This window comes from Sciurus carolinensis, chromosome X, assembly GCF_902686445.1.
Source record: "Sciurus carolinensis chromosome X, mSciCar1.2, whole genome shotgun sequence".
Classification (NCBI taxonomy): Eukaryota; Metazoa; Chordata; class Mammalia; order Rodentia; family Sciuridae; genus Sciurus; species Sciurus carolinensis.
Genome location: NC_062232.1, coordinates 96,500,697 through 96,572,785, shown reverse-complemented (window position 1 = coordinate 96,572,785; position 72,089 = coordinate 96,500,697). Strand labels below are relative to the sequence as shown.

General features: G+C 34.6%; 1 protein-coding gene and 1 pseudogene across 1 annotated transcript; one reads left to right on the top strand and one right to left on the bottom strand.

The window, feature by feature from the left end:
* Positions 1 to 22,291: 22,291 nt before the first annotated feature.
* Positions 22,292 to 25,131, bottom strand: Agtr2 (angiotensin II receptor type 2). Its single transcript, XM_047537072.1, has 3 exons — positions 25,071 to 25,131; positions 24,866 to 24,925; positions 22,292 to 23,614 (listed from the first exon to the last, which is right to left on the bottom strand). Exon 3 carries the CDS (start codon positions 23,577 to 23,579, stop codon positions 22,494 to 22,496), a length of 1,086 nt encoding a protein of 361 aa, XP_047393028.1. The 5' UTR covers positions 23,580 to 23,614; positions 24,866 to 24,925; positions 25,071 to 25,131; the 3' UTR covers positions 22,292 to 22,493.
* A 16,314-nt stretch (positions 25,132 to 41,445) lies between these two features.
* LOC124971617 (transformer-2 protein homolog beta-like) lies at positions 41,446 to 50,895 on the top strand (annotated as a pseudogene).
* The last annotated feature ends 21,194 nt before the right edge of the window (positions 50,896 to 72,089 follow it).

The window sequence follows — 72,089 nt, the reverse complement described above, 5'->3', positions numbered from 1 at the left end:
AGGCAGATGGGATGTGGTTGGAGGAAATGGTTCATTGGGGACATGGCTATGGGGTATATATTCATATCTGGAGAGTGGAGTCTCTCTCTCTTTGCTTTCTGATCATCATGTGAATTGCTTCCCTCTACCACACTCTTCTGCCATGATATTCAGCTTTACCTTGAGCCCTGAGGAATGGAGCCTGCTGTCTGTGAATTGAAACCTCTAAAACTGTAAGCCTCTAATAAACTTTTCTTCCTAAAAATTGTTCTGGTCAGATCTTTTAGCCACAGCAGCAAAAAAGCTGACTAAAACAGATACTTTTCTCTACCAAGAGTAGTATTTACTCTTTCCTGATCTTCAACATCTTCCTCTGTATTGGCTCTTCCCTTCCAACTATAAGTATATAATCACACCTTTAGCAAGTTTTAATGCCCCACTGATCATGATACCTCACTAACTTTTATCCTATTTTCCTAATTAACTGCATAGCCAAGGTTCTAGAAAAAAGTAACTTATTTTCAAAATGTATCCCAAATATGACAAATTTTAGCCATGTCCATTACTCCTAGTCCAGGTCAGAATCACTTCTCTCATAAACTATTGCAAAACCTATCTAAATATTTTATATTTTTTTTACTCTTAGCTCTTTAGAATCCATTCTCCAAAAGCAATCAGAGTCATCTTTTAAAACACAAGTTGGATCTTATCAATATTCCACTCTAAACTCATGGCACAAACCATCTGTGGAGTACTATTTGTGTAAAGAAGGTTTTAATTTTGTATAATTTTATTCATCAGTATTTTTTATGATTTCTTCCATTGGTTTATATTCAGAAAGTCCCTTCCCAATTAGAATTAAACGAATATCAATTTTTATTTTCTTATACTCTTTATATTTTCTTTTTCATGGTCAACTATTTAATAGGTCTGGTATAAGGAATATAATTTGGGATATAAATTTGTTTTTCAACTACTTAACCTACTATCCCAGCACATTTACTGAATAATCTATTTTCCCCATTAATCTATAAGGTCATGTTCAATATATTATAAATTCTTTATGAAGTCAAAAGTTTTGTTGGTAGTGGTATAATAGTAATGGGAGTGATTATTTTTGTGCTGAACTATTTCCATTGATCCACAGATTGATTACTGTACTAGTTCCACATCTTCGAAGCTATTGTAGTTTACAGTGAGTTAGGGATATGGAGGGAGATGAAGTTAGAATCAGTGATGTGACAAGGCCTCTTTAATTTTCTTCATTTTCAAAATTTCCCTGGCTAAGCTCATTATTTATTCCTCTACGTGATCCTGAGAATCTTTTCATAATATTCTAATATAAATTATTTGAGGTTAAGATAAAAATTACATTAGACTTATAAATGATTTTCAAAATAATTTAGCAATGTAAAACAATTCATTGTTGCTGAATTATGATCCACCTCTGTGTTTCTCATCTCTTGTAGTTCTCAATTTTTGGCTTTTCTTCACACAAATATCAAGTTTCTGTTGGATAAGTTTATCCAGATTTTTGTGATTTTTTTTCTTTCTAATCTTAGAAAAATAAATTTGGGGTAACATTTCCTAATAAGATTTTGTAATTTAAATGCAAGCTATTGTTTATATGTGTAAATGTCCACCTTATTCATACTTACAAATTCATAAAATACCATTACAAAATAAAATGAAAAAAATTAAATTACCAAAAATATTGCCATCTATTATTGATATTTTTTAAAATATTTATTTTAGTTGTCAATGAACCTTTATTTTATTTGTTTATATGTGGTGCTGAGAATTGAACCCAGTGCATCATGCATGCTAGGCAAGCACTCTCTACCCCTGAGCCACAACCCCAGTCCTATTATTGATATTTTGATACATATATGTGATGTCAAAAACATTTCATCTTAAGTCTCAAGTTTTATTGACAGTCAGTGAAACTAATATTAATAAGCTTTCTGATACCATTTTTGTGCTGAGATGGATAGTTTAATTAGTTATATCTATGAAGAATATATAGATGCTATGCTTTGAATATTTTTGTCCTCCCAAAATCCTGTGTTAAAACATAACCCTGATGTGGTAGTTAAGAACTGGGGTCTTTGGGAGGAGGTTAGAAGTTCTCATAAATGGGATTAATGACCTTGTAAAATAGACCTGAGTGAGCTTTTTCACCCTTCTAACCATTGTAAGGATACAATAGAAAGCATCATCTGTGAATCTGACAGCAAGTCTTCACTAGATCCCAAATCTGCTAGCACCTTGACCTTGAGCTTCTTAGTCTCCAGAACTGTGAGAAATAAATTTCTATTGTTTGAAATTTATCCAGTATAAGATATTTTATTGTAGGATCCTTAACAGACTAAGTCAAAGGGGAAATGATAGAAAGCATGCTGTTTGCCACTGTTATCATCATTATAATCTTTACCAAACAATAATTTTTAAAAACACCATCTCAATATTTTCTTTTCTCTTTTATTCCTTTATTAATAGTATTGATCCTTTTCAATTTTTTGGATATATTTATTTCCCTCTTTGAAAATTTTGATGTATTGGAAGATTAATCTTTTAATATTGTCTAGGAATCAGTACTTACTATATATGATTAAAGTGAAAATAAAGTGAATTTTATATGTGCAAAAATACTTTTTTCAGTGTTTTATTTTGCTTATGAATTTCACAATTTTTTTTGAGACAGGGTTTCACTAAGTTACTTAGGGCCTGGCTGGATTTGAACTCTCGACCTCCTGCCTCAAACTCCCGAACCACAGGGATTACAGGCATGTGCCTGGATGAATTTCACAAGTCTTATAATTACTCCAGAAAGCTAAATCATTTCTTATAAAGTCTCCACTTACCAAATATATTTGTATGGTCCTGAGACTTCTAACTTTTTATTTCCTTTTTCTCTAATGTAGCTTTCTATCTTTATAGCAAAATTTATTACTAATTGAAATGTTTTATTTTCAACCCAAAAAAAGAACAATTTATAGTCATATTGAAGTTATTACCATCATACTATTAGACTTCTTATCATCGCTTATTGTCTTTTTTCTCCCACTGGTATAAGCAGTGTCTAATTTTGGGAGGGAGGGTTATAACTAATTTAGAGTAGATAATTGCTGACTCTTTTATTCCCCTAAAGACTCCCTTGAGAATTGTTTTCCTCTATCTAGGTTTTTAGTATTTTTACTTTTTAATTCAATAAGAACAAATTAATATAAGCTTATTTTAAAATCAAAATCAGGGAAAATACAAAAGGAAAAGTACAAATTAACCATCATCTATCCAATCTCATTTTTCCACAGCAAGAAAATAAGCTCCATGAGGACAAATTATTTTTCTGTTTTGCTTCATTAACAAGTACCTAGTATAATGCCTGGCACTTTAATAACTGCCACAACAATATCTGTTGAAAATCTTAACAAATACATGAAATAATTGACATTTAAGGATAATGAGTTTGCTTTTGTCCTTACTTTACATAGTTATGTATATGTCTAAAGTTCTTCTAGTATTTTAAGTAGTCATCTAAACAAATTATCCAATAATTTAATAGTTTTCCAAAATATACCTTTGCACTAAATTTTGAGTTACTTTTATTTTTTTAAGAGTCATATAATAGGGTTTAGAGTTGTAACTCAGTGGTAAAGCACTTGCCTAGCATGTGTGAGGCACTAGGTTTGATCCTCAGAACCACATAAAAATAAATAAATACATGAAATAGAAGAGGAAGGAACCCTTCCAAACTCATTCTATGAAGCTAATATCACCCTGATACCAAAACCAGACAAAGACACATGGAGGAAAGAAAACTTCAGACCAATATCCCTAATGAACATAGGTGCAAAACTTCTTAACAAAAGTTTAGCAAATCACACACAAAAACATATTAAAAAGATAGTGCAGCATGATCAAGTGGGTTTCATTCCAGGGATGCAAGGTTGGTTCAACATAAGGAAATCAATAAATGTAATTCGCCATATCAACAGACTTAAAGTTAAGAATCACATGATTATTTCAATAGATACAGAAAAAGCCTTTGATAAAATAAAGCCCCCCTTCATGCTCAAAACACTAGAAAAAAATAAGGATAGTAGGAACATTCCTAATCATTGTAAAGGCCATCTATGCTAAACCCATGGCTAATATCATTCTAAATGGAGAAAAACTGAAAACATTCCCCCTAAAAACTAGAACAAGGCAGGGATGCCCTCTTTCACCACTTCTATTCAACATCGTCCTTGAAACTCTAGCCAGAGCAATTAGACAGACCAAAGAAATTAAAGGGATGCCAATAGGAAAAGAATGTAAACTATCAGTTTGCCAATGACATGATTCTGCATTTAGAGGAGCTGAAAAATTCCAACAGAAAACTTCTGTAATTCATAAATGAATCCAGTAAACTAACAGCATATAAAATCAATGCTCATAAATCTAATGCATTTTTATTCATAAGTGACGAATTCTCTGAAAGAGAAAGTAGGAAAACTACCCCATTCACAATAACCTCAAAAAAATAAAATACTTGAGAATCAATCTAACAAAAGAGGTGAAAGACCTCTACAATGAGAACTACAGAATACTAAAGAAAGAAATTAAAGAAAACCTTAGAAGATGGAAAGATCTCCCATGTTCTTGGATAGGCAGAATTAATATTGTCAAAATGGCCATACTACCAAAAGTGCTATACAGATTCAATGCAATTCCAATTAAAATCCCAATGATGTACCTCACAGAAATAGAGCAAGCAGTCATGAAATTCATTTGGAAGAATAAGAGACCCAGAGTAGCTAAAGCAATCCTTAGCAGGAAGAGTGAAGCAGGGTTTATCGCAATACCAGACCTTCACCTATACTACAGAGCAAAAGTAACAAAAGTGGCATGGTATTGGTACCAAAATAGACAAGTAGACCAATGGTACAGAATAGAAGACACAGAGACAAACCCACATAAATACAGTTACCTCATACTAGACAAAGGTGCAAAAAATATGCAATGCAGAAAAGATAGCCTCTTCAACAAATGGTGCTGGGAAAACTGGAAATCCATATGCAACAGAATGAAACTAAACTTCTCTCTCTCACCCTGCACAAAAATCAACTCAAAATGGATCAAGGACCTCAGAATTAGACCAGAGACCCTGCACCTAACAGAAGAAAATGTAGGCCCGAATCTTCATCTTGTCAGCTTAGGACCAGATTTCCTTAACATGACTCCCGTAGCACAAGAAATAAAAGCAGGAATCAATAATTGGAATAGATTCGAACTGAAAACCTTTTTCTCAGCAACGGAAACAATCAACAATGTGAAGAGAGAGCCTGCAGAGTGGAAGAAAATCTTTACCACACACACTTCAGATAGAGCACTAATCTCCAGAATCTATAAAGAACTTAAAAGACTTTATATCAAGAATACAAATAACCCAATCAAATATTTTTAAAAAATTTTAACTGGTACACAAAAGCACAAAAGTTGTACATATTAATAGGGTTACCATGTATTATTTAATACAAGTAATACATTGCATGATGTTTAAATCAGGTTAAATATATTTGTCTCCTCATTTTTCAATTCTTATTGATGAGAACTCAAAATTCTTTCTTCTTGCATTTTGAAAGGTAAAGTTACGTAATCATTTTCTCTAGTCCCATGCTGTGCAAGAGCAATCCTATTTCTTGCCCCGATCCAACTAAATTAGCACCCATTCATAAAACTTCCCCCATACCTCCCCACCTTCCTCACTATCTTTGAGCTCTGGTAACCACTATTCTACTCTCAACTTCTATGAAATCTAATATTTTACATTCCACATATGAATGAGGTCATGCAGTACTTGTCATTCTGTGCCTAGCTTATTTCACTTAACACAATGATCTCCAATTCTATCCATGTTATCACAAATGACAGGATTTCAATCCTTTTTATGGCTAAATGGTATTCATTGTATACATGTACTACATTTTTATCCATTCATCAGTTGATGGATGCTTAGGGTGTTTCCATTTCTTGGCTATCATGAATAGTACTGTAATGAACACAGGACTGCGAATGTGTCTTAAATATATTGATTTCATTTCCTTTAGATATATACTCAGGAATGAGATTGATGGATTACATGGTAGTTCTATTTTCAATTTTTATTTTAGGGACCTCCATACTGTTTTCCATAATGAATATACTAATTTATATTCCCACCAACAGTGTGCAAGGTTTCCCTCCACTCCACACCCTGGCAACATTTGTTATCTTTAGTCTCTTTGATATTAGCCATTGTTACTTGGGTGAGGTGATATCTCCTTGTGGTTTTGATTTGTATTTCTCTGATGATCAATGGCATTGAACATGTTTTCAAATGTTCCTTGTTTGACCAATGTGTTCCAGTGTTTTAATCATGAAGAGATGTTGAATAGCATTTCTACATCAATTGAAATGATCATATGGTTTTTGTCCTTCGTCTTATGGATTTGGTTTATCTTGTTTACTATTTTGTGTATATTAACCCATTCTTGCAAACCTGGAATGAATCCCAGTTGATCATGATAGATAATCATTTTAGTGTACAGTTGATTCAGTTTGCTAGTATATTGTTGAATTTTTTGCATCTATGTTCATCAAGGATATTGGCCTGTAGTTTTCTTTTGTTGTTCTTGTTTCCTTATCTGGTTTTGGTACCAGGGATATGCTGGCCTCATTTGGAAGAATTTCTTCCTATTCTATTTTTGGAATAACTTAAAGGCAATTGGCATTAGTTCTTCTTTAAAGGTTTGGTAGAATTCAAAAGTTAAATCATCTGGTTCTGGGTTTTTCTTTGATGTGAAGTATTTTATTAGTGATTCAGTCTTATTATTTGTCATTAGTCTGTTCGGGTTTGATGTTTATTCATGATTTAGTCTAGGTAAACTGTACATGTCAAGAAATTTGTCCATTTCTTCTAGATTTTCAAACCGATTAGCATATAGTTTTTCACAATAATCTCTAATTATCTTTTGTATTTCTGTTATGTCAGTTGTAATGTTTCTTTTTGTCTCAGCTTATTTGAGTCTTCTCTTTCAGTGTAGTTAATGCTTTGTCTATTTTGTTTATTTTTTGAGGAACCAGCTCTTTATTTTATTAATTTTTATATTATTTATTTTGCATATATTTGTACAATTTCCAACACCATTTCATTTACTTTTGCTCTATGTTATTTCATTCTTTTTGCTAATTTGGGATTTAATTCATTCTTATTTTTCTAGTTCCTTGAGATGCAGTGGTGAGTTGTTTGTTTGAAATCTTTTTTGATGTGGCATTGATTGCTATAGCATTCCCTCTCAGTACTGCTTTTGCTGTATCCCATTAGTTTTAATATGTTGTGTCTCCATTTTCATTTGCTTCAGAAATTTTTCAATTTTTATCTTGATTTCTTCCTTGATTCATTGAATTTTCAAAAGTAAGCTGTTTCATTTCCATATGTTTGTATAGTTTTGTTATTGATTTCTAGCTTTATTGCATTGTAGTCAGAAAAAATACGATATGATTTCAATTTTTTAAAACTTTGTTGAGACTGTGTTGTATCCTATCATGTGATCTGTCCTAGAGAATGTTCCATGTTTTGAAGAGAAAAATGTGTATTCTGTAGCTGTTGGATGGAATGTTCTGTAGATGTCAGTGGGGTCCATTTGATCTAGGTTTCAATTTGACTCTGCTGTTTCTCCATTGATTTTCTGTATGAATGATCCATCCATTGCTGAAATTGGGGTATTAAAGTTCTCAGCTATTATTGTGTTAGAGTTTATGTCTCCTTTTAGGTCTATTAGTACTTACCTTCTATATTGGACTGCTCCAATATTGGGTGCCTATTTATAATTTGCTATTTTCTCTTGCTGAATTGACCCTTTAATCAGTGTATATTCTGTTGTAGTTGTTTTCAACTCTATTTTATCTGATATTAGCATGGCTACTCATGCTTTTTATGGCCTCTGTTTACATGAAATATCTTATTCCATCCCTACATTTTCACACTGTGTCCTTAGAGGTGAAGAAAGTTTCTTATAAGCAACATATAATTGGGTTTTGTTTTTGTGTCCATTCAGTCACACTCTCTCTTTTACTTAGAGAATTTAATCCATTTGCATTGAAGTTAATAATTGATAAAGTCTTAGTTCAATTATCATGTAACTTGTTTTCTAGTTTTGTTGTAGTTCCTTTCTGTTTAATAATCTTCCCTTGAGGTTAAGTGAAATATTCTATTAATGTGACTTTATTCCTTGCTTATTATTTTTTATTTATCTATTAACGATTTTGGCTTTGTAGTTACCATGAGGCTTACAAAAGAACACCTTTTCAGTATAACTAGCTATTTTGAAATGATAGCAAGTGACATGATAATAAAGAACTCTCTGGTTGTATTCTATTCCTTCCCACATTTTGAATTTTAAGTATCCCAATTTCCATCTTTCTGGATTATATGTCACTTAACATATTAATGGTAGTTATTGCTTTTGACTGTTTTCATCCTTCATACCAAATTTATGAATGATTTATGCACCATGTGTACAATATTAGAGCATTCTGAATTTGTTTGGGTGATTATGCTTATCAGTAAGTTTTATACTTTCATCCTCATTAATGTCACCTTCTTTCAATTTAAAGAACTTCCTTTAGCACTTCCTGTAAAACAGGTCTGGTGGAGATATATTCTCTCAGCTTTTGTTTGTTTGGGAAAACCTTTACTCCATCTTCATTTCTAAAGGATAGCTTAGCAAGATACAATTTTCTTGGCTGAGATTTTTTTCCTTCAGTACTGTGAGAACCTCATGCCACCTGGTCCTGGATTGTAATATTTCTACTGGGAACTCAACTTTCAGATGAATTGGGGTACCTCTAAATATTTTCTTTCTTCTTGCAGACTCCAAGATCTTCTCTTTATATTTTATGGTGAGAGCTTGATAATGAGATATATTTGGGTAGACATGATGTAGTTAAATCAGACTGTTGACCTTGGACCTACCAGTACCTGGATATTTCTTTCCTTCTCCAGGTTTGGAATGTTTTCTGCTATTATTTCTTTGATAAAGATTTCTATAACTTTGACTTTCTCAAGTCTTTCTTGAAGCTCAGTAACCCAAATATTTGCTCTTTTCATACTGTCCCTAAGTCACCTTAAGCTTTCTTCATTCCTCTTCATTCTTTTTTCTTCTCAAATTGTGTGTTTTCCAAAAACAGACACGAAGACCAATGGAACATAGATATACCCACATAAATACAGTTATCTCATACTAGACAAAGGCTCCATAAATCTACATTGGAGAAAAGATAGCCTTTTTAACAACTGGTGCTGGGAAAACTGGAAATCCATATGTAGCAGAATTAAATTCAACCCCTATCTCTCACCCTGCACAAAACTCAACTCAAAGTCAATCAAGGACCTGGCATTAGACCAGAGACCCTGTGCCTACTAGAAGAAAAAGAAAGCCCAACTCTCCATCATGTTGGCTTAGGAACCAACTTCCTCAACAACACTCCTAAAGTGTAAGAAGTGCAAATAGTAAATCAAGAATCAATAAATGGGATAGCATCAAACTAAAACCTTCTTCACAGCACAGGAAACAATCAAGAATGTGAAAAGAGAACATACAGAATGGGAGAAAATCTTTGCCACTTGCACCTCAGATAGAGCATTAGTCTCCAGGTTACACAAAGAACTCAAACAACTTAACACCAAAAAAAATAAATAAATAACCCAATCAATAAATTGGCAAAGGAACTGAACAGACACTTCACAGAAGAAATATGAATAGTCAAAAAATATTTGACAAATGTTCAACATCTCTAATAATTAGGGAAATGCATATTAAAACTACACTGAGATTCTGCTTCACTCCATTCAGAATGACAATTATCAAGAATACAAGTAACAATAAATGTTGATTAGAATGTGCAGAAAAGGTACACTCACACATTGCTGGTGGGACTGCAAATTGGTGCAACCACTCTGGAAAGCAGTATGGAGATTTCTCAGAAAACTTGGAATGGACCCACCATTTGACTCAGCTATCCCACTCCTCAGTTTATATCCAAAGGACTTAAAATCTGCATACTACACAGATGCACCTACATCAATGCTCATAGCAGCTCAATTCACAATCACTAAACTATGTAATCAACCTAGGTGCCCTTCAACAGATGAATGAATAAAGAAATTGTGAATATTTAGAGGAACCGGGAAATTCCACCAGAAAACTTTTAGAACTCATAAGTGAAATCAGTAAAGTAGCAGGATATAAGATCAATGCTCATAAATCCAATGCATTTTTATACATAAGTGATGAATCTTCAGAAAGAGAAGTTAGGAAAACTACTCCATTCACAATAGCCTCAAAAAAAATAAAATACTTGGGAATCAATCTAACAAAAGAGGTGAAGACCTCTACAATGAGAACTACAGAACACTAAAGAAAGAAATTAAAGAAAACCTTAGAAGATGGAAAGATGTTCCATGTTTTTGGATAGGCAGAATTAATATTGTAAAAATGGCCATACTACCAAAAGTGCTATACAGGTTCAATGCAATTCCAACTAAAATTCCAATGACGTACCTTACAGAAATAGAACAGGCAATCTTGAAATTCATCTGGAAGAATAAGAGACCGAGAATAGCTAAAGCAATCTTTAGCAGGAAGAGTGAAGCAGGGGGTATCGCAATACCAGATCTTCAACTATACTACAAAGCAATAGTAACAAAAATGGCATGGTATTGGTACCAAAATAGACAGGTAGATCAATGGTACAGAATAGAGGACACGGACACAAACCCAAATAAATACAATTTTCTCATACTAGACAAAGGTGCCAAAAATATGCAATGGAGAAAAGATAACCTCTTCAACAAATGGTGCTGGGAAAACTGGAAAACCATATGCAGAAGAATGAAATTAAACCCCTATCTCTCACCCTGCACAAAACTCAACTCAAAATGAATCAAGGACCTCCGAATCAGACCAGAGACCCTTCATCTTATAGAAGAAAAAGTAGGTCCAAAGCTTCAACATGTCAGCCCAGGATCAGACTTCCTTAACAGGACTTCATAGCACAAGTAATAAAAGCAAGAATCAATAACTGGGATAGATTGAAACTAAAAAGCTTTCTCTCAGCAAAGGAAACTATCAGTAATGTGAAGAGAGAGCCTACAGAGTGGGAGAATATCTTTGCCACTCATACTTCAGATAGAGCACTAATTTCCAGAATATATAAAGAACTCAAAAAACTCTATACCAAGAATACAAATAATCCAATCAACAAATGGGCTAAGGAAATGAACAGACACTTCACAGAAAAAGATCTGCAAGCAATCAACAAACATATGGAAAAATGTTCAACATCTCTAGTAATAAGAGAAATGCAAATCAAAACCACCCTAAGATTCCATCTCACCCCAATTAGAATGGCGATTATCAAGAATACAAACAACAACAGGTGTTGGCGAGGATGTGGAGAAAAAGGTACACTCATACATCGCTGGTGGGGTTGCAAATTAGTGCAGCCACTCTGGAAAGCAGTGTGGAGATTCCTTAGAAAATTTGGAATGGAACCACCATTTGACCCAGCTATCCCATTCCTCGGCCTATACCCAAAGGACTTAAAAGCAGAATACTACAAAGATGCAGCCACATCAATGTTCACAGTTGCTCAATTCACAATAGCCAGATTGTGGAACCAACGTAGATGCCCTTCAAATGATGAATGGATAAAGAAACTGTGGTATATTTATATAATGGAATACTACTCATCCATAAAGAATAATAAAATCATGGGATTTGCAGGCAAGTGGATTATATTGGTGAATATCATGCTAAGTGAGATAAGCCAATCTCAACAAACCAAAGGAAGAATGATCTCACTGATAAGTGGATGATGACACATAATGGGGGGGACAAGAATGGAGGAAGGAAGGACTGTATAGAGGGAAAAGAGGGGAGGGAGGGTTGGGAGGGTAGAGGGAAAAATAATAACAGAATAAATCAAACAACATTACCCTATGTAAATGTATGATTACACAAATGGTATGCCTTTACTCCATGTACAAACAGAGAATCAACATGTATCACATTTGTTTACAATAAAAATAAATATATAAACATAAAAAAGGGAAAAAAAAGAAATTGTGGTATATATACACAATGGAATATTATTCAACCATAAATAAGAATGAAATTATAGCATTTGCCAAAAGATCTACGAAACTGGAGAATATCATGCTAAGTGAAATAAGCCAAATCCCCAAAACCAAAGGCCAAATGTTCTCTGTGATATGTGGATGCTAACACATAATAAGGGTGGAGGACAGAAGAATAGAAGTTCATTGGATTAGACAAAGTGGAATGAAGGGCAGGGAGGGAGGATGGAAATAGGAAAGACAGTAGAATGAATCAGACATAACTTTCTATGCTCATATATGAATACATGACCAGTGAAACTCTACATTATGTACAACTGCAAGAATGGGATCCTAATTAGAATAAGTTATACTCCATGTATGTATAATATGTTAAAATACACTCTACTGTCATGTATACCTTAAAAGAACATTTTTTTAAATATATGCTAAAAAACTATGTGTTTTCAAATAGACTATTTTAGAGTTCATTAATGTTCCTGTTTGATATATCCTGCTATTGATGCCTTCTATCACATTTTTAATTTCACCAAGGGTGTTTTTCTGCTCAAGAATTTGTTTTTCTTTTTTAATTGCTTTTATGTCTTTGTTAAGTTTCTCTGATAATGTATCGTAATATTTCTCTTTGTTTTCTTCAAACGCACTGAGTTTCCTTACCACAGTTGTTTTAATTCTCTTATAGCTCTCCGAAACTTATTACTGCCTCATCAATTTCTGGCATCCCATTTTGTGTAGTAGGCAAAGTTGTGATTTCCTGAAAGCTCTTGATGCTTGTCAGCATGTGATGTTCTGAGCATTGACGAATGAGATTGTTGTTTAAATAGTAGAGGGCAATCCAAGTTTCTCCCAAATATTCTATTGGTATATTATTAAGAAAGAAACAAGAGAATATCTAGAGAGAGTAGTCCCTCCCCACAAGTCTCTCCCTGGGGCCAGGATAGGCAAAGATACCTCATCCACAATTACTGGCCTGTGACCAAACACTAAATAATTCTGCCTGGTTCAGGCAGAGTCACATGAATAGATCAACCCCATGCTCCGAGCTGAGTCAAACCCACAGCCCACTAAGACCATGACAATGCTTGGTTAGGACCAAGGCCCACAATTCTATGGGCTGCCTATTGCTGAGGTGAACTCATGGTGTAAAACTGCTACAACATGCTACAGGTGACAATAGCAGGAATAGAGGTCTGATAGACTGGCCACTTGTTTTCCCCTGGCACTGGAGCTATTCCAGAAGTTCCATTCACAGGCAGGCCTGAGGATGGGATATGTTAGAATCTGTCCAGTGTTAGGTTTTGCCAGCCCCACGCTAAGTTCCAGGACAAAATCTTATACTTACTACACTGCCCTACCCTACTCGCAGTGAATGAGGTCCTGTGCCATGCTATGCTGCCCAAGGTTGAGATAGAGTTGGTGAAGGCAGATTCTGGACACCTGTATTGATGCCAAGCTGGATCATGCCTAAATTTCATGGCCACAAGAACCTGCACAGTCTTACTATTACACTGAGGCCCATGCTATAGCTGGCAATGATGCAAAACAAAACATAATTCTGTCCCACTGGGGTATAGATCTTTGCCTGCTGACAAGATAGTTGTAAAGCCCCATCTGTAAGCACTGGTCTGGTGACAACTATGCAGCCAAGATTGAGGGGCAGGAGGTGGAGACAGTCCCTTGTCCATCAAGACTGGTGCTAAGCTGGGTCACACCTGAGTCTTACAACTGCAGGGACCTGCACAATCTTGGGAGAAATGTGGGTATTCCACAATCCTACTCCAAGGCTGGGATCAATACAGGTGAAACACAGGTCCTCCCATTGGCAGATATCTTCACCTGATTCCAGAGCTGTTTAAAGTCTCTGAATATGAGTAGAAACTGAAGGCCTTCATACATGGCCTTCAGTTTCTACTGGGTGTTTGGTCTCATCATGTCAGACCTACCATTTAGCTCTGAGCTAGTTTTCCTGCCCTGCATCCCACTGTGCTGCCTGATATTGGGGGAGGGGTGATAGAAGCAGCCTCTGCCACCAGGACCTGACTTAGTTCCAGAGGCTCAGTCTACAGGTATTGACCTGACAGTAGGAGTCAAAAAACCTTTGCCTAATACTGATTTTCACTGTGACGGACCTACTGGGTCTTAAGTAGAAAGCTTGGACTTAATGCTTTTGCCCTTCCCCCAAGTAGGTGCCACTTTATGAGCTGGTTTGCTGGGGGTTGCAGGAGGTGGTTGACCTTGGAAACTTCTTTCCTACCTTGTTTCAATACATCCTTTTAGTTTATTATAGTGAAAGCAGACATTATGGTTCCTTACCTGATATCTTTAGAAATCATGATGGTACTTTGGTACAAGTATAGCTGTTTGACTTTGTGTATCTGTGGGGAGAGCTCACTGGAATATTTTATTCAGTGCTATCTTGCTCCATCCACATTTGCATATTTTGACTGAGTTGAGTGCCTTTATTTCTTTTTGACTTCTAGAGGTTCTTTATATATTCTGAAAAATATCTTCCACATATCTGTACAAATTGTAATATATACTAAATAATATCTCACACTCTGGCTTGTTTTTTCACCCTATAAACTTTTTATTTAAAGAACAAATTTTCTCAATTAAAATAAGATTTAATGTGTTATTTGTCACTCCTTTTATAGTTAGCACATTTTGTGTCATTTAAGAATCTTTACCAACTCCAAGGTCACAACAATGCCTTATTTCTTTCCCTATGCACAGATATTTTACATCTCACTTTTAAGTGTGCAAAATCTATGCAATTGATAATTGATACTTATATATGCTATAAGGTAGGTATCAAAATATACTATTTCAATATGAGAATTCAATCGATCCAGTGACATCTGTTAAAGAATGAGTATCTTCTAATATTTAAAGAGACATTTGTATTTCCATTTCTTTCAACTGGCTAAGTTCTTCTATATTTCTATTGAATTGTCTATCATTGAGAACTAGTATAGGAATTCTGCCAACAACTGAGTATACCTACTCCAAATATGCATTCCAGAAGTAGAGAAATTACCACAGCAAGTATTCAGGTATCCACTGGGCCCATTGTGAGATGGACTTGAACTAAAGCTCTTTGATCACTTCACCTCTAAAAGTCTTTAGTTTGACCAGTAAACCTCAGTGACATTTTGGGTCTCATGGAATTAATTTCAGTTCAGAACCAGTGTACAGGTATCTCCCAAAAGTGACAATTACCCTGGTAAAAGAACATCATCATCATCAACTAGCCAATACCAAAGGTCTATGTGGAATCCTATTACTCTTGTTGCTGCTTTGACTCTGATATCCTCTATAGTGAGCATGCACACCCATCTTACCTGTGACCATTGAGTGCTATCATTTCATCACTGCCTAATGGATATAATTGTTTCCATTGCATTTAGGTTTCCTAATTCAGTAACTGCAGTCCCCACTATAAAGTCTGGATTATAAAGAGTGATCACAGAGCTTTTCAAGGATGCTCCCCTTAAAATTGATTTATCTATGAGTGGTTACAAAATATTGTGTGGTTCCCTTCAGGAATAAGTGTAAATATAGGTAAGAATTTAAGACCACTACTTATATTTCATTTTTGTGTTCTGATGAATGCCATTTATTAAAAATATCTCTCAAGAGTATTGGTAAAAGCTGTGTCTGATGGATCCATTTATTGTGAGTGAGTAGGTCTTAAATGACAAATTCATTTTAACATTTTGATCTCCCTAAGCTTTTGAATTCCTTTCTCTACATTAAATCAAGGCAAGTCCTGTATTTCCAACCTATGACTCTGGACCACTTTTCAGCACATCACAGGGAAAAAAACTATAAGAGCTCCTTTCTAACTCTCCAGACTGCAACATTCAATACAGAATTTCTGGTTAGTGAGCCTACATCAATAAAGTAGGCCTAATTCAACTTTAGGTTTCTTTCACCATTATCCCACACTCTTAATATCCATTCCCACATATATCCTGATTAGAAAACTCAAGCAGTTCTTATGGAGTATAGAGTACCTCCTGAAGTGTCACACTTCATACCTCACCTTTAGGGGCTTATTAGGACTTGAGTCTAGAAACAAAGAGGGGCATTGGGGTGAGTACCGAGGAGACTCAGCATTGTCTTGCATGACAACTGACAGGAGAACATCATAATTTCCTTAGATCATGCAGGGTTAATTCCTCCAGATGGGTGTGGAAATTCTGATATCACTGGGGCTGAGGAAGCTTCTACCAGAGATCGGGAACACCACTTCTACTGGGATGAAGAAACTGCTTCCTCTGAGAATGGAGACATCACTTTCCCTGGGGAAAAAGAGACTTTCTTCTACTGGCAAAAGAAGACTTATCAGAATTTAGGAGTTCAATGTGCTCACATCACCATTCCAACCTATGCAATCCAATACTCTAATACTCTCTTTAATAGTAGAAACTCCAGGAGGCTGGTAGTTCACCTTGCATTTAATTCAGTCAATCATAGAATGAAATGCTGGGTTTGGTATTTTAGCACTCTCAGGCTTGCAGCTATAAGAAATAAGGTCTCCTTCAAGGTATATGGCACTTACCCTATCTTTTCCTTTCCCCACTTTGTCCAGAAACAGAAGCAACCAACCAATCTCATTATATTCATTAGTTTACCAAAAATGTTCAAAATTATCATATACATAGTCACTGAGTTCCTTGCTCTTTATAATTGATTGATTAGGATTATCCATGGTGATAGTGTGTGTCTCTCAATTTTTATATCATGTCTTGGATATCACACTTCTCTTTACTATTGGAAATAGTCATTAGGATTTTAAATGTAATCAGATTAGAAAACCAGTTCAAGAAACCCCAGAACCAACCAGAAAATTCATCCTTTTAAAAGAAGGAATAATAAAGGGAAGTTCATGAAAATAGAAGGGAGACCAACAGAGTAGAGAAAGTGGATCAAAAGGAAGGGAACAAGGGAAAGAATGGGAAAGTATTGGAGAATGAATCTACCAAATTATGCTAAGTCCATGTATGAACATACCACATGAATCCCAATTTTATATATTGAAATATTGTTTGGGTTTTTGTGGAGTGGGGAGGGCTTTTTAAAGGAAAGGAACCAAGAATTTGATTCTTTTCTGAAAATTTTAAAGTTGTTACTGTGAATCTTATAAGATACCCTATTCATGTTATCAAGAAACAGTATCAGTTCCACTACCTACTCCCTTCCTCACTCAGGGATACTCATTTTTATGGAGGATAAGTTTGAAAGGTAACTCCAGCTGCACAGGAGAGATTCATTTAAGGAAAAAGACTGGTTCCTGGTATGTTCCTCCTACTAGATTTCTGTTGATTGTTCTGGCTTCATGGATCTGCTCCAAAAAAATGTGTGAGCCCAGGTTTACTGTGGCATGCATCAGTTATAATATAAGTGAGTGAGTTTAACAATGGAAGAAGGAAAAGTCTTCCTTTTTCTTTCCCCTATACTCTTATCAGGTAGCTTGTGAATAGATCACTTCAAAACTACTTACATGGACAGGAGTCTGTATGAGACAGAGCCACTTGTTGTCATGTGGATGAACTGCTAAACAATGTAGCAACAACAGCTGCGGAGAATGAGCCAATGGATTTATCAGATTTTCCAGTGTTTTCCCCCACTGGACAATTGTAACCAGGTGTGATCTCTTGGATTACTTAAAACCCTGAGGATCCTGGACTTACTGTAGAAGACAAGGACCAAATGAGGGAAGGGAAGAAAGAAAATTATATAGTAAAACAAACGGGAGACAGGATCAAAATATTTAAACATTAAAAAAATAGGTGTAATGAAGGACATATTTGATAACTTATAGATGAAAAAGAAAGAAATATGGATGTGGATAAAAATAAAAATAAATAATGCATAGATATAATCTAATACATAATTAAATATATATAATCTGTTTATACCTATCCTCATGCCACATATGGTGCTTGTCTGTGTAGCAAATTTTTAGTTATATAGTCAAATTTTTCAACAATAACTATTGATTCCATAGTAAGAAATACATGCTAATTATTTTTAATTTTAAGGCTAATTCTCTCAGTCACACACTATGGTACATGCTTATAATCTCACCCAGTCAGGAGGCTAAGACAGGAGAATTGCAAATTCCATGCCAGCCTCAGCAATCCTCAGCAACTTAGCAAGACCCTCAACAACATAGCAAGAGCCTTTCTCAAAAAATAAAAAGGACTGGGGAACCCCTGGGTTCAATCCCCCATACCACAAAATAAGTAAAAATCAAAAAAAAATTTTTTTAAATGAACTCTCTCATCCCAGAAAAAATTCAAAAGGAAACAATTTTCTTTTCAAGGATGTGAAACCTTTATAGGTATGTGTATGCGAGGGATTAGTTAGCTCAGCTCTGGATCATTGATCTTTTGCAGGGGAAGTGAAGATTTTTAATGGAAATTTATGAATTTCTGTTATTTTGTGTAAATTACCACTTATGATATAGTTTGTCTAATTATCAACAAAATAACTAAGTTTACATTTTCTTTATTACCTGAACCTTTCTTGTTCCAGTCAGCTCATATGATAATTCAATGTGGCAAGTTTGGAGTTTTAATGATACAAGGAGCTACCAGATAATTACCCACTCTCTGATTTCTGTGGGGGAGATTTTTTAAAAAATAAAAATAGAACATAATTGTCATCTCATTTTGATGCAGGCATCAAAAAGATTAGGGAAAAGGGATTTTGTTTAGTAGATCTGATTTAGGGCTATAGAAAACAAAAATAATATTTCCCTTCCCACAATAAAAAATACATGTTTTTCTGCAAGTTGCAAGAAATAAACTCCTCTGGTAACCACCCTATATAATCTCATTTCAAAGAGCTAAAGTTCATATGTACATATTTATTCCTCAAAAAATGTCTGAAGTGTTGAATTTGCTTTGTGTCTGGGGTACAGAGGGTAGGAGGGAGTAGTGGTTACTTTATTTGGTTCTGTAGAGCATGGAGCATAAGAAGAGAGCAGTGGAAGGCAAGAGAGAAAGCCTCATCCACCTGCTTCCTCTCTTTTTCTTCATAGGTGCAAATATACCACCTGCCTATGAGCTCTAAACATTAGAGATGAAGATTGAAACACTGTATAAAATTATCTCTGAAATACCTACTTGGTAGCCTAGGACTCATATTTGAGGTATAAAATACTGCTATTGGAACTACCCAGGTAATCTGTCAGAGTCAAATTTGAAGATCAGTCAGGATTCATCTGTGCCTCAGCTTCCTTATTGGTAAAATGAACACAATTTAGTAATTGTGTGAATACAATGGGATGATGCATACAAAATAGTGCCTATCACATAATGCTTACCTCACAGTAGTTATTATTGTTGTCTTTGTCATTTTTGTTGTTTTGTCACTCCTGGGCAATTTGTTAGGTATGATGAAAAAAGGTAAGATCATGGAAAAGAAAAGTAGCCAAATGAGGATAAATTTCACTTGCTTTCTAAAAGGTTTACCTGAAATTGACATTTTCAAAGAAGACATATCTATCTTGGTATATTTCTACAGTCAGGACATATTCTTGTACCATCCTCTCAATGACATCTCTTCTGAGTTCCAGGAAAACACACTTCTACTCAGAACTCAAGACTAGGCTCCTAGCTGAGGCAGGAGTATTATGAGTTCAAAGCCAGCCTCAGTAACTTAGCAAGGCCCTAAGCAACTCAGTGAGATCCTGTCTATAATAAAATATTTTTTAAAAGGGCTGGGGATGTGGTTTAGCACCCGTGGATTCAATCCCTGGTACCCCTCCCCCATAAAGAAAAGACTAGGCTTCTATGGAGGCAGAAGCCAGGCTCAAAATCCCAAGAACTGGGGAAGCAATTTTGTTCATTTTGTTCCCTTAATGGAACTCCCAGGGTCGGGTATGGGGGGCAGGAGTAGAGGAAACAGCATGAGCTGAATGTTGACAGGTAAATAGGTCTTCATCAATTGGATGAAAGGCTGTGGAGGGGGGAATAATTAGAGGGGTGTTCAGGGAGACATAGTCATGTGAACAAAAGCAGAGCAGCATGAAAGAATTAGACTTTAAAATTTTTTTAAATATATATATTATGGTTCTTGAACCTGAGATGCAAGGGAGGGATGATAGAAAAATCAACCCCAGAAAAAGGATAAGATATTCTAAGGTCATGCCAACAATGATAAGAAATGTGTAAATACATAATCAACTCCAGAATACTCCATACCAGAACAGTGTTGTCTCAATCGTACCTCTAGTGTGAAGGTTAAAAGTCAAAGTAAAAAAGAATAACTATAGCTATAATACAATATGGAGGAATACACAATATTGAAATATGTAAATTTTGACTCTTAAAAATATAAGTTGTGAGGGCAAGGATAAAAGTATGTGTACATAACTGAAGTTAAGTCATTAGCTTAAAATAGTCTATTTTAACTGTAAGATGTTTCATGTAAACCTCATGGTAACCACAAAACAAAGAAACTACAGTATACACACTATTAAAAAGCTAAAGGAATTAAAAGAGCACTAAAGAAAAAAAAGAAATCTGGATTTTGCTTTCATAGTCAATAGGAAATTATGGCTGAATACTTAGGGAGATTAGAAGAGTATGACAAGAAACTAGGTGAGTAATGATGGAGACTGAAACTGAGAAATATCAGTGAGGATTGAATGGAAGGTACCAATAGAAGAGAAGTTAAGAATTTATGCTTGGAAGTAGTTAAAATAAAATAATAATAAACACACATGATCTTCCAATAAAGGATTTTATTCATATGATATGTTTTACAAAATCATTTAAAATATGAAGCCATAGTTGATTATACATTTAGCTATTTGCTTTATTGAAAATAATATGATTACATGAAATTAGGGCTTTCCCAAAAAGTGGTGTGAGAGGATTCTTCTGTCTATAGTCCTGGAACCTGACAGAGATATTTAAACCCCCAGACTTTAATTCTACCTCACAGGTAAGCACTGGTCTAGGAAGGTCTGAGGTAACCTGGTATAATATGGGGCTGGTGCAGAATGAAATCTTGAACTTGTAAAATTAGGATTCATACTCTCATCTGAGTAAAGTTGAGGTAACTCAGTCAGTTTCAGGTATTCCTTTAACTTAGGAGTTCTATTAAGAAGGCGATCTATGTGCCAGCGATTGGTTTAAAATAGCTCCTCAGAATCCCATAGATTTTGGAGCAAACAGTTAACATAGTTTAAAATTACGCACCAGGATCTGTATTCTGAAAGTCACATTGTACAGCCCTACCTGTCAGGTCCCTTGCCTCACGCCAAACTTGTCATTTGCTGGGTCTCTTTTCCCCCTTCTAGTGGGAGGAAGTAATCAAAATTTCATTCTGTTATAACCTTTCCTTATGCCAGTTTAGGGTTTATTACAAGTCAAAGAATCCACCCAGATATTTTGGGAAGCAACCCAGAATCAAAGCATCAATAATAAAAATCAAGTCAATGTTATATATATCAAAGCACCACATTTAAAAAGTCAGAGATGTAAAAAGTGACCCTTACATTTTATAGCAATACATTGTGTTTAGTTATAGTTTTCAAAAAAATCATCAGAAAAAATATAAGCCTTTAAACAATAGTTAAAATGAATAGAAAGTTTTTTAAAGTATTTATTCAGAGTTTAGAGAACACCCAAATATGTGTTAATTTCAATCATTTTACTATACATTTTACTTTCTAAAACTGTAAAATTAAGCCAAAATGTAGAAGTGTGATTTAATCTACATTCCTAGTCCTGCTTGATATGTAGCTATATCTTAACTATAAAGCTATGCTCAAGTGAAATGTAAAAGGAATAGAATTTATAAGTTTTTAAATGTAGAAAGTACATGCCTAGTGCCTGAATAATCCAGTACTAATCCATTATATTAGTATATTCAAATAGTATACTCAACTTACTGCTTATCTCTCTTACAATGTTGTCTTGTAAATAATGCAACAATGTAAAACTGTCCCTGGTTCAAGAGGAAAGAACTTGATGAAAATGGATATAAAACCTCACCAAGAAATGCCAGCATTTTTCAAGGGGAAACCTGAACCCCAAATCATTAATCACAATTTACTATTAATTATAATTGAGATAAATCCCCAATTACATCTGGGTTATGGATATGTCTCACTAATGACAGTCTTGAACCAATATACCAGAAAAACAATGGACAATTCCTGAAAGTCACTGAAGGATAAAATTTAGTTACACTTTGTTTCCTGTTATAGAAGAGTGAATAAAGATTAGATAATGGGGGAGGGACTTCTGTTGCTAAAGCCATTTAAAGATAATTCAGATGGGCCTCAGGACAATTAGCCATATTGATTGCATGCATTCCACTCTCATTTTTAAGACACAAAGGTGTCCATTTCTCTAAGAGAACTGCTTTTACGGCAAGACACACTCTCTCTCTTGCCTTGGAGCCAAGTAATTGGAACCCTAAACACACTGCGGAGCTTCTGTTGGAACCGGTTTCCAACAAAACAATACAAAAAGGGATTAACACAGCTGTTGGTGAATCCCAGGAGGATGGCAAAAGGAAGTGCCAGGTCAATGACTGCTATAACTTCACAGCTATTAATGACACCCATCCAGGCCAGAGCATCCAGGAAGGTCAGAACATGGAAGGGAAGCCAGCAAATGATGAACGCCAGGACAACAGCAGCTGCCATCTTCAGGACTTGGTCACGGGTTATTCTGTTCTTCCCATAGCTGTTGGTCTTCAGTAAGTGTTTTCTGATCCCAAAGTAGCATGTTGCTATAAATATTAAAGGAATAATAAAGCCAAGGATATTTTTCATTAAGGCGATCCCAGCTGACCATTGAGCATAATTCTCAGGTGGGAAAGCCATAATACAAGCATTCACCCCTAGGTACTCAATGGTTCTGACATCTCGGAAATAAAATGTTGGCAATGAGGACAGACAGGCCATACACCAAACCAGGGGAACTATATAAGATGCTTGCCAGGGATTTCTTCTTTGAGACAGAAAGGGGTAGATAACTGATTGGTACCTATCAACGCTCATGCAGGTAATAAAAAAAATGCTTGCAAACATATTCAGGGTCAGAAAAGAACCAAAAACCTTGCACATCACAGGTCCAAAAAGCCAGTCATATTTGTAAGAATAATAGGTTGCCCAGAGAGGAAGAGTAGCCAAAAGAAGTAAGTCAGCCACAGCCAGGTTGAAGATGTAAATACTAGAAACCTTTTTAGGACCCTTTTGACAACAAAACAGTGTAACCACAACAGTATTAACAAAAAATCCAATCACAAAAATAATGTAATAGAGGATAGGAATTGCATCTAAATGCTTATCTGATGGTTTATGTGAGCAGTTAAAGGTGGACTCATTGTTGGCAGATATGTTCCCAAGTCCCAGACTGCTGGTAAGATTTTTGCTGATGGTGGCAAGACTGAAGTTGTCCTTCATATTGAAATGTCAGCAACTCCTAATTCGTATACTTTCTGTGGGGGAGAAAAATGAAGCTGTTAGAACACATATAAAGCTTAAGGTATATTTGAGTTTGTTAGCATTTTGAGTTTGAGGCTTTTTTTTTTTAAAAAAGCAAAAACAAGTAAGAAATTCCAGAAAACATTATGAAACAGGACCATGCCTGTGAAATAAGAATGTATTTTATCTCTTGAGGAAGAAAGAACAATTTTCTCAGTAGTAGCAAGAAGTAAGACATTTCAGGCTCAGGGACCAAAATTCTGAACAAAACTACTTTTTGTACCTCTTTTCTATCATGTTTTTAGAGTTTTAAAGAAAATATTTCAAAAGTTTAATGGAGATAGAGAATGTATGTAGCAACCAAGAAGCAACCCAAAATAAGAAAAATTAATACTTTAAAAACACTTGATCATTTATTTCAGCCTGTATTCTCTCTAGAAATCACACTGCTGCCTGCTATTTCATAGAGAAATGCTTTATTCAAGTAATTATATACAAATCATTATAGCTGTGGAAAATAAAAGTAGCATAAGCTATGGAAAAAAATAAGTAAGTGTACAAATGACAGAGTATGCAAAGGGAACATTGGAATAGGGGGATTGTGGTGAACTTTTACTTATTAAAAATAATCTCTTTAATTCTACTTTTCCATTGTTTTCACAATTATAATTATGAAGAAGTTATGGCATATATGCATATTTCTAAAAGCCTTCTGGTTTTAATAGAGAAAATTAGATTTAGATATAGATATCAAAGTTTTGTCTGTTTAATAGAAAAAAATTCAATTTAATTAGGAAAAGAAAAAGAAAACAAAAGAGCCAAATTTGTTCAAGGTCTAACAGAAATAGTTTTGATTGCTCAATGAAATAAGAATTGAACATCAATGATTAATCATGAGATAGTCTTATCATTTTTCTTTTGCTATCTTTTCAGTTGAATATAACTAAATAGTCACTGTTCTCCAATGTCATAATCAGTGTTCAGGTTTTTAAGACATTATGGTTTTGTTTTGAATTTTTTTACTAGCAACATTATTTTGAAATAAATGAAAATAAGCTAAAGATAAACACACTAAGGGAAAGACTATTACTTTAGATAGTTTTAAAGTAAATACAAATAAACTACTCAGTTAAAAATGTAATCACCAAAGTACCTCCTCATAAATAACAAACTCTCATTTTTTGTCTAAAGCTCATTTCTTCATATGACTTTACAAATTAACATGAAAGAATAAAAAACAAAAATAAATCCCACTGAATACTTACTGGTCGCTTGAGTTTAAAGCAGTTATCATAAATCAGCTTTCCTAGTTCCCAAATGCACTCCTGTAAGAGAAAGAGCAGTTGAATAATTTAGAAGTTTTGCAAAATAGTGTTAAAACACAGGGAAAAGGAAAGTTCATCCATAAAAAAATATTTTCATTTAATGTATGTTCTACTTTCCAAGTATATATAAATTGTTCAGACTTACCTTAAAAGTTCAGGCTGAAGAATGCTTTGAATTCTGTGCTTATTCGTTCTCTTAGAGTCTGGGATGTAATAGCACTAGATCTCTGGTTTCCTTCTTATATGTTCCGTCTGTCCACTGGGGAGCCTTCAACCTACATAATTCTAGGGCTGACTTATGAACACTTGCCAGCTTTCCAGAGGGTTTTTTTTTTTTTGGCTGCAAAACATTAATCTGAAATTCTCACTGTCTCCAATCATAACAGCTCATTCAAATAAATCTCAAACAAAAAAAAATGAAGTTTCCACAAATGTGTTAGAGAATTTTGAAGTCAGTGGCTTGCTTTAAAAGAAGAATATAATTACTTGCAGAATTTTCTCTTTCTTTTTCTCTGATTATGACATTCTCAAATGAGTTAAGGATTGGAGACCAGAGAATTTATTCAAGTAGCCGAGTCTTTTTTCACAAACATCTTTCACAAACTTTATTACTTTTTGAAATTTTACACATTTATTAAAGAATGGTAGCAACATCACTTGAACTACAACTTCTAAAATTTCTTCCTTGCTTTAAACATTTTTGCTGACTTGTTGCTGGAGGATTAGAGATAAGAAGGATATCATTTTCATGTGATAGAAAAGAAGTATTAACATTTAGTGCTCCTTCCATAGGACTCTCTCCTATTTGTGACTCAGTACAAAGGACAGAAGATAAAGAACAAATAGGCAGCTATTTCACCCTGGATCACTGTAGTTCTTGTTGTTGTTTTTAGTCTTTGTGGTGGTGGGGTGATCAACTTTATATAACCAGTCTTGTAGAAGCAAGAGTGATAAAATGAAGGAAGACAAGATGATGGTAGTGATAATAATAGCTGACAATAAATACTATGTGCCAAACACTCCCTTTTATGCTCAACAGTTTAATATAGAGGCAATATAGCACACTGGTAAGTACAAGGCCTCCAGGATCCATACCTGACTTCATAGGCTCAACTCTACCACTTCCTAATTCTATTACCATGGCCAAGTTACTTTCCTTCTTCATGTCTCAGTTTTCTCACCTGAGCAATAGGGATAATGTTAATTACCCACATCAGGGAGTTACAAAGATTAAATGAGTTAATGTGTTTATAGTGCTTAGAATTATACCTAGCATATGATAGATGCTCATACAGCTTTACAACAAGAAACTAAGATTCACAGAGTTTAAAAGAATTTTCTTAGGTCACGTAGCTATTAAATGAGGATATTTGAATTTCAAACTAAAGTCGGGGTTCCTGCTTTTAACCTCTGTACTACAGAAGGAAGCACTAGCTGGTCCTTTAATCTTACCTTTTGTCTTGTCAGAAGAAAACAAGCAACATTTCCATAAAATCACTACTGACCATTCATAAACTACTACAAAAGCACCAAAGAAGGAAAAGCAGTTTGAATGATAGTTGTGTAAGGAGTATTTTTCTTAATGTTATTGGCAAAAGGGAGACCACAGGAAGGAGAATTGTGTAAGCAAATAGCTTTCTCTAGTTAGTACAGATAACTAGAGAATCCAGGACAATGAAATGGACAAAAGGATTCCACTTATTACTAAGGATCATTTTTTCAGACAAGCAATAAGAGTGCACCTATCGATATTGCAGGCTGCAGGTAGGGGCAGAGGGTATCTTTTCCATTAGTAGGTAAGCACCTAAGCAAGTCATTCGCAAAAGATCAAGGAAGGAGAAGACTATAGATGACAGAGGACGAAATTACAAATGATGGGGACAAAGCAAATGGCTATTGACATTTGTTTCTCTGTTGGTATTAAAGTCAATCCTACAGTACACAAGCATATGAGACCAGTAAGAAAAGGTTACCATTGTCTGGAAAATACAGTAAGATTCAAAGGCTTGCACAAACACCGTCATAGCATTTATTTCAGTACACTCAGTTTGCACAATGACAAAATGCACCTAATATACATAAGTACCATTCTATTAAATCTCAGAATATTTGTTTCTTGTGCTCTGGACAGATTCAGGTTGAAGCCGTGTCCAAATGATGAAAAACTGATGTTTGGGAAACAAAAGAGCGGGCACATATGTTTATCGGCAGGAGAGTTCAAATGGGAACTGGTTTCACTCTTTGTTTAAGCCTGGTTTCTCCCTCCATTTCAAATGTTTGTTTTTGCGACATACAAGGGAATTTTCCAGGCCAGAGTCTCCTGAGTGGTCACAATGGGTCAGATTCCCACCCTGCTCTATTTCTAGCCCCCTTTCATGTCCCTTGCAAAGAAACAGTCAGGAGGTGAGCTATAAACTTTGAGAACAAACTGCAGGCTCGCCTCCAGGAGACCTAGCCTTGAACACTCCCCAGGAGCAGGGGACCTTGTCTAGAGCTTTTGTCCTTCATTACAGAAACTTCTGACGTAAATAAAGTTTAAAGAGGCACACATTTCCCAGAAGATTAAAAAGACATTTACTTTGTTTCTTCATAATTTTTGGAGTAAAAATTTTCATAAGTCAAAGAAAAATTTTTGTAACTTCAGGGAATTAAGAAAAAAAAGACAAAAAAGAATAGCAATAATATTCACACTACTCAAAGCAAGAAATACAGCATATTATTGATTCAGCAAAGAACACTCAGTTAAGCCAACAATGTAAATACACTTGAGATTCAAATAAATGTCAGTCATGGGAAGCAATACAACACAAAAAAATTCATTCTCCTGGAGACAGTGGTAATTTTTTGTTGTTGTAGTTGGAAGATTGACTTAAAAAAGCTTTGGATCATTTGAATAAATTATGCAGTTCTTCAGAACAAGTGCAGCTGGGCTAACAGAATTAAACAGTGGCAAATCACATTAAATTATTTTTTTCTAATTAATACCTACTGTTTCTTATGCCATTACTTAACTGCATTTTAAAAGACTCTAGTTTAATATATATGTATATATATAATTTATATATTTATATATATATATTTATGTATATTCTTGTTAATTTCTCTTCTGCTGAATGGACACAGGATTCATAAGAAAAATTTATATCTTCCCCACACAGAGATGAGGCTTTGAAGGAACAAGGAACACATAAATGCAAAATTCTTTTCAAGCATACTCTGGTTATAGGGGATAAGGATTAGATACAGAGATCATGGAATGATTGAATATACATAGTCTTTACTTTTTAATTTTTTTTAGAGTTATTTTAATTTCCCCACCCCAGACACCTCTCTGCATTCCTATCCAGACCAATATCATTTCCACTTCTCGCAAATTCAACACACACACACATGCACACACACACACACACACACACACACACACACACACACGCCATTCACACATATACATACATACTTCACACCAATCATTATTTGATTTACTTATCCATAGGTAAGCCTTACTTTAATTGCCACTGGACTTTTCCCTGTGAACAAAACCTCTGTGGGGTCCCTGAAAGAAAGGTAGTTAAGAAACTGTGCATTAGCAGTAAGTCTTGGCAGATTGTATTTGTGACTCTCTGGTTTCTAATACAATAAGAACAGGAATGTCAAGATGAAAGCAAATGGAAAAATATAAGGTCTGTTATTCAGAACGAGAGATCAGACTGACCGTTTTATACAAAACAGACTAAAAACCCAGTGAAATGACCAATGTGAGTGAATATTTGTATCAAATTGTCTGTCTAGGCGTCCCAGAGAGAGTCACTGAGAGAACTATTAAATCAGTTAACAAAGTTAAATCCATGTAGTCAGATGAATGAATGTCTGAGTCAGTACATTCCTGAGACCAGTTGCTTCCAGCTGAATCTGTTTCTAAGAAAAGAAGGGGAAGGAAGAGTTCCAATTCTTCTTTTCCCCAAAGACACCTACAGTTCTGAGCATCCTGTTCACATGAGGATTTCACAGAAGGGACCCTAGTTCTATCAAATAACATCTTAAATGCTATATAACTCCGCTGGTGGAAAAGATTATTTAAAATTAAAAACTGTCTATATTATTTGCTTACATTCAAAGTGTCAATTAACTGATTTGATATTTCCCCTCACCGATATAACTAAATTAGTTAGCTTAACTAAATTATTCAAAATGGTCAATTGATTAAATTGGCCTGGTAAACCAACCACTTATTTCAGCAATATTTAGACACCACTGTTATTCTATCAATATTCAAACACCATTGCTAGGTGGTGGGGATGTTTTGGGGAGATTTGTCAGGTTGGATCTCTCAAAGGGTAGTGGGTCAACAAACGATTACAACTAGTGTTTTCTCCTCAGGCTTGAAGCACAGAAACAACTTTCTCTTGGTTTGTCTTACACTAACCAAGTTCACAACAAAATGGATAAGCTACCTTATTAACTAATTATTTTACGATAGAGATGTATCACTTTTCAATGACCATAAAACTTGCACTCCTTATCTGAAGCACCTTCTCCATCTTCTTCCCAATATCAAGAAATAAGGGAAATATGGCTTGGTGACTATGTAATCAGAACAAGAAAGCTGGTAACTGGGAGTATATTTCATTCAGCTCTGGGAAATTTCATATCAGATGTTGTAATTCTAGACGCCAGATTGATAAGTAACTAAGCCATTCTCTTCATCAATTTTGCCTCCCTGGACCCTATTTTTGGGTGGAGATAATTGTCCCATTCTGTTCATACATTCTTTTAGATAGCAGTATTATTGATGAAGCATGTAGTCAAGTCCCTGTTCTAGGCAGCCAAAAAGTCATTCAGGCTCTGCTTTGATTAGACAAATTCTCAGAGTTAGGCATCAGGGAGAGCAATCCCTTACCAAAAAGAGCAGGAAAGTGGCAAAATAAATCTCTCTAAAACTGGTCATCAATTCAGAGGAAATATTCTGAGCAAATTGTTGCTTGGCTTTGTTTAAGGTCATTTACCCCACCCACCCACCTCTCCTTTAGGCTCTTAAAATGATAACAAAAGCAATGAAAAATTGTACAGCTTTGGATACATATGCTTTTTTCCCATTGGTTTGTAAATAATTTTTTTTTAGTTTTTTTATTTCATTTATTTTTATTTTTACAGAGTGCATTTTGATTCATTGTACACAAATGAGGTACAAATTTTTATTTCTATGGTTGTACACACTGGAGATTCACATCCTTTGTGTGAATACATGTACATAAGGTAATGATGTCTGTCTCATTCCACTATCTTTCCTACCCCCAGCCCCCTCCCCTCCCCTCATTTCCCTCTACACAATCCAAAGTTCCTCCATTCTTCTCTTACCCCACTCCCCCACTCCCCAATATGTATCATCATCCACTTATCAGTGAAACATTCAACCTTTGCTTTTTTGGGGTTGGCTTATTTCACTTAGCATGATATTCTCCAACTCCATCCATTTACCTGCAAATGCCATAATATTTTTCTATTTTATGGCTGAATAATATTCCATTGTATATATATATACCACATTTCTTTATCCATTCATCTATTGAAGGGCATCTAGGTTGGGACATTTGCTTTTTGAGGTACAAAACAACTTAGAAGATAAATCAAGGGCTGGGGTTAGGGCTCAGTGATAGAGCATTTGCCCAGCACGTGTGAGGCACTGGGTTTGATCCTCAGCACCACATAAAAATAAATAAAATAAAGGTATTGTGTCCATCTACAACTAAAAATCATTTTTAAAAAGGAGATAAAGTAATATAGCAGGAGGTTAGGGTGAAGTTCTGGGTAGATCTAAGGAAATGGGAACAGGAAGCTTGTCACTGGGAATCTGAGACTGAGCTTTTAGAAATTTATCCTATAGATATCTGAATTCATGGTTTTCAATAAAGTTGTGCAATTGAAAGAAGAATTTTAGTGTTTTCATTAGTGCATTATAGTTGCATATTTATACATAACCATACATGCATGCAATGCAATTTGCACCATTTTAGTCCCCAGTATTTCCTCTTTCCCTCCCCTCTTCTCTCTCTAATTCCCCCTCCTTACTCTTGGATTCTTCCATTTATTTATTGTTTTTTAATTGGTGCCTGAAAGCAGAATTTTTATTACAAATAAGTTGCAATGGATCCACAAATAAAACAGCTTGTTTTTATATCTAGAAGTTGATAGTATTCCCTACAATTATCTTGCTGTATATTCTTTCAGTATCATTGCCCTTATTTTATATTAGCCACACAATTGAAATTATTCTTCCTTTATTTATGTTGTAAATCAAGAAATAATTCACATACCATGAAATTCGCCCTTTTAAAATGTACATTACATTGGGTTTTAGTATATTCACAAAGTCATGCAATTATTACACTGTATAATTCCAAAACATTTTTATCACTGTAAAAGAAACTTGATATCCATTGGCAGTTGTACTTCATCCCCCCTCTCTCCAGTCTCCGTTCTCCTTTTTCTTTCTATTTTTATTAGTTTTTGTAAACATAAACGTTGTTTCATGTTTTAAAAATGAGTCGTTACCTAGAAATTCCAAAGGATGTTGTGTGGAGAAAAAGAGAACAGATCAATACAAATAAATGAACTTTAAGAACAGCATAGCAGGACTGGGGCTATCACTCAGTGGTAGAGCACTTGCCTCACACATGCAAGACACTGGGTTTGATGCTCGGCATCACATAAAAATACATAAATAAAGATATTTTGTCCATCTAAAACTAACAAATATTTTAAAAATAACAGCATGGCATTACTATTTTTGTTATATTTAGTTGTTTTCACAGGCATGGTTCTGTGGACCACAGATTACAGTAAATTAAACACCCATTTGATGAACATTTAGATTATTAACCTAAGTCTACTTCCCTCCTAACCCTCCTATGTATTCCTGTTTAATTATTTGTACTAAACTCCCAGTAAGAAAGTTTCTTTGGCATTAATGCAAAAAGTAAGTGTCATGTAAATAGCCTCTAGAGTTGGAAGGTCCCCAAACTTTATGTAAACAGAAGGCCACCTTTTGTTTCCCCAGACATGAAGTGTCTAGGGGGTTATCAGGAAGGTACTGACACATAAAAATGTGAATTATAAAAGAAATGATTAAGAGTGTGAAGAAAGAGCCTACGAAATGGTAGAAAATCTTTGCCACCAGCTCCTCAGGGAATTAATATACAAAATATATAAAGAACTCAAAAAACTTAACACCAAAAAAGTCCAATCAATAAATGGGCAAAAGAACCAAACAGGCATTCCTCAAAAGAAGAAAAACAAATGGTCAAGAAATACATGAAAAAACATTCAACATCACTAGCAGTCAGGGAAATGCAAATCAAGATTACACTGATTTCATCTCACTCCAGTCAGGATGGCAATTATCAAGAATACAAATAATAATAAATGCTGGTCATTATGAGTGAGAAAAGGCACACTCATATATTGTTGGTGGGACTGCAAATTAGTGCAACCACTCTAGAAAGCAGTATGGAGATGTCTCAAAAAAACTAAGAATGGAACCACCATATTTCCCAGCTATCCCACTCCTTGATATTTATCCAAAAGAACTAAAATCAGCGTTCTATAGTGATACAGCCACATCACTGTTTATAGTAGCAGAATTCACAATAGCCAAGTTATGGAACCAGTCCAGACGCCTGTCAGTGTCTGAATAGATTAAGAAAATATGATATATATGCACAATGGAATTTTACTCAGTCATAAAGAAGAATGGAAATTATGGCATTTGCCAGTAAATGAATGGAATTGGAGAACATCATGCTAAGTGAAATAAGTCACACTCACAAAAGTCAAGGATCAAATGCTTTCATTCATATGTGGAAGCTAGAGAGAATTAAGAGGAAAAGGAGGGTTGAATATCATAAAGATATAGGGAACATAAGTGAAATAGAAGAAGGGGATCAAGAGGGAGGGATGGGAAAGGGGAGGAAACACAGGACTGATTTAACAAAATAATGCTTTATGCATATACAAATATACACAAGGAATTCCACCTTTATGTATATGTAGAAAGCACCAATCAAAACTAAATAAATAAATGAGCAAAAGGAACACCAGTAGAGAAAGGAGAATTGTGAAGGGAGGAAGACAAGGAAAGTAGGCAAATAGGTACTGAAATGGAATAAAACAAATTCCACACATGTATGGTTTTATCAAAATGAACTAATTACTCTATATAACTATAATGTTCTAATAAAAAGTGAATGATGAAAAGCGTGAGTAAAGTATAGGAGAGGGTACCAAATCCTATGCTAGGCACTTGGTATATTTTGTGCATATTTTGCAACAATCCTGAAAGATGTGTATCATCCCTGTCTTATATATGAGTAGAAATGAGAACACTGAAACAGAGAAGTTGAACAACTTGACCAATGTCAAACAACTAGTAAATTATAAAACTGAATCTCAAAAACCCCAGATATTATTTCCAATACACCATCCTAATAAATATGAGGCACAAGAGAAATTAATTTCTCCAAAACCAGAGGGACTTCTAAGCATTCTGGGTCTCTCTGGGTAAACATCCATAAGAAAAATGTTTTAAGAGATTATTAGATCATCTCAACAAGTGAGAATAATTTATTTTTTTGGTTTTTTGTTTGTTTATTTTGATTCATTGTACACAAATGGGGTACAACTGTTGTTTCTCTGGTTGTATACAAAGTAGACTCGCACCATTGGTGTAATCATACATGTACATAGGGTAATGATGTTTGTCTCATTCTACTATTTTTCCTTTCCCCCCATCCCTCTCACCCTCTTTTTCCTCTATACAATCCATCCTTCCTCCATTTTTGCCTCCCTCCTACCTTCCATTATGTATCATCATCCACTTATCAGAGAGATCATTCCACCTTTGGATTTTTGGGATTGGCTTATCCCATGTAGCATGATATTCTCCAACTCCATCCATTTACCTGAAAATGCCATAATTTCATTCTTCTTTATGACTAATATTCCATTGTGTGTATATACCACAGTTTCTTTATCCATTCATCAATTGAAGGACATCTAGGTTGGTTCCACAATCTAACTCTTGTGAATTAAGCTGCCATAAACATTAATGTGGCTGTGTCCCTGTGGTATGCTAATTTTAAGTCCTTTGGGTATAGACTGAGGAGTGGGATAGCTGGGTCAAATGGTGGTTCCATTCCAAGTTTTCTAAGGAATCTCCACACTGCTTTCCAGAGTGGCAGCACTAATTTGCAACCCCACCAGCAATGTATGAGTGTACCTTTTTCCCCACATCCTTGCCAACACCTACTGTTGCCTGTATTCTAGATGATAGATATTCTAATTGAGGTGAGATGAAATCTTGGGGTAGTTTTGATTTGCATTTCTCTTTATTACCAGAGATGTTGAACATTTTTCATATATCTGTTGATTGATCACAAGATCTTCTTCTGTGAAGTGTCTGCTTATTTCCTTAACCCATTTATTGAATGGGTTATTTGTATTCTTGGTGTAAAATATTTTGAGTTCTTTATAGATTCTGGAGTTTAGTGCTCTATCTGAAGTATGTGGTAAAGATTTTCTCCCACTCTATAGGCTCTCTCTTCACTTTGGTGATTGTTTCTGTTGCTGAGAAAAAGGTTTTCAGTTTGAATCTAATCCAATTATTGATTCCTGCTTTTATTACTTGTGCTGTGGGAGTCATGTTAAGGAAGTTTGATTCTAAGCCGACATGATGAAGATTTGGGCCTCCATTTTCTTCTGTTAGTCGCAGGGTCTCTGGTCTAATTCTGAGGTCCTTGATCCATTTTGAGTTGAGTTTTGTGCAGGATGAGAGATAGGGGTTTAATTCCATTTTGCTGCATATGGATTTCCAGTTTTCCCAGCACCATTTGTTGAAAAGGCAATCTTTTCTCCATTGTAAGTTTTTGGCACTTTTGTCTAATATGAGGTAACTGTATTTATGTGGGTTTGTGTCCGTGTTCTCTATTCTGTACCATTGGTCTACCTGTCTATTTTGGTACCAATACCATGCCATTTTTGTTACTATTGCTCTGTAGTATAGTTGAAAGTCTGCTATGTGGGTTTGTGTCCGTGTCCTCTATTCTGTACCATTGGTCTACCTGTCTATTTTGGTACCAATACCATGCCATTTTTGTTACTATTGCTCTGTAGCATAGTTGAAGGTCTGCTATTGTGATATTTCAATAGATGCAGAAAAAGCATTTGACAAAATACAGCACCCTTCATGCTCAAAACACTAGAAAAAATAGGAATAGTAGGAGCATTCCTCAACATTGTAAAGGGTATCTATGCTAAGCCCACAGCCAATAGCATTCTAAATGGAGAAAAACTGAAAACATTCCCCCTAAAAACTGGAACAAGGCAGGGATGCCCTCTTTCACCACTTCTATTCAACATCGTCCTTGAAACTCTAGCCAGAGCAATTAGACAGACCAAAGAAATTAAAGGGATACGAATAGGAAAAGAAGAACTAAAACTATCCCTATTTGTCAAAGACATGATTCTATATTTAGAGGAGCCAAAAAGTTCCACCAGAAAACTTCTAGAACTCATAAATGAATTCAGTAAAATAGCAGGATATAAAAATCAATGCTCATAAATCTAATGCATTTTTATTCCCAAGTGATGAATCCTCTGAAAGAGAATTTAGGAAAACCACCCCATTCACAATAACCTCAAAAAAATAAAATACTTGGGAATCAATCTAACAAAATAAGTGAAAGACCTGTACAATGAGAACTTCAGAACACTAAGGAAAGAAATTAAAGAAAACCTTAGAAGATGGAAAGCTCTCCCATGTTCTTGGATAGGTGGAATTAATATTGTCAAAATGGCCATACTACCAAAAGTGCTATACAGATTCAATGCAATTCCAATTAAAATCCCAATGATGTACCTCATAGAAATAGAGAATAACTTATAAGTATAATATACTATAAGTCAATCTCACAAGTAAAATGTTATTGTAAAGGAATATTTTTCTTTACCCACACTTAATACAAAAGTAAATGGCCATAGCTAAGATGAAGTCAATAAAGTAAAATGAGCTTGAATTGCAGAAGTTTAAGTATTTGTTTACATAATTTAATTCATCGTACAAATCCCTGTAGAGTGCTGAAATAGTCTTAAAGAAATCTAAAACTGTAAAAACACATAAAATAAGAGAAAGGTGCATACATAACTTGACCTATACTTTCAAAATACATTTATTATTTTAAGAATATTGGGAATTTCTAAAATTTTGTTTTTTCTATCAATTGGTCTTTTTCTTTTCCTTTTTTTTTTTTTTTTTTTTTTTTTTTTCAGTGCTGGGAATCAAACCCAGGACCTAGCACACACACTAGGCAAGTGCTTTAGGCTAGCACAATCAAAGGCCTCCCTTGTCAAAAACTCAAAGTTTCAGGCACTTCTAAGTAATAGAAGTGAATAATAGTGTCAACAAGAAATGTGGATTCCATTAAGTGTCCAGTTAGCCAACTTAATAATGCCTTCCCACTGTGCAAGATAGCACAGATGAGGCAGAAGTGACAGAAGAGACAGTTGAGGAAGATCCAAGTTCATCACTTGAGTTGTTAAAAAGTAAATCTGAAAATAATTCATTGATTTGGACCAGTCAGTGAATTGATGTTCAAATATAGAAACTAGAGTAGAAAATGGTCACCCTCTCTCTGGGAAGCATCCTTTATTCAAAGGTGTGTGCAGCTTTGAGTAGAAAGTGCATTGAGAGTGAAGGAAAGAACTAGCCTCTTCTTCATCAGTCAATTGAAGCAAATATGGTCATTACTGGAAAAACTGGTTTCAACATTTTGTATTGTTAGCCCTCTGTGTGCCTATGTAGGAAGCTATTGACATTATTCATGCCATCTTTATAACCTGATCTTTATTCAAGCATTCATTCTTTCAGCAATCATATATGAAGGCCTACTGTGCAGCCAATCTTGAACTAGGTACTGGAAATATAGAGATAATTAAAAATTGTTTTAATCTCTAGAAGTTTACAATCTAATTTGTTTCAAAGAATAAACTTTCATAACAATTTCTCTCCCTTTTTGGCTTCATGATATGAGAAAGTCCCAGGAGAATTAAGATAAAGAGATAAATTAGGAGGAAAGAAAATCAAGATTCACCTGTCCTCTCAGTGTTTTCTACTCAGAAGAGTGAGAGAAAATCCTTTCCAAATCTAAAATAGACTGGTGAGACTTGTGCCATTTTGTCACTGGGAGAGTCCTGTCCCTCTCTTTTCCTCTCCCCCTCCCGCTTCTTGTTGCCCTTTCTCTCTCTCTTCTGATTTTTTCTTTTAGAAATCCATATTTGTATTTTGTCCTTGTTGCCATTTTTATAACTTGTGTGGGACAGACTGAAATAGTAAATGTATTTTTCCACATATTATACATTCATGGTGATATGCATGCCATGGTCATCATTGGTCTCAAGGCCCAGACAGTTTAAAAGATTAGATAAGCAACATTTGGATCATGTGGACAGATTAAGGTAATAATCTGACTGGTTGTCACAGAGACTGACCTAGAAGGAATAGTGCAATTGTGCTACAGGTTTATATGAACTTAGAGTATATTACTACTCTAAATGAACTTAGGGTTCCAACTGCTTATGACTGTCTGCTCATAGATTTATAATAAAATGAATACAGTGGTTTTAAAACATGTTGCATCAAATTCATTATAAAAGATTCTGAATGCATCAATCTACTTTTACCCACATTTACTCATACAGTACAGTGATTAAAAAACAAGTCCTTTGGACTGGGGATATAGCTCAGTAGGTAGAGTGCTTGCCTGTCAAGTACAAGTCCCTGGGTTCAATGCCCAGCACAGAAAAAAAAAAAAAAACCCACAGGCCCTTAGCATAAAAACAGACATATAGACCGCTGGAACAGAATAAGTAACCCAGAAACAAACCCACTTATCTACAGACAACTGCTTTTCTATAAAGAAGCAAAGAAGAATATTTTCAATAGATGGTACTGGGAAAATTGAATGTCCATATATAGAATAAAACTAGACCCCTATCTCTCATGAGTTGTAAAAATCAACTGAAAATAAATTAAAGATCTAAAGTTATTACAGAAAATATAGGGGAGGCACTTCAAGACATTGGTGTGGGCAATAATTTTCTTGATATGATTTCAAAAGCAAAAAATAACAAATGGGATTACATCAAACTAAAAAGCTTCTGCACAATAAAGGAAATAATCAACAGAATGAAGAAACAACCTACAGAATGGGAAAAAAAATATTTTCAATCTATACATTTGATGAGGGGCTAACGTCCAAAATTATAAGGACTTCAAAAAACTCAACAATTTCCACAAATGAAAGAAAATATGAGGTGCTTACATATACTTATTTTTGTGTGTCTGGCTAATTTCATTTAACATGATAACTTTCAGTTTCAATCATTTTCTAAAAATGACATGATTTCATTCTTCTTAATGGCTGAAAAATACTCCACTGTGTGTATCCTATTTTCTTTATTCATTCATCTCTTTTTTTCTCTTTCCACCTTTTTATTGATGCATTATAGTTGTACATAATTATGGGATATTTTTAAATATTTGTACATGCACACTATCCATTTATCTGTTGGTGGGCACCTAGACTGATTCCATATCTTAACTATTGTGGACAGTGCCACAATAGATATGGGCATGCAGGTATTTCTTTGTATCCTGACTACGTTTCCTTCAGATATATATCCACAAGCCTTGGAGTCAGATAAACCTAGATTTGGTCTCTGTTCTACCATTTACTAGGCTATGTGACCTTGGATAAGTTACTTCACATCTCTGCATTCCAGTTTTCTTGTCTGGGTTATTATAAAAATTACATGAGATGATACATGTAAAGCATTTAGTACAGTGCCTAGAATATAGTATACTCAATTTTCCATTTTGATTAAATCACTATTATAAACAACTCAAATACAAGTAACACAAACCAATCATGGGCTATATCATTCTGTATCATCACTTTATACCCCAAAAAGATAAAGGCTGTTCTGAAAAATGTTCTAGCAGCATAAATAAAATTTTTTCTGAGTCTCGAGTGTTTTGTTTATATAAATTTAAAATAAGAAGAATAACAGTACCTCTTAAAAGGTAGTTGTGAGGAACATATGAAAATATGTGAATGCAGAGTGCACCTAGTAGGCATCGAATAAGTGGTAACATTTATGCACTTTGCTGCTATTGTTGCAACTGTTGTAGTTCTTATTATGATGATATTTGATGATATTTAAAAATAATAAAGACAGCTATTATTATTAAACCTAATCATTATGATTAATAATGTCCTAATATGCCTAAGTTATTGTTTTGATCAAGCTCTTTGGCTTCTAAACAAAGAAATTAACTAAAATGTGGCCTAGTAAAAACCAATAAAGAATTTAGAATGAGACACAGACTTTCCAGACAATATATAAATAAATGTCATTGTTTCTTGTTCATAAGCACCAGTGGCTACTCCTCTCTTAACACAGTACAAGGCCCTGCATTATATCATCTGTGGACACCCTTTTCCATCCCCACCCTTCCACCAACCCATACATACACCAACACCACACCACTACTGAGGCCTCATCTTTCACTTCTTTATTCTGGATTACTTCACTTCAATCACACTGGCATCTTCAGTATGACTCCTATTCCCCAAGAACCCTCTGCCCTCGTGGCCTTCACAAATGCTATCCCCACCATGTGAAACACTCTTTCCCCAAATAGCCACATGACCTACTCCCTCACTTCTTTGAGATCTCTATTCAGATATAGCCTTATTAAAGAGGATTTCCCACCCCTCCCTAACTAAAATACCACCAAATTCTATCTTTCATCATAGCCCTTATTACTGCCTAACATAGTATATGTACACATAAACATACGTGTATAATCTTTTTACTGACTTTCCTCTCATACAAGAAAGTAACTATTTCAAGAATGTTGCCTCTGACTCATTGATATATCCTTAGGTCTTAGAGCCAAATCTGACACAAAATAGGAGCTCAATAAATATTTGTGAATGAATGACTCTCATTTTAAATTTTTGTACTTTGAATTGGAAGTCCTTTTTATTAGTTTGAAATAAAAGACCAGAGAGAAGAGTCTCATTATCAGTTACAACTAAGTTTTTGACATTTCATTCAAAAATTTATTCCAAATATAGATATTTGAAACTAATGCAGAGTTAAAGATCCTTTTCCTATTTGTTTTCATTGTTATTATTGTTCGTGGTTTCAAAATAATACCACCTGTTACAGCAAACATTTGTCATCATTGGGCTTTGATATATTAACAATTCAGTCTATTTAAAGTCATGTAATGAAATGCAATCTGAAGTTCCCTTTGGCTAAATAAATTCATCAGCTGTGTGGCACAGAGCTCTATTTGCACTTTTCAAATGTTGGAATATTTCATATCAAGTACAGTATTAAAACTAGATTTTAATCATTTGACTATTAATAAAGAAATGTAAACCTTATGATTTGTTTGCCAAAATTCCTAATTGTTCATACTAAGTAAAATTGCTTAATGTCTGTGCCCTAAGTTGGATTCTAACCAAATAATTTTAAGCTATTTCTATTTCATCAGATGTTGAATGTAAAAGCCAAGGATTTCCATCAACTCACTTACTCATCCATTTGCAAAACATTTCTTGGACATCTATTTTTATATGTTAGGCACTGTGCCAAGCTCTGGAGTGAGACAAAAATGTCCAAGGTCTCAAACCTTAGAAGAAAATCTAACTCTATTGAGGAAGATTAAGACAAATATCAATGTCAGACATACATGCAAAGTGTAGGAAGAACACTAACTGAGCAAAGGTTTCAGAGGGAAAATAATTTCAATCAAGATCATGATGGGCTGATATAAGGTATATCATGTAGTAAAAAAGAAGAAGGAAATTTAATCAGAAGAATATAGAGGTGGAGAGGTACAAACTGAGATGGACTTTTGAAGAAATGAGAGGGCATTTCAAAAGATAGGCCTTGGGTCACTGTTTCTCAAAGGGAGATCTGTTCATCAAATGTTTTGGAATCCCCTTGCTTCTTAAAAGCTCCAATTCCTGGAAGTTACTGCCAGACGTTAAGAGATATGGCTCAAGGATTTGCAGCGGAGCTTCTGTTGAAATTCTTTTTTTTTTTTTTTTTTTTTGTACCAGGGATTGAACCCACAGGCACTTAAACACTGAGCCACATCCTCAGCCCTTCTTTATATTTTATTTAGAGACAGGGTCTTGCTGAGTTACTTAAGGCCTCACCTAGTTTCTGAGACTGGCTTCGAACTCACGATACTCCTACATCAACCACCCCAGCCTCTGGGATTACAGGCATGCACCACTGCATCCAGATCTGATGTAATTCTGATGCACACTAAATTTAAGAACCAGGTGTGTGTCAGGAGTAGTGGTTAGAGGAAAGAAGCAAGAAGAAAGAAAATTGGATTGAAAAACATATTTTGAAGCATTATTAAAAGGACCCTTATAATCCTAACTATGGAGTTTGGATTTAGTCTGCTGAATCTGGGAAAGTTTGAGGCAGAAAAGCATGTCAATTTGACCCCTATAAAAAATGAAATGATTAGGCAGCAATGTACAGGATGGGTGAGTGTGAAAGAAATTACAGCTATGCAGACCTGTTGGAATGAATGGTACAAAAGTTCACACTCTATGCTACTTGTCAGCCTCAAATATGACTTGAAATTTGTCATGAAAGAAGAATTTGAAAACAAATCTATAGTCATGGAATGTACAGAATTTGTTGTTTGGTTGGAAGGAAAGGCTGTGGGTTTCTTTAAAACCCACTATTGTCACTTCTAAAAATGTCTAGCATTATCTCCTTTATGCTGTAATTGATTCTTAAAAAACAGTGATTATCTCTGAAAATAAATTTATTTTAGTTTGCACGTAGATTTATTCTACAAAACAATTGACCAGAAATAACTTCTGATTTACATTTTCAATTAATACCTCTTTTACTTTTCACCTTCTTACAATTTTTTTTGCCCATGTTTTTCTTTTTTTTATTATTGTAAACAAATGGGATACATACTGTTTCTCTGTTTGTACATGGAGTAAAGGCATACCATTTGTGTAATCATAAATTTACATAGGGTAATGTTGTTTGATTCATACTGTTATTTTTTCCATTCTCCCCACCCCTCCCACCCCTCTTTTCCCTCTATACAGTCCTTCCTTCCTCCATTCTTGGCCCCTCCCTAACCCTAACCCTAACCCTAACACTAACCTATCCCACCCCCCATCATGTGTCATCATCGGCTTATCAGAGAGATCATTGAACCTTTGTTTTTTTGAGATTGGCTTATCTCACTTAGCATGATGTTCTCCAATTTCATCCATTTGCCTGCAAATGCCATAATTTTATCATTCTTTATGGTTGAGTAATATTCCATGGTATATATATACCACAGTTTCTTTATCCATTCATCAATTGAAGGGCATCTAGATTGGTTCCACAATCTGGCTATTGTGAATTGAGCAGCTATGAACATTGATGTGGCTGTATCTCTGTAGTATGCTGATTTTAAGTTCTTTGGGTATAGGCCAAGGAGTGGGATAGCTGGGTCAAATGGTGGTTCCATTCCAAGTTTTCTAAGGAATCTCCACACTGCTTTCCAGAGTGGCTGCACTAATTTGCAGCCCCACCAGCAATGTATGAGTGTACCTTTTTCCCCACATCCTCGCCAACACCTGTTGTTGCTTATATTCTTGATAATCGCCATTCTAATTGGGGTAAGATGGAATCTTAGGGTGGTTTTGATTTGCATTTCTCTTATGACTAGAGATGTGGAACATTTTTTCATATGTTTGTTGATTGCTTGTAGATCTTTTTCTGTGAAGTGTCTGTTCATTTCCTTAGCCCATTTGTCAATTGGGTTATTTGTATTCTTGGTGTTGAGTTTTTTGAGTTCTTTATAGATTCTGGAGATTAGTGCTCTATCTGAAGTATGATTGGCAAAGATTTTCTCCCACTCTGTAGGCTCTTTCTTCGCATTGCCGATAGTTTCCGTTGCTGAGAGAAAGCTTTTTAGCTTGAATCTATCCCAGTTATTGATTCTTGCTTTTATTTCTTGTGCTATGGGAGTCCTGTTCAGGAAGTCTGGTCCTAAACTGACATGTTGAAGATTTGGACCTCCTTTTTCTTCTATAATTTGCAGAGTCTCTGGTCTGATTCCAAGGTCCTTAATCCATTTTGAGTTGAGTTTCATGCACAGTGAGAGATATAGGTTTAGTTTCATTCTGTTGCATATGGATTTCCAGTTTTCCCAGCACCATTTGTTGAAGAGGCTATCTTTTCTCCATTGCATATTTTTGGCACCTTTGTCTAGTATGAGAAAATTGTATTTATTTGGATTTGTATCTGTGTCCTCTATTCTGTACCATTGATCTACCTGTCTATTTTGGTACCAATACCATGCCATTTTTGTTACTATTGCTTTGTAGTATAGTTGAGTTCTGGTATTGCGATACCCCCTGCTTCACTCTTTCTGCTAAGGATTGCTTTAGCTATTCTGGGTTTCTTATTCTTCCACATGAGTTTCATGATTGCTTGCTCTATTTCTGTGAGGTACATCATTGGGATTTTAATTGGAATTGCATTGAATCTGTATAGCACTTTTGGTAGTATAGCCATTTTGACAATATTAATTCTGCCTATCCAAGAACATGGGAGATCTTTCCATCTTCTAAGGTTTTCTTTAATTTCTTTCTTTAGTGTTCTGTAGTTCTCAGTAATACCTCTTTAAAGCTAATCACATTAAAAAGATCTCTCAAATTTCCTTATAGTTTTTCTGAATCCCCTCAGAAAAATATCACAAAACTTAGCATATTTCTAATGAAATCTCCTTTTGTAACTACCTTCCATTCTTCCTGATTTCTTTTGCTTTTATTGGTGCATTATAGTTATATCTAGTACTTGAGTTCATTTTGACACTCATACATGCATGAAATTTAATTTACTCCATTTCCATTCCATTTCCCACCTTCCCTCCCCTCATCCCTCCCCCTATTCTTTTACTCTACTGGTCTAACTTCATTCATGTATATATTTTTAATTGGTGCCTTATAGATAAACATCACTGTCGTATATTTATACATGCACTAGCATAATTTTGTCAAATTCATTCCGCATCTCCCCCCTTTCCCATTCTTCCTTCCTGTCCTTTAATCTCCTATTCCACTCATCTTCCCTCTGTCTTTATGGTATCCAACCCACCTGTCCCCCAACCCCACTTTGTTTTCCCATTATTTTGCTCTAGCTTCTGCATATGAGAGGAAATACTTGACCCTTGATTTTCTGAGTTGGGTTTATTTCACTTAAGTTGATGTTCTCCAATTCCATTCATTTATCAGCAAATGCCATATTTCCATTGTTCTTTATGACTGAATAAAACTCCATTTATATATTTACCACATTTTCTTTATTCATTCATCTGTTGATGGGCACATGGGTGGATTCCATATCTGGATTATTGTGAGTTGCACTGCTGTACACATTAATGTATCTGTATTACTGTAATATGCTGATTTTAGTTCTTTTGGATAAATGCCAAGGAGTGGAATAGCTGGGTCCTGTGGCAGTTCCTTTCCTAGTTTTTTGAGGTATCTCCATACTGCTTTCCAGAGTGGTTGTACTAATTTGTTGGCCCACCAACAACATATGAGTATAGATCTTCCCCCACATCTTCGCCAGTATTTATTATTATTTGTATTCTTGATAATTGCCATTCTGACTGGAATTAGAAGAAATCTTTATGTATCTTTGATTTGCATTTCCTGATTGCTAGAGATGTTGCATGCTTTGTTATGTATTTGTTGGCCATTTGCGTTTCATCTTTTGAAAAACATGTTTAATTCTTTTTTCCATTTATTGATTGGGGTTGTTTTGGGCTTGGGGTGTGTGTGTGTGTGTGTGTGTGTGTGTGTTAATGCTTTGTTTTTTTTTAATTTGTTTTTATTGTTAACAAATGGGATACATCTTGTTTCTCTGTTTGTACATGAAGTAGAGGCATACCATTTGTGTAATCATACATTTACCCAGGGTAATAGTTTTTGATTCATTCTGTTATTTTTTCCCACCCCCCACCCATCCCACCCCTCTTATCCCTCTATAGAGTCCCTCCTTCCTCCATTCTTGCCCCCTTCCCACCCCCTATATGTGTCATCATCCACTTATCAGTGAGATCATTGAACCTTTGGTTTTTTGAGATTGGCTTATCTCACTTAGCATGATATTCTCCAACTCCAGCCATTTGCCTGCAAATGCCATAATTTTATTATTCTTTATGACTGTGTAATATTCCATGGTGTGTGTGTGTGTGTGTGTGTGTATATATATATATATATATATATATATATATCACAGTTTCTTTATCCATTCATCAATTGAGGGGCATCTAGGTTGGTTCCACAATCTGGCTATTGTGAATTGAGCAGCTATGAACATTGATGTGGCTGTATCTCTGTAGTATGCTGATTTTAAGTTCTTTGGGTATAGGCCGAGGAGTGGGATAGCTGGGTCAAATGGTGGTTCCATTCCAAGTTTTCTAAGGAATCTCCACACTGCTTTCCAGAGTGGCTGCACTAATTTGCAGCCCCACCAGCAATGTATGAGTGTACCTTTTTCCCCTCATCCTTGCCAACACCTATTGTTGCTTGTATTCTTGATAATCACCATTCTAATTGGGGTGAGATGGAATCTTAGGGTAGTTTTGACTTGCATTTCTCTTATTACTAAAGATGTTGAACATATGTTTGTTGATTGTTTGTAGATCTTCTTCTGTGAAGTGTCTGTTCATTTCCTTAGCCCATTTGTTGATTGGGTTATTTGTATTCTTGGTGTAGAGATTTTGAGTTCTTTATAGATTCTGGAGATTAGTGCTCTATCTGAAGTATGATTGGCAAAGATTTTCTCCCACTCTGTAGGCTCTCTCTTCACACTCTTAAGCTTTCCTTTGCTGTGCAAAAACTTTTTAATTTGATGCCATCCCACTCTTTGATTGTTGGTTTTATTTCCTGAGCTTTAAGTTTCTTGTTAAGGAAGTTTAGTGCCTGCATCAATATGTTGAAGGGTTGCCTTTATATTTTCTTCTAGCAGTTGCAATGGTTTTGGTCTAATTCCCAGGTCTTCAATTCACTTTGATTTGATTCTTATGCAAGGTGAGAGATGGGAATCTAATTTCATTTTCTACATATGTATATAGGTTTCCCAGCAACATTTGTTAAAAAGGGTATCTTTTCTCCAACATATTTTTAGCACATTTGTCAAGTATCTGATGACTGTAACTATGTGGATTTGTCTCTGTGTCTGCTATTCTGTTTTATTAGTCTTCATATCTATTTTGATGCCAATACCATGCTGTTTTTGTTCCTATAGCTCTGTAGTATAATTGAAGATCAAGTTTTGTGATGCCTCCAACATTACTATTCTTGCTCAAAACTGCCTTGGCTAGTCTGGGTCTTTCATTATTCCAATGAATTCTAGGACTGTTTCTTCTAGTTCTGTGAAGAATGTCAATTGGTATTTTGATGGGAATTGTGTGAACTCTATATAACACTTGTAGTTGTATGTCCATTCTAACATTAATTCTGCCTATCTAAGAACATGGGAGATCTTTCCATCTTCTAAGGTCTTCTTGAATTTCTTTCATCAGCCTTATATAGTTTTCATTGTAAAGGTCTTTCTCCTCATTGGTTAGATTAATTTCCAAGTATTTTGAGATTATTGTGAATGGAATAGCTTTCCTGATTTCTTTCCCAGCAGAATGACTACTGAAATATATAAAAGCTATTAATTTGTGGATATTAATCTTGTATTCTGCTACTTTGCTGAATTTACTTATCAGCTCTAGAAGTCTCCTGATGGAGATTTCGGGGTCTTCTAGATATAGTACCATGTCATCAGCAGAGATAATTTGACTTCTTCCTTTCCTATGCTTATTCCTTTAATTTTCTTCTCTTGCCTGATTGCTCTGGCTAGAGCATCAAGTACTATATTAAATAGTAGTTCTTTCTGAAATTTTTTAGAAAAATGTTTTCTCCCTTTGTTAAGTTACCTCTGTGAAAATTGAGAAAGTTTACTTTTTCTCTCTAGGTTGATCTATTTCTACCAAATAACATTCTCAGAGACTGCCATTTATGAGGACTTCTGCAAAGAGTATATCTCAGGGCAATGTTACTCAATTTTAAAAGGAAAACCATCATGTTACTTCTATTTAGACATATACACACAACACATGTGCACATGTGATAAATATTTCAATCATACCACTTAATTGAGATATTAAAACTACTAATAATAATCACTGTGCTAATAATAGCTACCTTTTACTAGGTACTTCTAATTTATTAGGAGCTTACTAAATATACACTTTATAAGTACCTTGTGTTTCATTTAACCTTTGTAACAACTTTACCACATTACCAGAAAGAGAGTCAAGTTGGCTAGTGGCATTCAGCTGATAATTGATTGAAACAGGATTACCATTCAGGCCTGCTTGCCTCAAGGGGTGATATTCTTGATTCTTATGCTCCACCATATTAACTCAGTTTAGTTGCATTCATTTTCCTTTACCAATATATTACTATGATAGTTATTCATTACCCTGCTGCTTCTATTCCTTTGTTTTAAGACATCAAAATTCCTGTGATCCTGACTTCCAAAGATCCAGGGATTAAGGATTTCCCTTTAGACTGCCTTAACCTATTATGCATGAATATATGCAAACTTTAATTTCCTATAAATGTCCTGAACTGTTTCTTGTATGTGTTCTTTCTCTAGAGATACTTTGTCCACAAATACAAACCTGCTTCCCATTTATCTTGGCAGTCATTGATGACATGGACAGTTCACCACATTGATAGCATTTCAAAATTTAGGATATTAAGGAAAGAGGTAGTAAGTTTGGATGAATGTCTTGCTATATGGGTTTTGAGCATCCAGTTTCCTTCATCATAATAGTAGAAATATTTTTCAGTAATGTTTATCAAGTTCTGTCACATCTGTTATTGTACATAATCCTCACATTAAAAAGTAGGCAAAACATAAATAATCCTCACATTAAAAAGTAGGCAAGACATAAATTATCCTTATTTTTACGCAAAACTAGACACTCAAAATCAGTGAAGTTGATCTGGTCACAATGATGTATCTGTAATCCCAGTTCTCAAGAGACTGAGACAGGAGGATCACAAGTGTGAGGTCACCCTCAAAAAAACTTAAAAATAAGCTGTCCAAATTAAAAAATAAAATGGGACTCAGTGGTAGAGCACTTGCCTAGCACACACAAAGTCCTGGTTTGGTTCACAGAACTGCAAAAAGTAATGCAAATAAGATCAAATGATTTTTATTATTAAAGTAAGTTTCCTAAAACTTTGAACCATGCTTTTTAATAAGTGCTCATTGATTAATATTAAAATTACATTACCAGCTACCTGAATTGACAGAAATTATATTTGGTTTAATAATTATTTAGACTGGATATTATGGCACACACCTGAATTCCAATGACTATGGAGACCAAGGCGGTGGATTGCAGGTTCCAGGCCAAACCAGACAATTTAAGAGCCTGTCACAAAATAAAAAGAATGGGGATATATCTCAGTGGTAGAGCACCCCTGGGTTCAATCCCCAATTCCATGAAAGAAAGAAAAAAGTGCTGTGATCAAGGTCTCATGGCTAATAAATCTGTACCCTATCCTAGTGTCCATCTAACCACCTGTATTTTTGCATGAATTTTTTACAATGAATATGATAGACAATTCATGCAAAGTTAAATGAAAATAATAGAAATCATTCATTTAATCAGTACCTAAGTTAGTATTTTGCATACCAATGCAGAATCATCAAAACAACTTTAGACCATAGTTATTATTGTATACTTTTTCAGCTAAAATACCAAAGTAGCACAGATAATAAGTAGCAGATCTATAATTTAAAACCAGATTTGTTTGACCACAAAGTCCATGTTTTTTTCAATAAATGAAAAGTAAATGAACAGAAAAAAAAGTTCATACTCCCTAATAATCAAATAACTGCCAATTAGAGCAAGCTTTGATTTCATTTTTCAGTTTATTATAATAGTTCAAAAATTACATCCTGAACTAATGGGATTTTATTAATCAATGACAGGATTAACAATTGCCACACTTTGGGAAAGCAATGTTATTATACTCAGCAAAACTCAATAACTCCATTCTTAATAACTTATCCCACAATAATTTGACACAAAAAAAGATATCCTTAATGAAAGGCATTGTAGCTTAATATATAATAACAAAAATTGGAAACTTCTAACAGCTTTCCAATATTATATTACTATTAAATTACTGATATGACAAAATATAATTACTAAAAAACTATGTAGGAAATGGCGAAACGTTTAAGCATTTTGTTAAAATAGCATAACCAAAACACTACTAGGCAGCCACTTGAAAAGAAAATATTATGGGAGACTGAAGTAGAAGAAGCAAAAGTTCAAGGTCAGCCTCAACAACCTAGTGAGACTCTGTCTCAAAATGAAAATTCCTAAAAGAGTGGGAAGCTGATGGTGTAGCTCAGTGATAGAGATCTGGGTTCAATCCCCAATGCAGAAAAAAAAAAGAAAAAGAAATGAAAAAAGAAAAGGAAAGAAAGAAAGAGAAAGAAAAGATAATACTAACCAAGTTGGGCCCCTGATTCAAACTTTATATCAAAAGAAACTCTAGATGAATCAAAAATTTAAGCATAAAAAGTAAAAACATATAAACAGTAAGAAAAGGCCTTCCAAAGCATAATATAAAACCCAGATGTTATTAATCAAAAGATTAATAAATTTAACCAACTAAATGTTTCTTGAAATTCTGCATGGCAAGAAAATACTTTTAAAAACCCAACAGAAAATAAAAGACTAGGAAAAAGAATATATGTAATACACATTGACAAAGAAATAATTTCCTCTACATATAAAAAGCTCCTAAAAATCAGTACTAATAAACCAAGAGAAATATGGGTGAAAGACATGAACAGAAAATCAAAAGGAAATAAAAATGAATGTTAATTAAATGAAAAACAGTCAAATTCACTCATTATTGGAGAATAACAAGTCAAAACTACAATGATAGAGTCATAAGTAACAGTAGATAGCAGAATTATGGAAAGTGGGTTAATGCTGAAGAAGGAAAATTGGAAGTTGTCATTTGACAAGTTTTATGAGTATTTGAAGTTCAGGAATAAGTAAAGCTGAAATCTGAAAAAAAAATGCATGTTAATTATAAGACCAGAATTCCCAGTTCTAGAATATTGAACAATTTGTGTAAAATGGGTAAGATGAAGTCAGAATTTGAAATGAAAGAATGAAGAAGAAAAATAAAAATTAAGATAAGAAATAATCTAGAATCAGAAAGCATTAGGCCAAGAATCCTGTTCTGCTTTTAGAAGTGCAAGTGCTCACTGATCAAGGAAATCTACAAGTCACACCCCTGCAAGGGCTTTCCAAGGAAGATTCCAGTCATTCCAGATCAAAGTCTGAGTCCAGATCTGAATCTAGGTATAGGTTCAGAAGAAGCACTCACAGGCATTATGCAAGGTCTCAGTCAAGGTGTTGCTCCCACTCCCATAGACATTCTGGTAGCAGGTTTTACAGTCAAGATGATCACAGATGGCACAGTCAACAGTCATTCTTCCATGTCTACTCGAAAGTATCATTTTGGCACACTCAGGCAAATCCTGACTCTGGCTGTTGCCTTTGAGTGTTTGAGTTGAACTTGCATACCATAGAAAGAGATCTGAGAGAAGTGTTCTCTAAATATGACTCCATTGCTGATGTGTGTATTGTATATGACGAATACTCTAGGCATTCAAGAGGATTTGCCTTTGTATGTTTGAAAATGAACATGATAAGGAAGCTAAACAAAGTGCTAATGAGACTGAGACAGTTAAAGGACTAAAAACTCATCCTCTACCCACCACACATTATCACCACATTATTAAAGTTTTATGACCAGTTTCTCTACCCACTATATCATGTTCACCTTTCAATAAAAAATTACAAGCCTACCAAAAGGCAAAAAATATGTAGTTTGAAGAGACAGAGCAAACATCAGAATCAGACTCAGATATAGCAATGATGTTATAGTGATCAGACCAAGAATTTGAACAACAATGAATTATGTGCTAAGGTCTCTAATGGGTAAAGTAGACAGCATGCAAGAACAGTTGGATAGGTCTGCTGGTATAGCTCCACGGTAGCGCACTTGCCTAGAATGTATCAGGCTTTCCCTGGCATTGATCCCCAGCACCACACACATACCCAAAAGATAGACAATGTAAGCTTAGAGAAAATATAGAGAAAGAAATTCTGAGAAAGAATCGAAAGGAATACTGTAAAAGAAATAATGAAAATAATAAATGCCTTTTATTACGGGCTCATTGGTAGACAAAACAACTGAGGAAAGAATCTCTGATTTTGAAATATGGCAACAAAACCTCCCAAAATTGAAAAGTAAATACAAAAAAAAAAGACTTAAAAAACAGAATGGAATACAAAAAGGAAAAGAAGGAAAAAGGAACGGAAAGAACATATGAATCTACAATGACTGAGAACTTCCTCCAAATTAATGTCAGACACCAAACCACAGACCCAGGAAGCTCAGAGAACATCAAGCAGGATAGATACCACCACCACCACCACCCAAAAAAAACACTACTTGTAGGCTACCATATTTGAATTTCAGAAAATTGAAGATAAAGAAAATGTCTTGGAAGCCAGAGAATGCACCTTACCTAAAGAAAGTTAAAGATAAGAATTACATTCGACTTCTCAGAAACCACATGAGCAAGATGAGACTGGAGTACTTAAGTGTCAAGAGAAAAAAAAACCACTAGTATAGAGTTCTGTATTCTGCAAAATTATCTTTCAAAATAAAGACTATCTCAAGCAAGTGAAAATTGTGAAAATTTGCTGCCAGAAGGCCTGACTTGCAATAAATGTTTTAAAAAGTTTCCATCTGACAGAGGGAAATGATAAACTTAAATCTGCAAAAAGAAAGAAAGAGCATTAAAGAAGGAAAAAAGGAAGGTAAAATAAAAACTTTTTTGTTAATTTTTTTTTTTTTTTTTTTTTTTTTTTTTTTTTTTTTTTTTTGGTGCTGGGGATTGAACCCAGGGATGATTAACCACTGAGCAACATCCCCAGCCCTTTTTTATATTTTCTTTTGAGACATTGTTTTGCACTCACAATCCTCCTGCCTAAGCCTCCTGAGCCACTGGGATTTCAGGCATGTGCCACCATGCCAGGTCTGTTTTTCTTATTCTTAATTTATCTAACAGATAATAGTTTGTGTAAAATAAAAGGAACAGTTTATTTGGTTATTTATGTGTATATATATTTATATATAACTGAAATGAAAGACAACAATGATACAAGGAGTGGGTGGGGAATTAGGAAAGTTTTATTACTGCAAGGTGCTTGCACTACTCAAAAGTGGTCCTTAAAAGTGAACTTGGATTAGTTGTAAATGTATATTGCCAACTCTAGGGAAGTCACTAAAAACAATTTTTTAAAAGTTTATATGCTAAGAAAGGTGAGAAATGCAAGCATATAAAATGATGAGTTGAAAACGCAAAGGCAGAAAAAGTGGAAGACAAAAACAGGAACAAAGAACAAGGGCAAATAATAGAAAACAGTAACAAATATGTTAGATATTAATCCAACTATATCAATAAGTCACACACCATACAGTTTGCTCATTTGAAATTTACAAGTCAATGATTTGGACATATCATATTAATTTTTTGAATTGTGACAGAACAAGATAAACTTTGTCATTTAAAAATAGTGCTGAAAATACATTCATTATGCTGCATTAGTGTAAAAAATAGATTTTTGTGCATAAATACCTTTATAAGCATACAGTACCTCTAAAAGAAATTTGCAACAATAGTTTCCTCTTTAGAGGAAAGATATCAAGACAGGGAGGAGAGGAGGGAAAGGGGAAGTATTGGGGACTGAATGAGAGAAAATTATATTCCATGCTTTGATAATTATGTCAGAATGAATCCTATGTTATGTACAACTGAAAGAATCGACAAAAATATAAACTCTGAACATGAAAAATAGTTACCTCTAAGGAGTGGCAATTGGGGATAGAGGAAGGAGAATGCAAAAGAAAAATAATTTTTCATTGTATGTTCTTCTGTATCATTTTTATGGTCTGCCATGATAATGTATAACCAGTTCCTCCCCTCAAAAAAAAAAGGAAGGAATAAATTTCTTAATCGTGTTTCTTACATGACATTTTCACTGCTTTCTTTCCTCATTAATGCCAGACATCACTAATCATGGTACTCTTTACCACTGAAAGCCCAGATGAAACTTTAGAATCCAGCTCAACCCAGTGCTCCAAGTCTTCACTACTACTAAATCAGAGCAAGTCCACAATGGACAATGTAATTGCAATTTATTCAAAAAGTTGTACATACTGAAAATATGTTACAATCTCTGGATACAAGAATTTCCAGGCAGCTTGGCCATTACATTAAACAATGTACCTTTTAAATGGCACTTTCCCAGAAAATAAGATTAAAACAAAGGTGAATAAATAGGCTAAATATGAACTATGTTACTACAACTTCTGATTGTATGTTTAGAATATACACATTTCTCTGCCAGATTAAGGACAAGAAAAACAGCATTTAAGGACTTCTATACTTACCCATATGTGGAATATTCCAAACTATGTATCATTTCAACATATCCTGGCAGGTTATCTAACAATGCTGCAACATTTTTAAAGCAGACTGCCAAGTCTCACAGTGTGGGATCCAGATGTGGAAAGTATTTGGACACATGTATTTTCTTCTAGGCAAATCCAGGATATGTCCATGTGAAAGTATTCCAGCCTCCTAACCCCTGAAGTAGGTTAGGAACTGTGATTGCTACACATTGTTGGTGACTCTGGAACAAGAATGATCCTATCTTGCATTTGCCAGTGGCCAAAACTTATAAAGAGTCTTTCTTGGCAGAAAGTCATTTTAAATCTAAGTCAAATGCTTAAGTCCATGGCATTTCTTTATAGAAGCCAGTAGCAGTTATAGTTTTGCAGTCTCCCAACACCACACATGCATACATGTGGGCACACGTGGGCATGGGCATGTGTGTGCATGCACGCACATGCACACACACATTCTCCATTGCTCTAACCCTGTTCTCACCTTAGGGCAATCAAAAAGGGAACACTCTCAGATTTCATAGCTACAGTTGTAATTTCTTTGACATGCTTTTAATCTAAACTTCTACTATTATACTCACAAAGAAAAACCCCATAGCATAATTCAACAATAGATGTGAGCTTACACACGTTATTTTCTTTCTCTGGGCTTCAGTTTCCTCATGACATAAACTCACTGGGAAACTTCTTAAATCCTGTCTACTTTGGACATTCCCAAATAATAAGAATCATTTCACTGTAAAAAGCTTTATAGGGCAAATATGAACAGTATTCAACACCCATTAACAACTAGTATGCCTTAAGGCTGGGTTGCCAGAACTAGCTTGAGCCACCTTTTACCTTTTGAGGTTTCTCTTAGTTCCAAGATTCTCTTGGTAGTTTGGGCACTAGTTTGGTAAACTAATATGCCAGCATTTTTTTTAGAACACTGAAAAAGTATACCTCATTTTGATAAACACCTCAACCTTTGAATTACTCAACAAAATGTGCCTAGAAATCTAAGATATTTATATTAAAAGTGTGAAACACAATAGAAAAACTGCAAAAAATTCAAGCATCCAGATTTGTACAGAAAGGGTCACCTATCATTCTGTGTCAAAGGAGAAATCTCAAAAGCAAGAAAAGATCACCAGAAAGGTTCTTTGGGTAATCTCACTGGTATAGAAATATTCCCAAAAAGAAAGCCAGCTCGAGAATACAGGTGTGAACTGAACAGGTAAAAGGACAGGCAGCAAACCTGCCTACAAAAAGTTGGCGAGAGACCAGGAAGAATGTCCTATGGATTGAGTCCCTCTTCAGGACACTGGGAAACAAGGGACTCAAGCCTGTAATGAAGAACCTGGCACAGACCAAGGACTCTGTCAATGTTTGTAGAATCAATCAATGATGAAAACCAACAGACCCAGTGAACAGGTGAAATGCAGGGAGGTCATCAAGGGTCTCCTGATAGAAAGTCATATGTAAAAGAGGTAGATTTGACCCCTGATCTACAAAATGATCATAATTTACAACCACATTTATTAGACTCTTTTCTACTCATATACTATTGTAAAAATATTTACAAAAAATCCAATATTAAAGATATGATAAAATGCAAAAAAAGTGTGAAACACAATAATTGTCTGCTAATAGAAATGTATCTACATATCCCTAATAGAAGAAAATAGAGCTTTACCATGAGGTAATCCCCAAATTTCTATCCCTGCCTCATCTGGATCAAAATATATCTGGAGACCTTTGGATTCCTTTAAAGTGGATCAACACAGCTGAACCAGGAAACACCTACACCCAGAAAATAATATAAAATAGGACAAAGAACAAATAGGTTGATATCATAAAAATTTACAAATCCTCTATTATTAGAGGCAATAAAATGGTTTTAAAGGAAGAAATATGAGGCTCAGTTCCAGATCTATCATTTATTAAATAATATCATCATGGATAAAAGTGTCTAACTCCTCTGTTTCAATTTTCTCATTAATTAAATGAAGATAATAATACCTCATTCTTTTCTCCCAATTTTTTATTGGCTCTTTTTAGTTATGCATAATATTAGGATTCATTTTGACATAAGTATAAAAACCTGGAATATAATTTGTTCTTATTCAGTTCCCAATACTTCCTTTTTCCTCCCCACTTCCCTCCCCCAGTTATCTTCCCTCCACTCTCCTGATCTCTCAGTTATCTACCTATAGTTTTTTTTTTTTTAATTAGTGTCTTGTGGATGTACTAGATGGTGAGATTCATTCTGGTATATTCATATACATACATGGGAAAGTTAGGTCAGATTCATTCCACTGTTCTTCCCTTACCCTGTCCCTCCTCCTGCCACCTCAATCACTTTGTCTACCCCCCTGATCTTTCTGTGTTGATAGAATTCCCCCCTTTTTTCTCTCTCTTTCTTTCCCTCATTTTTGGACTAGCTTCCACATATCAGAGGAAACATTTGACCTTTCACATTTTGAGTCCAGTTTATTTCATTTAGCATGACAATCTCCAGTTCTATTTACCACAAAGGCCATAATTTCATTCTTCTTTATAGCTGAGTAATATGATATTGTATATATACCACATTTTCTTTATCCATTCATCTGTTGAAGGACATCTAGGTTGGTTCTACGATCTATCTATTGTGAATTGAGCTGCTATGAACATTGATGTGGCTGCGTCACTGTAGAATGCTGATTTTAAGTCCTTTGGGTATAGACCAAGGAGTGGGATAGCTGGGTCAAGTGGTGGTTCTATTCCAAGTTTTCTGAGGAATCTCCACACTGCTTTCCAGAGTGGTTGCAGCAATTTGCTGTCCCACCAGCAATGTATGAGTGTACCTTTCTCCCCACATCCTCACCAACATTTATTGTTACTTGTATTCTTGATAATTGCCATTCTGACTGGAGTGAGATTAAATCTCAGTATAGTTTTAATTTGCATTTCTCTAATTGCTAGAGATGTTGAGCTTTTTTCATTTATTTTTGACCATCCATATTTATTCTTCTGTGAAATGCCTGTTCTGTTCCTTTGCCCACTTACTAGTTGGAGTATTTGGTTTTTTGGTGTTAAGTTTCTTGAGTTCTTTGTACATCCTGGAGATTAATGCTCTATCTGAGGTGCAGGTGGCAAAGATTTTCTCTCATTGTGTAGGCTCTCTCTTCATGTTCTTAATTGTTTCCTTTGCGGTGAAGAAGATGTTTAGTTGGATACCATCCCATTTATTGATTGAAAGAATGGATTTGTAACAACTACAAATAAGTAATACCACAGCCCACCTCTCATACAAAGTTATAAGAACAAATGTGAAATCATAAAGATCTTAGTATTCCTCTTCTGGGAGAGATCAGGGATATAGGTTAGTAGTAGAGCACTTGCCTAGCGTGCATGAGGTCCTGAGTTCTATTCTCAGCAACACACATACACACACACACACACACACACACACACACGCACAAAGGAAAAGAAAGAGAAAATTTTTCCTTCGTAAAGAAAGAATATGTGCCCAGAATGGTGGCACATGCCTACAATCTCAACGATTTGGGAGACTGAGACAGGAGGATCACAAATTCAAGGCTACCCTCAGCAATCTAGTGAGGCCCTCAGCAATAATTCAGAACTTATCCATATCTTGTCAATATATAACCAGTCATACTAATATATAAGTTTTCATATTTTACTGGACTAATATTGGTATAGTCTGGGGCAATATATTTTTAAACTAAGAAAAATTTCTAAAGGCATCAAAATTATACAAAAAATGATAGTATCTATTACATGGTTTTAGTTAACTTTATTTTTAACTGGCATCTGAAAACAAAGTTTATACATGTTAATGGTATAACATATTTCCATAATGTGTACATCATGAAATGTTTGAGTCACAGTAGGCATATCTGTTTCCTTAAAAATTTGTCAATTCTTTAAAATGATAACTTTCAAAAAGCTTTCTTCCAGCTTTTTGAAATGTACATTATTTTTATCCAAGTCAACCTACTGTGCAATAGCACACCTATCTTTAGAAAATGGTGATTCAACATTACTAACTTACCATTAAATGAACAAAAAAATCTGAAAATATGTTTAAAAATATAAACATTTCCCAAAAGCCAATGAATAATGAATTATGTATAAATACAAGTATCAATCTAACTTTCATTCCTATCTTAGCTAGTTTCAAGATTCCATTCATTCAGTGCACCTCTCTCTCTCTCTCTCTCTCTCTCTCTCTCTCTCTCTCTGTGTGTGTGTGTGTGTGTGTGTAATTTTTACAATCTACTCGGTTAGGGAATATTTTATATATCTCTTCTGCTTATCTACAATATGAAGTCTAACCCTTTCTGACTAGTCCATGGCCCAGACCAATACTAACAGAGAAATCCAAAACTGTCCATTGCACCACTTTTTCCATCTGAAAAGAATAAATGCTTATTTTATTTGCAATCAAAATTATGATTATTGGCCTTAAGCAATGTTAAAAATTCATCAATCAGAACATAAACATTTATGGAAGAAACTTAAGAATGGATATGGCATTTATCCTAATGACTAAACCTATCAGCTGCACCAATAGAAACCAAATCTAATGCCGACAATAAAGATTAAAACTTAAAAATTGTGTGTAAGAGAACATCTGCCTTCCCTCCAGCATCAACTTCTGTTGTGCAAAAGAGGTATTTACAGACCCAGATTCTATAATCTTATTTGGAATCATAGACCTCTGTTTTGGAAAGCTGGGAAGATGCAAATAGTGAGCTTTGAAAGTCCACGATTTGTCCAGAGTAGAACATATCCTCCTCTAAAATCTTGCGTACTTCAAAGAATGTCTGAACAACTTCTAAAAATAAAGGGAATAGAGAAAAATCTTATTTTAAAAAATAAACATAAAGACAGTGACAGGATTTTAAATGGAACATGATGCAGAAATTATCTGACAACTCCACTTTTCTCTCTGTGGATCTGTCATTGATTTATAAAAAGAATGCTGAAGAGTTAGTTAGGGGTTCCATTCTAGTTCACAGGGGGTCAGTTAACATCAGCCATATCTACAATTCCATGCTAACTGTACAATCTATAACTAGAAAGTTTTGAATCATGGGACCCTGCATAATCAAACTCTATTACAGATTACAATTGTAGAATTATATGTATATGAGAATATGGAGGTTTAATAATCACATGAAATGTTGTTATAAATTGTATAACCATTTGGAGAGTTACTTCAAAGTAGAAAGTAGTGAAAATGAAGTTGCTCTTATTCTTAGAATGATACTAGAGTCATGCCTGTTCCAATCTGGGTGCAGTGGCATACACCTGTGATCCCAGTGATTAGGATCACAAGTTTGAGACCAGCCTCAGCAATTTACCAAGACCCTTAGCAACTTAGTAAGATTCTGTCTCAAAGTTTAAAAAAAAAATAAAAAGGATTAGGGATGTTCTCAGTGGTAAAGCATCCTTGTGTTCAATCCCCAGTGACAAAAAAAAAAGGCTGGGGACATAGCTCAGTGGTAGAGTGCCCCTGGGTTCAAAAAAAAAAAATTAAATAAAGGTTTCCAAAACCACCTTATTGATAAAGCTTAATGATTCCTCCACAGCTCCTGAACAATCACTTCTCTAGTCTTTCTATGAAAAACTCTCTTGAAATTCTTGATATTCAATATTTTTCTATTACTATAGTTCAATACTATTCTGTTATTGTAGTGTCTTTCTTTTGTTGTTTCTCTTTTTTCTTCTAGGTATATTTCTTTCTCTAACCTTCTAAGAAGTAATGCCAAAGACTTGATTCTTCAAATTTTTTACCCCTATACCTTCCATGCCACCAATTCCATCTGTTTCTTTAAGTGATCCTCCATCTCTTAGAAGTCATCAATTTAAGAAACCCTTATTTTGCATTTATTTAGACCTAATCTTTAAAAAAAAAAAAAAAAAGTCCAATCAGTGAGCATGAGGCTTAGTAACAAAAACCCACATAGTAAAGAATCTGAACATTTCCTCTGTTACAAAGACAACTATTGGACACATGGAAACTTCCCTTTTCTTTTTTAATTACTCTTTTGAGATACAGTTTACATTAAATAAAATGCACAATTTTAAGTATATATACTTTGATGATTTCTTGACAAAAGTATATGCCCTACAACATCAAGTTACAGATTTATCAGTAAGATGGTTTTGTAAACCTTTATGAATATAGTTTCAATCTAAGGATAAACACTACCTTTTCTCACTACTTTCTACTTCAAAGTAGCTCTTTAAATGTTTATACAATGTATAACAATATTTTGTAGAACTATTAAACCTCTAGACTCTCATATGCTAATAACTATGATGCTAATTTATCCCCATCAAGATATAGAACATTTCTATCACCTTAAAGTCTCCTCCTGCCCTTTAGCAATCAATTCATCACTTCCTCCCCACTGCAAGATCCAGGCAATCATTTATCTGCTTTCTGTCACTAGAGAGAAGATATGATGAATTTAGAACTTTGTGTAAATGAAATCACATGGAATTTATGCTTTTTTGTCTCTGGGGTCTACATTCAGCATGTTTTTTGAGAATCATGCATTTTGTTGCATCTGAAAGTGGTTCATTCCTTTCTCTTCCTTCGTAGAATTCTATTATATGGATATACTACTGTTTATTTAACTGTTCACATGTTGAAAGATTTTTGTGTTTCTTTTCAGTTACTAGCTATTATAAGCATTCAAGTCCAAAGTTTTTTTCTCAACATGTCTTCATGTCTCCCTAGGTAAATAATTAGAAGTAGAATTATTGACCTATAGGGTAAAGTACATACTTAAATTTATAAACAATAAAATAACAAATGTTTTGGGTTGTAAAATTTTACGTTTGCACAGTAATGTTCAGAGTGACACTTGATCCACATCCATGACAGTTGGTATTTTCAGAATTTTAATATTAGTCATGCTAGTGGGCAACAGTGTTATCACAGTGTGATTTCAGTTTCTATTTCTCCCATGTTTAATTATATGAAGGATGTTTTCATGTTCTTACTTACCATTAGTATATACTTACTACTCATATAAGATCATGTCACTTGTAAACAGAAGTCATTTTAATTTTTCCTTCCAATTTTGATGCCTTTTATTTCTTTATCTTGTTTTGACTTGAACATCCAACACAATGTTGAATTTAAATTATGGAAACAGTTGTCCACACCTTGTTCCTGATCTTACAGGAAAAGCTTTTAGCCTTTCACCTTTCAGTATAAGATCAGCTGTTTGGATTTTTTGTTTGTTTCTTTGTTTTTTTATGGGCTTTATTGAGTTGAGGTAGTTTTCATTTATTTAAAGTTTTTATGAATTTTTGATTAAATTTATTTTAAAAGACGTGAAAATTGTACATATTTATGGGGTTCCACATGATAGCCAATACATGCATATATTTGTTGAACTTTTTAAATTATGAAACGGTGTTGAATTATATCAAGTTCTTTTTCTGCATTAATTGAGATGATTATGTGGGTTTTTTTTCTTCATTCATTGATTTTTATATGTTCAACACTCCTTGCATTCCAGGAATAAATCCAACAAATATATTGGTCTTCATGTATAGTGCTTTAAATGTGCTGTTGAATTCAGTTGCTACCATTTTTTTCATATTTTATTAGTGTATTGTACGTATACATAATAGTGGGATTCATTTTTACATAAGTTTACATGCATGGAATATAATTTGCTCCACTCAGTCCTTAGTACTTCCTCTTTCCCTCCCCTTCTTCCTCCTCCTGATCCCTTTCTCTACTAGTCTTCCTTCTATTTATTTATTTTTTATTTGATACATTATATTTATTAAAAAGTGGAATTCATTGTGATACATTCATACATGCATATAGCATCATTTGCTTGTGTTTTGTCAAAGAATTTTGCATCATTCATAAAGAATATCAGTTTGAAGCTTCCTTTTCTTGCACAATCTGTCTGGCTTTGATATCTGGACTCAAAATGAGTTAGGAAGATGGCCCTCCTCTTCAATTTTTTGAAGAGTTTGAAAATAATTCATATTAATAAATCAAATATTTGGTATAATGCATTAATGAGGTGAACACTGCTTTGGAACTTTTCTTCCTTTTTAATTCATGATTCATATCCTCTCCATTTATACTTCTATTTGTATTTTTTTTATTCTTCATGATTCAGTCTTGATAAATTATGTGTTTCTAGGAATTTGTCCATTTCATCTAGTTATCCAATTTGTTGTCAAACATTTTTCATAATACTCTTATAATTCTTTTTATTTCTGTAAAATCAATGACATTCTCACTTTCATTTCTGGTTTTAGTCATTTGAGTTTCTCTCTTGTTCTTTGTCAGTCTAGCTGAAGTTTGCCAATTTCGTTCATCTTGCCAAAGAACCAGTTATTGGTTTTGTTTATTTTCTCAGTTTTACTAATTAGTATCTTATCTCTGCTCTAAACTTTTATTTTCTTCCTTATGCCAGCTATGGGTTTAGTTTATTCTCCTTGTTCTAGTTTCTTAAGGTGTAAAGTTAAGTTGCTGATTTGAGATTATTCTTCTTTTTAATATTAACATTTATACATATTCCTCTGAGCACTGATTTCACTCCATTCCATGAGTCTTGGTATATTGTATTTTCCATTCTTTTCAAGATATTTTTGAATTTCCTTTGTGAGTTTTCCTTTGGTTCATTAATTATTTCAGAATTAAATTAGCTATTTTTTCAATGAAAACCTAATCTAGAATTCTGGGCATAAATTCCATTGGACTATGAATTATTTTTGTGCACAGCTAGATTCTATTTGATGATATTCAGTAAGAATTTTTGCAGCTTATTCATGATTATATTGTTTTGAAATTTCACTTCCTCTAATACTTTAGATTTTTCCCTTATTTATTTTTATTACTTCTTAATTGATATATTTTTAACATACAATAAAGTGTACACATATAAATTGTACAAATTGGTACATTTATATATGTGTATACTTTTGCGAAACTATCATCATGATCAAGAGTGAATGTATCCATTATTTGCAAATGTTTCTGTATCTGCTTCTATGATCCCACTTTCTTGCCTTTCCCTGGTTCCCTTCATGCCCAAGCTACCACTGATCAACTTTCTAATCCTATATTTTAGTTTGCACTTTCTACAATTTCGTATAAATTGAGTACAATATGTAGTATTTTTGTCTAGCATCTTTTACTCAGCATAAGTATTTATGTTTATCTATATAGTTGAAAATATTTGTAGTGCATTCTTTTTATGGCCAATTGATATTCCATTGTATAAATATACCACAAGCTGCATATCCATTCCCTTTTCATGGACAGTTGGACTTTTTCCAGGTTGTGGCTATGAATTATGCTGTTATGTCCATCTGTATAAGCATTTTTACATCCAAATATGTTTTTATTTCTCTTGAACTGGAATGGTTGGGTCATATGGTAGCTGTATGAACAGATTTTAAAGAAACTGCCAAACTTTTTCCTAAAGTGGTTGTGCTATTTTATATTCTCCATAGGCAGTATTTGAGCATTTCAATTCCTCTATACCTTTACTACTTGATATGGTCAGTCATTCTAATAGGAGTGCAGTGATCTCATTTGTTTATAATCCGCATTTCTCCAGGAATAATGATGTTGAGCATCTTTCTATGTGTTTATCATCTGTATATCTTCTTTGATGATGTGTCTATTCAAATGATTGACTTTTTTAAATTTGCTTGTGTATTTTCTTATAATTCTGCTTGAGGAATCCTTACATATTCTAAATACATGTTCACTCAAAGACTCTTTTTCCAGTATTCTCTCTTACAAATTAAAGTCACAATAGCATCCCCAAACTCCAATCTATGTCTCTTCAGCTGATTTAGATGTCCTGTTCTACTTGGGTGTCCCTCGCCTCATGGAGTGCAGAAAATTCCTCCAGGCAGAAAAAGTAAGGCGAGTTGTAGAATCCAAGGTTTACAGTCCTGCAATGCATATTTCCCAATGCATAAAAGTGATTAATACATATGTTTTGTGTTTACAGTGGAAGAACAAATGTGATATCAGTGTCTATGCCTCTTTATCTTCAAGGTAAAATTTTAACTGTCTCTTGAAGCTTCTGTACATTCCTGAAATTCCATTAATCCATAAGGTGTTTGTATGATATCTAAGTAATTTTACTCTTACACCATTGTCTCCTACTCTATTACTTCAGAGTCCCTTCAGAATTTTTCCCACTATTGCACATAAATGCATTTTCCCAGTTTATTCATACATACAATATAAGAGTTTTTGGAAACTGTACAATTAGAGATCAGGTTGTCCACTTCCCCCCTCTTTATCTCATTTTTATCACAAGGAAATGGTTTAAATCTTATAACTTTTATTATAGTTTCAACTAATAATTTACTTTGCATTTAATTATAGTATATAATCGTGATCTTTTCATTATACCTAGTCCCTTCTTGAAATACATCATTATATGTAAGTTGTCTACTGTTATTTTTTAGGACTTCTTGCTTTTAAAATGTTTTTTCTCCTAAGTAACTTCATTCACATCATTTACTGATATCTCCTATATTGAGACATTCAATTTTTACCTTTCTACCAAGTTAAAAGACTGAATTTATGACTTCTAAGATCCCTCATTCAGTGGGTAACGTTTCCACTTACCTTTTGCTTAAAAAAATCTCAATGGATTCCCTAATGAATCATGACATTGATAACAATATGCGCTCTGCTGGTGGAAACCAGAAATAACAAATGGCAAATAAATAACTTTCTTCCTTTAGTCTTATTTCTTAGAAAAGGGCTTAGTTTGTAGTAAGCACTTAATAAATGTCCTCAAATAGTTCTTATTAGTAGTAACAATATGCAAATCCATAAGTTATCCATAATATTCATTTTCATTTCCAGTTCCTTTTTGCATAACACCAGGGAAAGAGTCAAACATCAGCATTTGAAATTGATTTGCTACTTACATATTCTCACTGAGCTTTAAAATAGGATTAAAGCATACAGCACAAAATTTTTGTATGTCTAAAATAAGGCTCAGTAAATAATATTCATTCAAGTAATATTTGTCAGATTATTTTTAAATGTCAGTTTCAAAAAAAGTCAATTTTTCCTATCTATCTCCTTCCATCTCTTCTCCAGAATAAGTAAACATAAACTCCACTGAGTACTCCTCATTCTTTTCTTCTCATTTATATTGTTTCCCTCAGTGCTTCATCATTTTTTCTCCTTACCTTCCATCCCTAATTTTAGGAACCTTGTTGTATTGTCTCTAAGCACCTTTAGTGTTTCCTGTGCTATATTTTATACACATCACTAGTCCAATCATATTTGTTCTTTAATATTTAAAGATTCTTAAGAAGTCTTCTGACATATACAGGTAGGACATGCAATATCAGGACTTGATATTGTAATATATCTTGCTCAAACAGATAAAGACAAGACTCTTGGTCAAGTTGTGAGGTTATACTTGGTTACAGCAGGAAGCTCTGAGTTCTCCCAACATATTTCTTGTGGTATCTTTTATTTTCCCCAACTGCTCTGTTCATAAGTGTAGAATAAGTAGAGAAGACAGAATCACCACCCTCTTATTAGCCTTATGCCTATTTTCCTAAATTTACCTCCAGAATCCTCATAAAGAGGTCAACAGTAAGTATACATGAGTAGCGTTGTCTCATTCATCTTGTTACTTCCTTATGTTCCTAATCACTGTTAACTTCAGAGTCCTAGTAGCTTTTTTATATGACTGTAACCATCATGACCTAGAGTGAGCTAAATTTTGCAAATATGCTGCTATCACTATTCTTGGTATCATCCCCATCAAATTGAGTCCTTATGGTGTAATGGAAAGAGTACCTAATGTGGATTTCAGTCCCAGCTTTGCCACTAACTTTAACATTGAGGTAGTTACGAATCCTATCTGGGACTCTGTTTTGTCATTGTATAATGAGGTGTTTAGATGAAATGGTATGATCTGAATCCTTGAGTGTGTATTACTACTCCAATCATTCAATGGCCTGCTTCTCTTTCATCATTTTAACAAATATTTGCTGAATGCCTGCTATGTGCCCAACGTTGTGCTATGTTCTGAAATAAAGAGCCTGAGTCCCTGATTCCAAGAAACTCTCAATGTAATAAAGACAACAAACACTTAAATGGATCATCTTATGGTGATAATGTGATGAACACTAAAATAAAGAATAAATAAATAAATAATAAAATAAAGGGAGCTAATTCTGCCTTGTGCAACTCAGTAAAGGCTTCAAAAAAAGATTGTATTTTAAATTGGGTCTGCATGATAAGTGCATTTTCCAAGGGAGGGAATTATGCAAAGGAATTTCCAAGCAAAAGAAATAGTTATGCAAACATATGCAGTTCTAGTGAAAATAATGACAATGATCCAGGACATATACAAATAGAAAAGAAAGGTGTGGTTAGAGCAGGGATGCAGATAATGGAACAGTTAATTGCTTAAAAAATTAAGTGATTATAATAATAGGTGAGGACCAAATGTTAGGTAGCCTCATGCCCTACCCTGTTTTGTATTTTAACCCATGGGTGAAGATTTCCCAAAGTGAGTTTCAACTAATATTAGCTCAAGTAGTTGTTGATAAATATTCCATAAAAAAGAAGTTCCATGGACAAACGTGAAAAATGCTGGTCAAACAACAAGAGAAGTACTTCTCAAAGCCTAAATTTAATAACATGTTATATGGATCTCTTAGAAGAAAGCAGCATGAATAATTTCTAAAGTTATTTGACCTCAGAATTTTTTATTTTAGATTTATCATATAGTACGACCTTTCAACAGAGCAACAGATTTTATGTAAAGGAATGATACCACTAAATTTTAAGAAGATAATTCTGACTGTCATGGTGATACTGACACATAGTAGAGAAGTGGTTTGCTCATCATCTTAGAAAACATGTCTCATGAATCAAAGTTATTCTGCCTTTCTGAGCTTAAGGCTTCTTGGAAATCAGCAAGTTATAGCCTGCTGCTAAGATTAAAGGGGCTCTCTGTCTACATAGAAGCTTCCAAGTGAGCAGATTCTCCAAGTTCCAGAACTGATATATGCACCCCATGAGCTATGGAACATCCTCTGATAGAGTGGATCTTCTGTCTTTTTAAATGTATTTTAATTTAAATTAGTTTTAACTGATACAAAAAATATAGAAATTGTGCATATTTATGGGGTACCATGTGATGTTTCAAATCATTTGTGTGTCATACAATGGTTAAATCAGAGTGTGTGTGTGTATATATATATATGTATATATACATATATATATATATCCTCAAAAATTTGTCATTTTTTGTTGGCAAAGATGTGGGGGAAAGGTACACTCATACATTGCTGGTGGGATTGCAAATTGCTGCAACCACTCTGAAATCAGTGTGGAGATTCCTCAAAAACCTTGCAATGAAACCACCATTTGACCCAGTTATCCCACTCCTTGGTATACACCCAAAGGACTTAAAATCAGCATACTACAGTGATGCAGCCACATCAATGTTTATAACAGTTCAATTCACAATTTCTAAGCTATGGAACCAACCTAGGTGCCCTTCAACAGATGAATGGTTAAAGAAAATGTGGTATACATACACAATGAAATATTACTCAGCCATAAAGAAAAATGAAATTATGACATTTGCCAGTATATGAGTGGAACTGGAGAATATCATGCTAAGTGAAATAAGTCAATCCCAAAGAACCAAAGGCCAGATATTCTCTCTGATATGCAGATGCTAACACACAATAAGGGGTGATGATAGGGAAGAATAGAAGTACTTTGGATTAGACGAAGTAGAATGAAAGGAAGGAAGGGGGATACGAACAGGAAAGACAGTAGAATGAATCAGACATAAATTTCCTATGTTCATATATGAATACTCCTCCAGTGTAACTCCACATCATGTACAACCACAGAATTGGAAGTTATACTCCATGTATGTGTAATATTTCAAAATACATTCTAGTATCATGTATAACTAAAAGGAACAAATAAAAAAATTTTTTAAATTGTCATTTCTTTATGGTGAAACATTCAAAATATATTCTTGATTTTTAAAATATAAGTTCAGGTACATGTACAAGTGCTACAGATGGACTGAAAGTGAACTTTGAAATTCCTGGAATTATTTATGAAAATTAAAGTTTGCATAGATTATGTATACTTTTCTCAAGAGAAAGATCACAGTTTTCATCAATATCTCAACGATTTATTACATGACTGATATTCACAAAAGTCAGGTAGTCAAACATTTCTCTCTGTCCTGAAAAAAATATCAAGGTTTTGGATCTTCAAGATAAAGGTTAATAAATCTTAACCAAGAGTCTTAAGATTTTGATTGTTCTAATATGTGTAAGATACAGGAAATGCACTATAAAAAAAAAACTTGGATTTAACTTCACATCTCTTCAATATTTTCTTATTGAAACCAACTGTCTATCTACTATTCCAAAGCACTAATTTTCTTTTGTCTTTAGATCCTTTCCATCTAAATTTGGCATTAAATCAACTCCATATTCCAGTGTCTTCTGATTGTGCTCCTAAAATTAAGTTTATCTCCCTTGTTACTAGTGTAGTGCTATGCCAAGTCAACTATTAAGTATTTGTTGAATGATTACCAATTTATAAACTTTTTTCTGTCTTCCTGTTATTTTGGATCTTTGACTTTTTTACACTGTCAATTCCCACCATTTTTCTATACTAAAATACTTTAAAATATGACATATTTGCATGACTAACAATAGCTCACTGTAGTAGTAGTATACACACGTGTGATCTGATTTCATGAATCAACACAGGCATCACTTGTGGGAAATTAGAATTTCAAGAAGGTAATGTATAATTCCCAATAGATTTGTTATGCTCCCTAGAGGTTCATGCCTCCTCACAACATATCTTATTGAGAATTCCTTCCATTTTCTTCAAGAGGTTCTTTTTTTTCTTCATGCACCAGATTGTTCCCATTTCAAAATATTATAGGAATTAAAAACACGACATGCATTCTTAGATTGTCATGTGTGAAGTACAAGTGGTCTTTTCCTATTGCTCCCTACGAAAAGTTGTGCTTTCCCTTATACTCTTTCTAGGCCCCCCTAAACACAAATCACATTAAAACCTTTGCTTGAGAAAGAACACATCATTTCTGAAGGTTGATCAGGAGGCTAACCTTTTTCATTATTCCTCATTCATCCCATTCTTTTATAGAGAGGTAATTCCCAGATGTTCAACTAAAATAGACTAATGCCATCCTTTCAGCTATGCTGAGGTGGTTTTCCATTTGCCTCATAGTGAAGTGTCATTAATATTAATATTATTATTATTATTATTATTAATTTCATTGTATAATGCAATGCCCCAAATGCTTGTAAACCTCAAGGGATGTATTTATGATGAGAAGAGCAAGCAAGGAGAGTAACTACTCCAACAGAGGTCCAGGCTGGAGGTGCCACAGTCTTTTAGCTACAGTTTACAATGACTCAGATTCTTAAGAATTCCACACATGACATATATTTCTTTTTCTTTCTAAAATAAACAGTGTGAGTTTCAAAGCAAAACAGGATCCCCTAGCTATTACAGTCAGCTTTGAAGGATATAGTAATCAAATGTGGACAAAAGAAACAGAGATCTAGGGTAATTGCTTGTTTCTATCTTAATAATTGCTTTCGGAACACAACTGGCAATTTTTGTGGCTTTGTGTTATCTTCTATTTACCTCCTGCAGCAGAAATGGGAAGAAAAGACAAAAAAAAACTCTTGAATATAGTTATTGGTTGGATGGATGCCATGCAAATAGCATATGCCCCAATTATTGAGGGTGAACAGATGGGGTATTTATGATTATCTAGGGTAGGCTCCACATCGTCAACATGGGAATGTTAAAAACTACAGTAAGAAAAGCAGAAGTTATCTCTGGAATGTCAAAATAGTATTAATTTTTACTCTGTTTCTAATTATTGCCAGAATCCAAAACACTGAAATAAAATCAGAATCATAAATGAGTACTTTTTAAGCATTGGTCCTGTTTTCACAAACCACCTTTTTGAATGAATGTCACCTGTGAAGTGTGACATTTAGTGTGGGGTTTTCCGGGAACCCCAGCCTCGGGCATGGTCAAGATGGCGCCTGACGCTGAGCCAGAGGCGGCCAGCTATACAGTAAACAACCAGCGAATTCCAATAATTGGCTAGTTAATGATGTGACTAGAGCATGCCCCCCCCCCGTGCACCCGTCCTGTGCCTGCAGCTGTCTGCGTTTATCTCGTGTACTCTCCCCTGATTGACTGAAGTGTATATAAGCCTGGTGGGTGGGAGAGTAGGGGGAGAAGCTGAGGAAGGGACGGAAGAAGCGGAAGAACCGGCGGCGACGACGGCGGCCACGGCAGCAGCGGGAGCGGAGCCGGAAGGAGGGAGTATGCGGGAGTGGAAGGAGCTGGGAAAAGGAAAGCTGAAAGTGCAAAGAAGCTAGGGGTAAGAGAAGCGTAGGAAAGAACCTGTGCACAATAAACTTCCAAAGCTTCAGACATTTGCCGTGTCTCTCTCTGCGGGCAGAGGGGACGCGACAATTAGTTACTGGAACCCAAATAAGGTATAATATTTATCAGTTACTGTTTATTCCTAATGATTTGAAACATAGGTCAGGCATATGGTCATTTATTCACCACTTACATTTGCACCATGCTGGCAACATATTGTGCCCGCCCCACATTGTAAATTCACTCTAATGCAGTCTTTCAGGTACTAATAAGGCAGATGCATCTGGGATCCCATTCATTCAAGTCTACTTAATGTTGTCCCAAAATAGACACCTGTCTGGAAGCTTGAATTCTAAACAAATTCAGAGAACAAATAAGCACAACAAAGTAGATAGCTAGACATTTGGGTAGGCACAATGGTAGAGTTGTAAGAGTTCTGGCAAGAAGAGAGAAGGGTATTCAAATCTAGACTTTCTCACTCACTATGAAATTTTGGAAAAGTTGCTTAAGCTCCCTGGACCTTAGTTACCTAATCTATTGAAAATGATACCAGTCCTAGAACAATAAAGTGAAATTATGTAAAGCACATGGAACCATGTTTTATACACAGTAGATTTATTAAAGTGTCTCTCCCTTCTGATATTAATGTACTACCTAAATGCAAATACACTTTTGCCTACTTGCAACCCTCAGTGTGAATCTTCAGGACTATGAAAGGTTGTAAAAAGGAACTAAACACAGAGATATTTCTTGTGAATCAGAAGACTGTTTGCTAAGACAATATTTAAAGAGGAATGAAGTGTTCTGTAATTACATAACTGAGTGGAGTTAATTGTAGAAGAGAAGCAACAATTACAGATTAATACCATATAAATTATTGTTTTAAGGCTTTAGCATTAGAATCCCAAAAGCCTCAATAGCAGTAATCTTTCTCATGCATGTATCTTCATTAATAATAGTAATGATAGCTAATATTTACTGAGATCTTGCAATGAACCAAGTACTGAGTGAAGTACTGTATAGGAACCATTTTCTGCAACTTTTACAAAAAAGAAATCCTGTGAGGTATGTATGATCTACATTTTACATGTCTCTCCAGGTTATCAAAGCCTAGAGTTTAAAATAGAGCAATTTTGACAGTTTTGACTACATTTCTTTGACACATCATTACTCACTTTTGCAAGATTTCCTGTCTTCTCAAAAAATGTGTCTCAAATTTTGTCATTATTTACAATAATACATATTTATCATGTATCAGGCACTATGTTAAGCACTTTACATTCATTATAGTTTGTAATCCTCATTATTATATTAGTATGTAAATTTTCTTATCTCAATGTCACAGAGGAAGAAACACCAGTAAGAGACATCAGAGTTTGAACCCAGATGTGCTTTACCCCAAAGCACTTGCTCCTAACTACTATGTCTTTGTCTTTATACATGTGTTTGTGTCTGTTAGAAAAGGGGATAGATGATGAAATCATATTGCTGACTGCCTATCTTTGGAAAAACCTGTACAAAAGAGAAAAAGAACATCACATGGCTTAGGACAAAAACAAAAGAATGGCATAAACATGCACAGTTATCAACAAAGCTAAATCTCTGTGTGAGCTGAGGCTCAAAAACATGTTAAAGACCATAAAGGATGTCTTTGTTTTTTTAACTACACTTGGGACAAAAAGAACAAAAATGGGCAGGGAGGCCGCTTGGGACAAATGATATAATAGTACCAGATGACAAAAAGTAAGTAAAATTACTCAACCCCTATTTTCCTTCTTCCTTTTCCATCAAGGAGCATGACCTTCAATTTGAAAGGGTAGAATAAATGTGGTTTAAAAGAGAATTCTAACATAGATGAGTAGTTAGAGGATTCTTAAGCATTTCAAGTTAGATAATATGTATGGGCTCAAAAGAATTCCATGTGACATAAATCTTATGGGTGTAAACACAGGAC

Excerpts from the sequence above, each read along its gene's own strand:
- Agtr2 (XM_047537072.1), bottom strand. The coding sequence starts at position 23,579 with ATGAAGGACAACTTCAGTCTTGCCACCATCAGCAAAAATCTTACCAGC.